The sequence below is a fragment of the Cryptomeria japonica genome, chromosome 3 (genome assembly GCF_030272615.1).
Source record: "Cryptomeria japonica chromosome 3, Sugi_1.0, whole genome shotgun sequence".
NCBI lineage: Eukaryota > Viridiplantae > Streptophyta > Pinopsida > Cupressales > Cupressaceae > Cryptomeria > Cryptomeria japonica.
In genome coordinates, this window is record NC_081407.1 from 394,789,361 (window position 1) to 394,861,449 (window position 72,089).

Genomic DNA, 72,089 nt, shown 5'->3' on the forward strand with positions numbered 1-72,089 from the left:
TTTGTCTTTTGTCTTTGTATTTGTCTTGTGTATCCTTGCATGTGATTATATGAGTTAAGATCCTAGGCTTGGTAGATTGTTTCCTCGAATCTAGTGATGTTTTATCTCTTTGTGGTCTTTCTCCCACTTGCTCATCTCTCTCTATCTCTCATTTTGCTACTTTACCATGAGTATGTGCATATGCTCGTACTCCCACTAAAGTGGGATATTAATGTATCATTGTAAATTGTAACCCTACATAATTTACACCACTTTTTGCATCCATACTTTAGTCTGTCCATTGTTAAGCTCTCTCCTGAGTTCATTTTCGACCTTTTCACCTCAAACCTAATGTCATATGTCTGCACAAAGAATTGAACCTGTGTCTTGGGTTGTGCACCTTGATCTCCCACCAATTTGGCCTATTTTTGGTGGACCATGGTGCCCAAGGTGTCCTAGTTTCAGGGCCATGGCACCCAAGGCATCTTGGTCCTCCTTAAATATGACCTAGTTTAAGTGGGTTGGTGCACTTCCCCTCCCTAGTGATTTATGTTCTTGGTGTCTCGATTTGACCATTGGAGGTTTTCTTAATTGGTAAATTATCTTGGGAACCCCAAGTAAGAGCATTATTCCTATTCATTTTTATATCCATAATCCACCCTTCATTTGTGCACCAAAATGAAGCATTCTCAAGAATTCAAGGCACCATTTCATCCCACCACATCCTTCAAGCATCATGGAGCAACAAATCTACATCAATATTCATTCAAGCATGTGTGTTTGATTAGGTCATTCATGTTCATGTTATGACAAGTAATATTATTGCATCAACACTTGTGATCACATCTAAATAGAATTTCATCATCATCCATTATCAATTGCAACCCCTTTGAGGTATATCATTCATCATTTACTTCAGTATTACAATTATGATTTCAACTAAATTAGAGTTGATTCCAAACTTGGGGTTCGACCTAAGGCAAACCCTATCAAAAACATCATTTCCCTTCTTTCTGTGTGTAGGCGATAGTTTCAAGAGTCATAGATAGGGATTTAGACAAAGGAGACGAGGACAATTAGATTTGACTTCTGTAGAGGCAAAAATTAGAGGACCAGGGTGAAAAAATTGTCATGGTCCTAAGAATTTTTGATGAGATTTTTGGGAATAGATTTTGTGCGACATCTTGATTTTGAAACATTATAGTGTGTCTGCATTTGCCATCAGGGATCAGGATACAAATTGCCACATGGTCCTGCAATTTTGGGCCGACCTTGCTATTATAGATGCCTCTTTGATTCTTTTGTGTAGACTTCTCTTTGTGTCTTTGTATCTCATATGTAGCTCACTGTTTCTATTGTTTCATGTCAATTCTTCATTATTAGTTCTAGATCTTGCATTAAAAAAAAATCAAATCAATTTCAATAAGACAAAGGAAAAAGAACTTAATTTGCATTCAATCCTCTTGGATTGGATTAATTGAGTTATCCATTCCTTTAATGCATTGTTTGGAAAGTTGGGTCCTTCCCAAGGAATTTTTAATTTCTTGTTTCTCTTCCCAATGTCCTTTGTACCTCTTCCCCATGTCCTTGAGGAGTGTGGAGTCAAAGAATGCCTTTATAGATAAATCTCTTGGATCTCCAAATTGTCCTCTCCTCTCACATTCAATCTTGGCCCTTCGTCGTCTTTTGATCTCCACCGTCCATTTCAAATTTGAAAATCTATAAATTGAGGCCTCTTCTCTCATTTTAATCATCTCTTCACATGCTATCCTTATAATGTCCATTTCATCACTCAATCATATTTATCATGTTGTCATGATACTAGATCAATGACCAACCACATCCAACCCATCATCAACATATCAACATACTTATTGTTTTGAGGTTTGCATGTGTTTGTTTGAATAAGCTTAGTTCATATGTATATTCTGTTTATTACTTTTGCATGTATTCAAATGCTTTCAAGTAGAATTCTAGAATTAGTAAGAGAGAAAAGAAAATAATATGGTTGTTGAATCTACATGAAGATGTATGTTGCTAAACTAAAAGAAAATGAGTTTGTAGTGTAATTATCTTTAAAGAAAGAAGTAGATATTATGGGAGTTAAAATGGTGGTCTATGAGGGCCCCATATATGATAGTGAGATGAAGAAAGATGAAGAAAGTCTCCTACAGAAAGATGAGGTAATAAAAATAAATAAGTTATTGATGGGATCTTTGTTAAACAAGCTCGAGGAAATAGGAGAATATGGAAAAATTATAGAAGAATAGATCCTCATCATGGAGGATATGGAGAAGTATTTTAGTGGAAAGAGCGCAACGATAAAATATTTTGTAGAGGACTTGAAGATGTCAATGAATGCAAAGCAACATATAGTAGGATATGATTTACAATTTTTTATTTCCATAATATTGTTGTACTAATTTGTGTGTAGATGAAGAAAGAAGGAAACAATTTTGGACAATGATGGATAGTGGTGGGTCAAATCCCATAAGAGAAAAGATGGGTAGAAGAAGCATTTGGTGGTTTGGATGGGTAGTAGTTGGAAAATCTACAAGAGGATGAAAGAGAAGTCATTTGAGGAGGAGGCTAGGGTATGTTTGATAAAGGTTGACAAGAAGAAAAATAAAGTAAGTAAATGACTAAAACTAGTAGAGGAAGATAATATTTATCTTAGCCAAATGTTAAAAAAGATAAAGGAAGAAATGTTTCCATGTGCTTGTCCAAACAATGAAGTATGCTAAGGAATGTATGAATTCTAGAAGGATGGTTCCACTATATAGATATACCATAAGCACTATGCTCACAAACTTTCTTACCTAACATGTCTAATGCAAGAGCATTTAGGTTTAGAAACAATTGTGATTAACGAAAAAAAGTTGTAAGGGTGGTTGAGAAAATTTTGGGCTTTATTGGACATACTTGGAGGTTTTTTGAGAGGAAATAATGTTCTAATTGAATTTGATAGGAAAATAAATTATAGTTGCATCTTCTGTAATAACATGAAACCACTTGTACAACATCTAACATCTTTTAAACTAGCATGATTTCACTTGGTCAACTTATTTCTATGGGAAATTTTGTCAACTTCTCCTTGATTTAGTTCATTAACTATCTTATACAACTTCAACGATAAAGAAATTGATTGACAATTGTATCTTTGTTAGTAATGACCTGGGATGACTTCAATAGCAACTATGAGCTCAACAAGTAAATGGATCACTTCATTAGTACTTGAATTCTACAATAAGAGACTTCCACAAAATCTTCATCAACATGGAACAACTTCATTAGCAATATGTGTGGAACAAGTTGATAATATTATTGGATTAATTATTATTGTCTTTGATACTTTAATCAATGTCATGTATGGACAATGAATAATGGTGATAGTTGGCAACTAAAATAATTCTTATCATTCATATTTTTTTTTTTGATCGGTAATTGGCTGAAGCCTGAATAGCTTTTGACTGGAGCTATGAACCAGTGGGGACATAGTAGGGGCCCCCATCCCCATTACATATTTTGAATTATTATTATTATTATGTTTGATTAGATTGACCCCAAGACCTTCCCCATCCTAGGAAGGCCAAGAGTCACAACTTAGAATTCCACTTTAGATGTCCCTATTGGGAATTGAACTTGGGTCTCCATAGTGAGAACCCAATGTTTTAACTAGTTAAGCTCAACCCCTTGGACTTTTTTATCATTCATATTTGATGTTGTGGCAGTAACAATTAGCAATTATTTCTTTGTTGTCACAATATTTCTTTTTGATGACAATCTTGGGCTCCCATCTTGATATATTTTTCTCTTTGTATAGCCACATGTATACTTACTTATTGATAGTTGCAAATCTTTCCTTGGTGATCAACTATATTCGATTTTTAGGCATGAGTTTTATTTTTCCAATCTCAATAGCATTTGGAATTTTTTAGTTACCCTTGTGTGTGGTTACATTCCTTGCATGATTGTTAATTCTTATAGTGTGGTGATTTTGAATATTCTTCTTGGTAGACACTTTGCTAATGATGTTATTTTTTGGTGGCCATATGGGTTCTTGAATAATTGTTATGGTAGTTGGACAATTGTGAAAGATTATGTGAAAACATAATTGACTAGAAGTAGGCAAAGAAATGGTTGGGTAGTTATCTTTGCAATATGGAAAATACAACTTTCATCTTTTCTTGTGTAGGGCAACAGATAACGAGTTAAGAAAGAAAAGAGATTACTCACTAAGTGAGAGAAAGAGAGCAGTAATAAAATAGATAGACTAGGTTAAGGGTTCTAAGTCCATGAGAGTCTAACATTAAACCATTTGAGCAACTTGCAAATAGATGTCTATGTGCAAATTTGGAGGGGACTATGGGGTTGAATTATGTTTATATAGGACTTGACAACTTCATGGCATTGAGATATTATTATATTGGTATAAACCATAATTGGTCATGCATTTGAGACTGAGTATGTGAGTAGAACTTAGGTTTTCTTCTCAACCTATGGTAAGCTATAAGGTTAGAGATTATTTTGAATGAAAAAAACAACAATATTTTGGCTTTTTTATAGTACACGTGATTACGGGTAAATTTGTAAGCTACTAGGTAAGATAGTCCTTCATTGTACCACCCCCTTACTTAGACTACAACCCCTTACCTAGACTACACCTCCCTACCCTAGCCTGATACTTAGACACTTCTACTCATTCACATAATCTACCATATTTATCACATTCACCTATACATCCACCTCCATTTATTTGTTCACCACCTAAAGTGGATCATGTACTCACACTAGGACATTTCCAAGGCCACAAACTTGTAACCTTTCTTTCTAAAATTCAAAATTTAAAGTTGGGCAGTTAGTCCTATTACTTTCTCGCATCAAGTTGACTAAATACATGTCTAGTGTAATTTAATGCTATGCGCTAGCATTCAAAAACATCTATTGTATTCATTCAAATCAAATCCATATAATTCAAAATCATCTCATTATAAAGCATTGCGAGCAATGAACAATGACACATTCAAAATTGGCGCATTAAAAAGGAGTAATGCTCAATTGTTATTCTTGATCATTTTTCACTTTTTAGAGATCGATCTAGGAAAACTTGTCTCCTTGTGATAAACATTTCAACAAACCTTTAGGCATTTCTAAATACTACTGAGTTCCCAAATGTTTAGGAAGACTATAATACACTTATTAATTAGGTAAGTAGAGGAGCAAAATGTCATTGTACGAAGAAACAAGTTCGAACTCAAAGTATAGATCTATAACTACGATTTCATCCTAAATTTGAAAACATGTCTTCTAATACAACACAAATTCAATACATACACCAATATATTTTACTAATAAAGAGACATTCTTTCCAAATGTAGACAATTTCTAAGATCTTCTTTATTTGAAATTCATTCTTAATCATAAAACCAATTACCTTATTTTCTTACTCACTTTTCTAAAATAACAAATACACTCTATTAAAATTCTATTAACAAACAATCATTAGATTTCTTGATCAAGTTACAAAGTTTAAGATCCAAGATGAGAAGGAAAAAGAGAAGGACGTTTAGTAGACACGACTCTTTGGTCTTTGTGTCTTTGCATACTCTTCTTTGCTAGCTACCTCTGGGTTTGTTTAACCTCCTGAACGTTATTAAAAACATTCATTCGTTCATTCAACCTAATCTAATTTGTACTTAACTATATAAATTAGAATTTTTTTTATTTGAATTTAAAAAAAAATAATTTAACTATTTCATAAGATTTTAACCCACATACTACTTTGATCTCATTAACACTAAATCTTTCTTCCTTATTTCATTCATATTAAGCTGGATAAAACACAGCACTGTGAAGTAATTCGGGGCTAGACAAGAAGGAAGAAGAGGCTAGATAAGGTAAATAAAGCATGCAAACATTATTACGGAAACCAGCGGCGATTTGGCGACTCCGCTAATGAATTTGAGTGCATTGCAGGCCAGGCCAGGGCTAAGGGCCAAAGCAGCGCCACTCATCAAATTCTTCCAATCCTATTCCCCTTCATTCTCGTTTCAACTGGCCTGCCAGCCGTGTTCAAGGCTCAGGATGGAGACGCCTCCCTCGCATAAGTCCAGCGCACCAAGTTCGAAGATCAGGGCGTTCTGCTCGAATAAGGGAAAAAATGGGGGTTTTGAAGAGAGCAAGAAAAATAAGGAGACCGAATTGTATTTATTCAACACAGCGAGCAGGCAAAAGGAGTTATTTAAGCCCAGGGAGCCTGGGAAAGTCGGCATGTACGTTTGTGGAGTCACCGCCTACGATTTTAGTCATATTGGCCACGCTCGCGTTTATGTCACCTTCGACATTCTCTATAGGTAACCATTTTTTCGGCTTACTTCTTACATTAATGTTGAAATCTGTCGGGGACGCTTCTCACTTGTCGTTTGGTTTAGTTAAAGTTTTCCAGTTGCTTTCTTGAGCTCTAGAAGCGTCACATGCCACATAAATTTGAGTTTGTTTTTGCATGTCAAATTACCAGTGTATAACTTAACAAATTAATTATAGGCGACAAATAAATGCCATTTATCAGAAATGTCTTCTCTTCAATTTTTTGAGAAGTCACCTATTAGATGAATAGAATTGAATAGACTATATATAATTTTTACATTCATTAGGTCAAATATAGTTTATGAGACAACAGAACTCTATCTTACTAGCATTCAGATTTGTTAAATGACTACCTCTTAATGATGAGTTTCCCTGTTTATCAACTTTATTTTCTTTTAACAAATTTTGTAATGAAATAACTGGCAAAATCATCGCAAAATTAAATGTTTTAGTTCTATTCATCAAATTTATTCTTGAAACAGTAGATAACTGATGTATTTGCAATGATAAGTGTCAGTGAAGGTCATCTTAGGTCCAGAGTGATTATATGGAAGACTTATGATTTCGGGAGACAACTTGCAAAGGAAGCAGTGCTGGTAATGGAACTTAATCACTGACGATTATATCTTGGGAATGTTGCGTTTAAGTTGATTCGAAGAGGTGAAATATTGGCAAGCAACCTTTTATAACTGTCAAATCTAAAATTTATTGACAAAGTCGTATCGACTGCACAAATTTGCCCTCTTAGACAAGCCGATATTGACACTATACTGATAACACATGTGAGACTGATGCCAATTTGAAATCAGGAGTCAGAAAAAATCATATTTCCACGGAGTTTCTTGATAAGGGGACGGGTTTTGGGGACAGGGGACCAAGGGCCTATTTTGGGGATGGCAAGGGCATGGCGGGGGGTGGCGCAAATACATATAGTACTTGAAAAATTAGTTTTAAAAAGATACATAAGGAACAAGTATAAGAATTGTAAATGAAACTTTGGCATACTATGTAAAGTTTAAACTAACAAACATTAAAAACATGACAATGATTGCATTGAAATTTGAACATTAACAATGATGGACAGAGTTTTCAAACTTTGGGAGTAAACCAAGAAAAGTATTACAATTGCAAATGAAAATTTGACATAGTAAGTGAAGGTTAAACTAATAAACATAAAAAACATGACAATGATTGGATTAACAATAACAATGGTGGGTCAAGGTGTAGTGCCCCTTGTGGGGATTTGACAGAGTCCCCAATGGGGTCAAGGAGCAGCATCTGGCCCCAGCGGGGTCAAGGGGTAGCACTCCTCTGGGGTCCGAGGGCAGTGCCCCTGGTGTGCCCCATGTCGCGATATAGGTCAGGGTCGAGGGGTGGAGTTCTCGCCAGAAAGCGCAAATAAGGCCTCCAAAACTTCACAAACCTTCATTATGAATGTCTTTTTCACAAATTTATCACCTTCTTGGTTTTCAGTTGGAGTTTCTAACTGGAGGCCATGACAGACTCCTAGACATCCCTACGACGGAGGATCCTACATAGGATTTGCATGCTGCTGCTTGTAGGATTGGTGTTAGGGCTGCTTGTCTTTCTAAAAATCCAATGGATAAACATTGATGCACTTGATGAAGAGCAATATGAAGATTATTAATTGTGATTTTGTAGTGATTTGACATTTGATATTAAATTAATAAATTATCAACTATCTTTTTCTCTATCAGCTGTGTTTTCTACTCTGTATATTTTTTTTGTAAATTATGGGTATTTTAATATATTTTTAATATTATATATATTACATGGCCAAACCCTGCTGTACTGAAACTGGGAAAAAAAGAAATTGCCGTATCGATAGATACCAAACTTGAACCAGCAAATTATTTGATCCTTATGCGAAGTTCAAAACTAATCTTTTTTAAAGCTTTACTTTTCCTTTTAATTGTTGAACTGAACTTAGTTAATCTTTGATGCTAAGTTCAAAACTTATCCCTTCTAAAGCTTTGCTTTTTCCTATTTAATAGTCAAACTGTATTTATTATTGTGAATATTAGTAAATGCTTATGACTAACCTTTCTGATGTTACCATTTGATGATAGCAATTTCTATGGCTCAGTAAATACCAAACTATATGTTGATATTATACTTAATGCTAATTTCAACAGCTTGACCTCCAATTATTACAGAAATTGAGCACATAAAAATTACAACAATATATATTTTGATAAAGTAAGAAGCACAAGTTTTCTTATATAGGATTACAAGTATGGGTGACAAGTTATAACCGATTGTTGCCAGATGAAAGCGTGAATACAGTCAATTTGACTACTTTAACTAAATGGCTTGTTGGAAGCAACCCTAACTTGAACTTTTGTTTTACATCTGCAAAGTATTTTCTGACCTGGTTTTAAACATCTGGCAGATATCTTAAGCATTTGGGATATGAGGTGAAGTATGTTCGGAATTTTACAGATATTGATGACAAGGTGAGTCTCTCTTTATGGTTATCAACCAGGTTTCATAAAAACTTTTAATTATTTATTGGGTTGTCTTGAATGAATATAATTTTTACATTGGCTATATGGTTTAAATTTGGACTGAGCGATCAAGTTATTTGTTTTCTAGCTTTATCAAAATTCATAAGATGGTTCTTTTCTTTGTTCAGTCTCTGTGAAAGAAGTTTATGCCATATCTATGCAATTACATATCAAATGAAGACATATCTGAAGTCTGCTCAGTAACCACTTGAGTGGACAACATTTATTCTCATTGAGACCAAAAGGAGAAACAATTAAAGAATCCAAATAATAATGTACTCAATAGTCAGTGGTTAGGTTTTGTATTTAATTGTATGGATGAAGTCGAGGAATGCTTATAGATAAAATACATAGAAATACCATAGGGAATGAATGGAATGCCCGAAGAGAGAATGCATGAAGTCTACAGAGGCAGTAAAGATACTTTGAGTTCAAATATGAAATATTCTACAGAAAAAGATGTTATTTAAAAGAGAGAACATCCACCAGGCATAGCAGAGGGACAGAAATTATTAAGGGAAAGTATCCTTTGTACTTCCCACTTTAGGCACATTAAATATCTGTTTTGGCTAATGCACTAGGCACTTAAAGCATGACAACCGTTATGCCTCGAGTTGATGGAAATTATGGCTTCATGCCAGCGTTTTGCTTTTATCCTCTGTGTCCTCTGCATGAACTCAATTTTTTTGTGCACTGATATCAAGTGCTTGCAAATTTTTACTTCGTTTCTTAGCTAGATCATCATAGCCAAGATTTCATCTTGCATTAAGTTCTGCAGTTTTTTTTACTTGCTGTTCCAAAGTAGTCATCTTCATTTCCAATGCCTGTTTTTCTTGTTGCAAAATAGCATCTTGATAATAGTTATTTAGATATAATAGTGGGGGATTTATAGGCCTCCCCATTCTTGATATAAACAGACAATTATAGAAATAGCTTGAACTTGTTGAACATGTTTATATAATACTGCTACCAAAATTATGCACGGTGATAGCAGCAGCCAGAAAATATAAACTGCTAACTCAATCCAAAATATTGCAGACAGAGAAGGGCCACAGGTAAAACACAGCTTAAGCGAAGCTGTTCCAGCGATATGAAATCCATGTCAAAAACCAAAGACCTAGCTAGGTACAGAACCAACTTACAAACAAGAAACCAATTAGACTTTGGAACACTGCTCAGCTCTCCCAAGCAACCAGCCTCTACGGGCACTTCAAACCTGATAAGTCAAACTCAATAATGTATGTTTAATCTTTAAACGTGATAATGCATATGTGACTTAATAAAGATATTAAAGGATTAATTTAAGTTATAGACTCATCAAATGTGTAAGGCCAATTGACCATTCACACATTTGATCTTATTGAGTCGGCCTGTAGGATTTCTACCGACGCTATATCATCAACACACCCTCTTAGCTAGGGAGGAATCCTTCTTAATCTCTACAAGTCACATCACCTCATCGTGATGATTAACATAATGACTACACTCATGTGAATGAAAGAAGCTTATCACCTAATCGTGATGTTTGACCACAATGGCTACTCTCAGAGGGTGAATACACACAAATGCTAAGTCATGGAGTCTCTCACATGACATCCACCATACCTACTCACAGAGGGTGGATCCACCATACCCTACTCGCAGATGGTGGAACAAGGGCTGGAACTTCTCTCACAGAGAAGAATGCACAACAAGGGCTGATACCTCAAACTTCTCTCACAGAGAAGAATGCACAACAAAGGCTGAAACCTCAAACTTCTCTCACAGAGAAGAATGCACAACAAGGGCTGATACCTCAAACTTCTCTCAAAGAGAAGAATGTATAACAAGGGCTGAAACTTCAAACTTCTCTCACAGAGAAGAATGCATAATAAGGGCAGATACCTCAAATTTCTCTCACAGAGAAGAATGCATAACAAGGGCTGATACCTCAAACTTCTCTCACAGAGAAGAATGCATAACAAGGGCTGAAACCTTAAACTTCTCTCACAGAGAAGAATGCATCTCCACCATGCCTACTTGTAGATGGTTGATCAACCATACCTACTCGCAGAGGGTGGATCGAGGGCTTTCCCCTCAAACTTCTCCCAAAGAAGAATGCATTAACAAGGGATTGCACCTCGAACTTCTCCTCACAGAGAAGAACTCATTAACAAGGGATTTCACCTCGAACTTCTCTCTCTCAGAGAAGAACTCATTAACAAGGGATTGCACCTCAAACTTCTCTCTCACAGAGAAGAACTCATTAACAAGGGATTGCACCTCAAACTTCTCTCTCTTAGAGAATAACTCATTAACAAGGGCTTTCACCTCAAATTTCTCCCTCACAGAGAAAAATGCATTAACCAAATCTTCATGATGACGTGGCTCCCTTTGAAGCTGAAATGTCAGGCTCCCTCTGAAGCTGAAATGTTAGGCTCCCTTTATAGCTGAAAAACAAGCTCTCTTTGAAGCAAATATCAACCTTCTGACCTCTTCGTCCAAGGTTACTTCTAACGATATGTCAGACTCCCTCTGAATGTTGATTCTTCCTCTGCGAAGAAATGCAAGCAATCTTCCTTCCTTGAATAGAGATTCGTCAGTGCCAGAACCTTGGGTAGAGTGACTGCCAATGAAAAGCATAATTCTGGCAGCAGTGCCAGGCACACAAGCCCCAACCAGCCCCGCGACCACGCTGAGAGCAGTGCTAGTGCAACGTGCAGCTCTTGCATCCGTCTGCGCCGCCCATAGATCCTTCTGCAACTCTTCCAAAACCAAATTCAAAGTGAATTCACACTGGGAAGCTGGCAACAAGAATTGGGCGATGCTTTGAGCAGAGAGGCCATCCTTGACGTTGACTACATCGTCAACAAATTTGCAGATAGCGTCAAGCGTTCTATCAATCTGTTGCCGCAAATTAGGATTGCGAGCAATACTAGACTCAGACATACTGATCCAATAATGCTCGACCATGCGGCCCTCGTTCGGATTGGCAATCGAACCAGCCTCAAGCTCTTCCAAGGCCTTAAAAGCGCTTTGAAACTTGGGTTCCATCGCCTCCACGAATTCATCTGTAAACCCCATTCGACTGACAACGATATACAATTCGAGCTCCTTGTACTGATAAAGCCAATCCAAGTATCGATTCCACAGGGCTGCGGGCTCCGTCTCTAGCCCTTTCTTCTTCTACAAAGAATTTGTATCGAGCACAAAAACCTCTCCAGCCATAATAGCCTGAGTTCGAGTCACAAGCCGACATCTTTCAACGCTGACAATGCCGAGCTTTGAAATCTTAGGCGAAATCCTGTGACTGGGCAGCAGGCAACTTTTTGCACAAGTTGTTGTCTGCGTTTTCCCACGGAATTTCAGGAGCAAAGGATTTTGGGCCATCATACTTGTTCTCGAGGCCTAGGGAGACTCGATCCCCTGATTGCCACCTAATTTGTTTAGAGGCTTGACTGACGCCACTGTGAAGGGCGAAGGTTAGCGAGTGTAATCGCTGCATTATCCTCTCTAGTCACTAATAGATCTGGAAGAGATCTTAAATCTGCAATTGTTTGTGATTGAATTTCCCTTGAGAGCACAGGATCTACCTTCAAGCGGTTAGGCTCTATAGAAGGAACCCGCTCTGATACCATGTTGATTTTAAGGTAGTGCTCGTTAACCACAGGCAAACATCAAATCTGTTGCCTTCCCAACCATAGATGATAAGCTCTTATCGTCACCCCTGAGCACGCTACATAAATTTCTCACCATCAATTGATCTGCTTGTACATGAATTCGATCTGCCTGATTATGATTGAACTTGTTGTCTTATCTTTGTTCCAAAGAGGGAAGACCATGTCCATATATATCCGTCGAAAGGAGATATCCAAGAGTCGGCTCTCATCAAGGAGGCACGACCTTCATGAAGCATCGCATGCCTTCAAATGAGGGGTGGCAGACTTTAACCAAAAGTCGGCCCCTTTGAAACAAATCCGACAAGTCAAACTCGACAATGTGTGTTTAATCATTAAACTTGATAATGCATATGTGACTTAATAAAGATATTAAAGGATTAATATAAGTTATAGATTCATCAAATGTGTAAGGCCAATAGGCCATTCACACATTTGATCTTACTGAGTCGGCCTGTAGGATTTCTACTGACGCTATATCATCAACACACCCTTGTAATGTGTCTTGAATATTAGTATGTGTTTCTTGTATCGAAGATGAGTACAAATATGTCTCTCTTTGAGGGAAAAGCACCGATTGCATCTCCAAACATCTTGGTTTAAAAGAACCCTAATTCAAAAGTGTCTCCCAAAAAACCCTAAACTTAAAAAATGAAAAATAGAATCTTTTAAATTCATCACAAAACACAAAATATGTAAACAAGCAATAGAAATTTGGATGGATATCGCGACATGATTTTTTTGAGTATGCTTCTTGTGTTTAGATTATTACTCCCATTCCTATTCTTTTTGAGCCTCTTGTAAGCTCGGGAGTGGCTTCTATCTTCTTGTGAATAGGCTACTTCTCCCATGAACACTTTGTTTGGTATTTGAGATTTAAATTCTTAATATAAAAAAATTTAGTCTTTAAAACTATGTAGATCCTTATGGGAAATTTTTAAAATTATCTGTTGCCTGCCATTTACATTTTTTTAATTAAAACCTTTTAAGTCTAAAAACTACATAGAAATAGGAATAGAACATTAGTCCTGATCATAGTTCGCAAACTTGGAATCAAATTACTCAGCAAAAACTTCACAAAATGGCAAAAATTGACCACTTAAAAACATAGTTTTGAAAAAAATATAAATCTTATGTAAATTATCTAAAAAATGTATCAAAGGGTTTTAGTGGGGATTTGGGGGCGGCTATTACAAAACCACATAGATCTTTATGGTGTACACCGTTTTCAAAAAAAAAAAGGGCCCAAAAAAATTGCTTATAAAACCAAAAAACCAAAGTTTTTGGAGTGTTTAACCCATTTTTTTTCTGTGACTTTGATGTGTTCGTGGCATAGTGAGTCAAGTTGTCAAACTTAGTAAGTTTTTGGCGAGTATTCACCACAAACTCAGCATTGAATTCTGGTAAATCAAACATGCGATTACAACATGGGACACATGGCATTACAACAAATATTGTTTCACATACCTAAACCTCATCTCTCATTGGTGAGAAATTCAAGATGGACATGTGTCTAAATTATTGTAATTTTCTCATTGGCTAGAAGGAGTTTGTTGTAATTTATCTTGTAATTTGGCCATTGATTGGTGAATCAATTTGAGCCATTGAATTGTATTGAGAGCACTATAAAAGGCTCAAATCTCTCATTGTAAAGGTTAATAGTTAATTGTGGAACAATAGTGGAGTAATAAATAATAATTCAAGAATAGACAACAATTAAGAATTAGAGATTAAAGTAGAAGGTAGAAGAGGAGGAGAAGGCAAAGATTGTTGCCAAGATCTTGTTGCAAGAGACATGTTGTTTTCATTGAAGTTATGGTGAATTCTCTATGTTAATTCAACATGTTTTCATGGTCTCTACTTCTCATTTACTTTAAAGTTGTTTAGATGAATGAAAGATATCATTGTTGATGAATGGTGTACCTAATGTTCATACTACTAGTATTTGTTGATTGCAAATTGCTGTGCGTAGTCGATTGAACTTGTGTGAAAGCTTAATTTCTATTACTTCATGCTCATTTTTCTTGTGGTTGATGTGCATTGGTGGTATGAAAATCATTTGTTTATCCTTAGGAGATTGCACCAGTTTTGTGTAGTTGTTCCTTGATGGCAAAACAAAGCTTGGTTTGGTCATACCTAATCAACAATTAGTTCCTACATTCTTAGGATTAGATTAGCTTTATTAACCCTTAATTCCTTTTGCTATTTGTTTTCTAAGTTAAGTAAGTTTTCACGTTCCAGCAACATTCAAACATTCAAGTATCAACATAAGTCCCCTTGGCTAGCAAAATCACATCAACCATTTGTTAATTCTTGTAACGTCGGTCGTACCATTTCCGATACATGATTAATTATATGTTAACATAGTAGTATATACGTTAACAATAAACTATAAATAAATATCAAATTGTGGTGATTGCCACCGGTCACACCCTGTCATTGTTATTGGGCTGGGAATATTATTTATGCCATCGGTTACACCCCTTAATTTTAACGGGCTGGGTTAAACAAATCGCGATATGTTTGTTAATGTGCTGAGTGGTACGTAGGGAGAGATGTGTCTTCCCACGTGGGAAGACATATCTCTTCCCTACGTACTCTCTCATTCACTTAGATATATAACATGCATACGATGGGGAGGAGGACAATACCGAAAATTAATAAGTGTTGTGCTTCCTTCATTCACACAACTGCAGTTCAAATTTAAATTCCAAACTATATCTTTATCTTTTCTATCTTCTTGATCACAAAATTTATATAAATTTAACGTGGTATCAGAGCGAAGTTAAGGAAGATCAAATTAAATTCTGTAACGATATTATAGACTTTCACCCGACCCTTAGTAGATCACATTCCTATAATCCTAATGGCAACCGGAGTTAGGTTTGAAGATCGATTAGATGGAGCATCAAATTTTGTATCTTGGAAATTCAGGATCATTCTTGTTTTGAAAGAATAAAATTGACTCCCATGTCAAAAGTAAAATTCTTGAACCCTCTGATGGTACAGAGAAAATTCAATGGAGCAAGGACAGTGAGAAGACTCTTAAGATAATTGTGGATTCAGTGAGAGACCACATTGTGCCAGTTATCTCTAAAAATGAGACGGCTTTTTAAATGTTCAAAGCCCTAGCTGACATTTATGAAATCAACAACACTAGCAGGGCTCTCACCTTAAAGAATCAACTACACCATATAAAGATGAATAAAGGAGAGACAGTTACATCCTATTTCTTGAGGATCACTGAGCTTAGGGATCAACTATCCACTATTGGACATCTAGTAGACAACAAAGAACTTGCTATGATGGCCCTAAATGGACTTCCTTCCTCATGGGAATTGTTCATTCAAGGAATCAGTGCTCGTTCTAAATTTCCTAAGTTTGATAGATTGAAAACCGATTGCATTCAAGAGGAATCTTGGCTTGTCACAAGAGGAATAAAACAAAACAATGGTAATGAAGATATTCAAGTTCTAAACTCTAATTCCCACAAGAAAGGAAAGAAGAAGAACTTTAAGAGAAAGAGGGACAATGACTCAAATGGAAAGAGGTCTTCAAAGAAGAAGAGAGACATTTCTGAAGTACAATGTTTCAGATGTGACCAATATGGGCACTATGCAATGAAGTGTCCAGACAGGATCAAGCAATAGGCTTCAATGGTAGAAATTAAGAAAGGGAGTGATTCCGAGAAACTAGTCTTCTACTCAGCCCTCTCTAGTCAAGTCACCTTCAATTCCAACACATGGGTGATTGACAGCAGAGCATCTCGACACATCATTGGATTTTGTGAGCACCTATATACACTTGTGGAAAATTCAAATGAAGAAGTGATAATTGGTGATGACTCAAATTATCTAGTTATGGGAATAGGAACCTGCAATATCAACCTAAAGTCAGGCATATCCCTACAGTTGACTGGAGTTCTATTTGTACCTGGTATAAAGAGAAACCTTGTCTCAGTTTCTGCACTTGAAGATAAGGGTTACAAATTAACCTATATGGAAGGAAAGGTACTTGCTTGGCCAAAGAACTCCACCATCAAGAAAGCCCACACCATTGGAGTAAAAGACAAGGGAGCCTCTATAGACTTTGCACCACTCCACCTCAAGCCTTGATTCATGAGACTCCAGATTTAAATGAACTTTGGCACAGAAGATTAGGGCACCTTCATTTCCATGCCCTACCTAAGATAGAGAAGATGGTGATCGGCTTACCCAAGCTAAGTCAAAATTCTGAAGGAGCTTGCAAGGGGTGTGCCTTGGTAAAGAATACTAAAGGGTCTTTCAATTCTAGCAACAATAAATCCAAAAATGTATTAGAATTAGTTCATTCTTATTTATGTGGACCCATGTCTGTACCCTCCTTAGGGGGATTTTTATATTATGTAATATTTGTAGACGATTATTCTAGGAAGACTTGGATATATTTTCTAAGGTACAAAGAGTCTGAAAAAATCCTTTCTAAATTTAAGGAATTAATAGCTCTTGCAGAAAACATGACAGGTAAGAAAATCATAACCTTAAGAACAGACAATGGGGGGGGGGGGAATACACTTCTGATATGTTTAAAGATTATTGTATAAATGTTGGGATTAAGAGGGAGTTAACTGTACCTTATAACCCACAACAAAATGGGGTAGCTGAAAGAAAGAATAGGACTTTAGTAGAAGCTGCTGGGCTATATTGTTTGACCAAAATATAGAAACCTCATTTTGGGCTGAAGCATCTAGGACAGCTGTGTACATTCAAAATAGATGTCCTCATTCTCTTCTTGATAATAAAACCCCTGAAGAAGCCTTTACTGGTAACAAACCTGACATAAGTCATCTTCGGATCTTTGGGTGTCCAGTCTACATTCATGTCCCCAAAGAAAAGAGATCAAAGTTAGAACCTTCTGGAAAGAAAGGGGTATTTGTTGGGTACAGTGAAACCTCTAAGGCTTACAAAGTATACATACGTGGTCAAAGGCGAATTGAACTAAGCAGAGATGTCATCTTTGAAGAAGACATAGCATTCAGGAGGTCCAAAAGCTCTAATGAATTAGAATACCAAGATCCTCCTACAAGCATGGATGAGGATTCCATCCCTGAGATTCAGAGGGAGACCCCTGAAAACGCTGAGCATGAAGTTCAAGACTTACCTTTAGAAGAACAATATCCCGAAACTAGGAAGAGACCACTTTGGGCTAAAAAGATGCTTCAAGAAGCTGAAAATTATGCTGCTCCAAAGGGGACCTTCAGAGAAAGTAAGAGACCTAACCTATTTTCCAATTATACTGCCTTGATGAGTGAGATCATTGATGCAAAACCTTCTTGTGTTGGAGATGCTCTCAAGCATCAAGTCTGGAAAGATGCCATGTCAGAAGAGTATCAATCAATTTTGAAAAATGATGTCTGGGATATTGTGCCTAGGCCTAAAGGAAAATCTGTGGTATCTTCTAAATGGCTCTTCAAAATCAAACATGCTGCAGATGGCAGCATTGAGAAACACAAAGAAAGGTTTGTTGCTAGAGGTTTCTCACAGAAAGAAGGTATTGACTATGAAGAGACATTTGCTCCTGTTGCTAGATACACTTCTGTCTGAGCAGTTTTGGCTATTGCAACATCTAAAGGATGGAAAGTCCATCAAATGGATGTTAAGACTGCTTTTCTGAATGGTAAGATTGAAGAAGTTTATTTGGAGCAACCTGAAGGTTTTGTGATTCATAAGGCTAAATCACATGTCTGCAGATTAAAGAAAACTCTATATGGACTGAAACAGGCCCCCAGAGCATGGTATGAAAGAATTGATCACTATCTCTTGGAATTAGGGTTTTCCAAGAATGAAGCAGATCCAAATCTCTACTACAAGGTAATTAATGGTGAATTATTAATTCTTATTCTTTATGTTGATGATCTACTAATCATAGGAGAGGATAATTGTATTTCTCGATGTAAGAAAGAATTAGCCTCTGAGTTTGATATGAAAGATTTAGGAATTCCTCACTACTTCCTTGGATTGGAAGTTTGGCAACAGGCAGATGGTATAATCCTTAATCAAGGAAAATACACCATTGATATACTCGAGATTTGGAATGATGGATTGTAGATCCATGACCACACCTATGGAGACAAATCTACACAAGATAAAGGAAGTTGCTGCAGAATCAGAGTTTGCAGATCCAACCCTCTACAGACAAATTATTGGATCTCTGATGTATTTGGTAAACATAAGACCTGATATATGTTATGCTGTTAATGCACTAAGTCAGGTCATGTGTGAACCTAGGGAAATATGTAATGTCCCCTTTTCTAGGTGACATGAGATGAGCAGGGGTTGACCTACCATTCGAGTTCCTGTAGGTCAATGACATGGTTAGGGGACTCATTCTGAGGGTCATGGAGCTTTGCAGGGGCTCTGTGAGCCGTTTTGGACCTTCAGACGACAGTTCCTATTTTTTAGGGAGAACTGGCAGTTGACTGAATGACCACCTGGGGGACCAAGGAGTAGAGCAGGATCCTTTTGAGCAGTTACAGGTGTTTGGAGAGAGGTTCCTACTTTTTAAGGCGATTCCCTACTTTTTAGGAGGTTGTGGCAGTTTCCATATTTGAGGTTCCACGGGACCATACCATGGTTTCAGTTTCAGGAAGATTGGGTGTGTTTCCTAGTTTCTAGGAGTATCCCTAGATTTTAGGGATGGGATTGCCAGTTGGCCCATCTTGTCCGGCATCAGTCACAGACAGGTGACAAAGTCAGATTCATGTTTGGTTGGTTATTTTGGGCTACTATTGGATCTATGGAAATATTCTAATATATTTAAATATTTCCTAAGTTAGCGATTAAATAAATTAAAATAAAGCTATGTATATAGCCATTTCGGAGTAATAAGGGGTTTTTGGCTTCATTTGGTTTGATATGCCTATGTGTTATAGCTCGTTGGAAAGGTCTTGAACTTTGCTACATGATTCTCACCTCCCGGAGTCTTTTTGGATGCTTGAAGCTATTTATTCGCAATAAAGTGATATTTTTCTATAGTTTGACGCCATAATGGGGAAAGTGTCACTTTAATTATAAAGCGCAAGCTTTATTATTCTTTAGGGTTCGACTTGCAAAGGGAAAGGAGTTATAAGGAGATGAAAACCTAATTGATAGCATCTTTGATCATTTTGAAACTTGCGAATTTGGGAATTGCTCTGGAAGAGTGATTTTGGTCTGGGACGCAAACCCCAGGTCTGAGCTTGCTGGGACGTAGCCCTTAGCAGGAGTTGACAGTGGATTTATCCAGGATTACATAGAGATTGTCAGAGGTAGAAGACACATCTTCTTGTCCTGAAGATTCAGCGTGCATATTGGGGGTTTCAACAGGGCAGCTGGTCTATTTCAGCTGGCACATGATTTGCAGCAGCTTCCACGCCTCCTTTGCAACCACGCCTTGTTTGTATGTTGGCTTGAAGGGTTGTATTCAGCTTATTTGGTCTTCCTTGTTCGTTGCCAGTAATATTCCTCCACCTGGCATCAATCCAGATTGAGAACAGCTCCAAATAAATGTATGGATTCTTGCTGAATACAAAACTAGGTTATTTGCCTGGTATGATTTGTAGTATTTTCAGATTGCTTTAGTGTTCTTACATATGAACATTGTTTACTGTTTTATTTCACAGTTGTTGCTATTTATCAATTACTTTACTTATAACATCAAAATCCAAAAAGAAACAATCCCTTTCTGCAACTTCTGTCTATTCTATAAGATCATCGGAAAATTACAAAAATATAGTATGTTTAATTAAGAATTTACAGCAGCAACAGCAAAAGGATCCATTTGGGATCTTTCAAAATACATCTTGTTGCTGCAAAACATATTCTGAGATATCTTCGAGGAACTATTGGTTTTGGTCTGAAATATAAACATGTAGACCTTGACCGACATGGATTCATTGATTCTGATTGGGCCGGAAGCGTAGTTGACAGGAAAAGCACATCAGGATGTTGCTTCAGGAATGATCTTATGGATATGTAGAAAACAGTCTTCAGTTGCTCAGAGTTCTACAGAAGCTGAATACATTGCAGCCTCCATGGGAGCAAGAGAAGCAGTATGGTTCCGGAAATTGCTTGTAGGATTGTTTGGTCAGCCCTTAAATCCTACTGTCATCTATTGTGACAATTAGAGTTGCATGAAGCTTTCAATGAATCCAGTATTTCATGATAGGTCTAAACACATTGAGATTCCTTATCACTATGCTCGAGATATGGTGGAAAGGAATGTGATTTGACTGAATTATATTAGTACAGGGTGATCAGATTGCAAACATTCTTACCAAGCCTCTCTCCAGGATCAAGAATGAACACTTCAGAGATAAACTTGGTATGGTTGAAAATGTTATTTAATTTTGAGATAGAGTCTCATTTATTCTGATATACTAATATATTTAAAGATGTTTAATGTGTAAACTCTTTTATTTGTCATGTGTGTGACTCCATGACTTCATGGGCCCTCTGTGAACATTATTGAAGGGTGACGAATTTTCAATAATGAACACTTGTTTCAAATTGATATTGTAAGGTGACGATTTTACAATTATCAATTTATCTATCTTGATGGATATCATGTGACTTGATATCTGTGGACATGTCATGATAGTATATATATCCCTAACACATTATGGTAGATATCAGTTGGTCGATATCATTAAATAAACCATAATTATGATAGAGATATTCATGGTGAATATTATGCACATAATATTCGTGGACATGCCATGAATCATTATCAGTATGGTAGGCATCATGTGACTTGATACCAGTGCACATACCTTACTTGATAACGATGAGTTATGGTGAGTATCACGAGACTTGATATTCTTGTTGAGCCATATCTCTGAATATCACTATGGTGTGATATCTCTTCTCTTCACAATCAATGGATGAATTGTGATGTTTTATCTAACATGAAATGTGTCCTCCCTAGTTAAGAGGGAGTGTTAATTTTTGTAACGTCGGTCGTACCATTTCCGATACATGAATTAATTATATGTTAACATAGTAGTATATACGTTAACAATAAACTATAAATAAATATCAAATTGTGGTGATTGCCACCGGTCACACCCCGTCATTGTTATCGGGCTGGGAATATTATTTATGCCATCGGTTACACCCCTTAATGTTAACGGGCTGGGTTAAACAAATCGCGATATGTTTGTTAATGTGCTGAGTGTACCCTCTCATTCACTTAGATATATAACATGCATACGATGGGGAGGAGGACAATACCGAAAATTATTAAGTGTTGTGCTTCCTTCATTCACACAACTGCAGTTCAAATTTAAATTCCAGACTACATCTTTATCTTTTCTATCCTCTTGATCACAGAATTTATATAAACTTAACACCATTGAGCTATCTACACGTCAAGACCTGACAATAGAAACCTTGGAGTCGTCTCGGTTGATAACATAATTTAGTATCTGAGGAGATTTTGATCAAGAGAGGATAAAATACTTAGCATTTTTATTCTGTGTTGAATAGTGCATAAAAACACCGTTCCTCTTGGCTTCATGTGGCTTGTGCCATCCATATGAGGTGGTGTACTAGTGAGGTGTCCCACAACTGTTCCCCTTCATCTTGCCATCCATTCCCCACTTCCTATGATTGGACTTCTTGGTGTGTTGATTCACCATGATAGAGGGATGAGGTTATTCACAATAGGGTGCCTTGGAAGCCCATCTCTTCTAAGCCCAAAAGCAGTACCCTTTGTACTCCCTTGGCCTCATGGGACCATCTGGTCACCACCATGAGGTGGTGTACCTAGAAGAGTACCCCATCACTGTACCCCTTTTGCAATCCCTCATTTCCCCTATCATGGCTGACTTCAATAAACATTCAAAACTTATGAAGGATTCTCATATTATGCATACATTCTACATATAATAAATAAACAACAGAAAATCATTAATAAGATACAATTAATATTCACTGTGATATATATAAGCAGTCATAAACATATGTTAAACAGTCATAAACAGTCATATATGTTACAAGCAGTTATAAACAACATCATACAATTAATCATCAATGAGCAGATAATATTCATTGTGCTGTGCATAAAGAACTTTACCCAAACCCACAAGTATACTGCTGTATATTTTTTTATTAATATTCAATCTGATTGCATTCCCTGATTTAGGTCTGCTCCTAAATCTGCTTTTAATGCCTTATATATTTTATTCCCTCCTTTTTGTCCTTCCTTTAAATGGTCTCCCTTTTATACTTTATTGGTGGAAGAGTCACCACTTTTCATAGGAATTGAGACACCACCTTTCATAACAATTAAGTCACCACTTTTCATTGCTGCTTTTGAGAATAATATATTATTCTCCAAATTGATCTCCCTTCCCTCTCTTCCTCAAATGTACCTTCTCCCCTTTATATCTTCCCATGCGAGGGAGAGGTCACATCTCTTCATCATGCCTGCCCCTTGGCAAGAGACACAACCTTTCACAACTAGCACCCTTTGAAATAGTATAACCCTTAATAATTCTTGCCCTTTGAAAGAGACACAACCTTATCTACTTCCCATTACTTTCTTCCTCCATTAATCCTTCCTTGATTCCCATGCTTCATTCATTTCTTCCCTCCTCCTTATCCCTTTTCAAATGATATCTTCTCCCTCTTGTATCTCATGTTTGAGAGAGTCACAACTCTTCATTCCATGCCTTTTAATCATTCATTAACTTAATTACATTTTAATCGTGTTATATTATATTTTTATTATTTTATGTCTATTATTATTTATTATTGAATCCTATTTCAAAATGGGGACATGACAGTCCGCCCTGCCCAAGATTGTTTGTCCTCAAGCAATGATCATGGAGTGTTCAAGATGATTCCCAATATGAAATTGCTTTGGAAACACACATGGAACAAACTTGTTGAAAGCACATCAAACATGATGCAAAGCATATTCAAGACATAAGGCATACATTAGGAAGGCACACACACCATGACAGTCATGAGGCAAACACATAAATGCACATAAGATATGAAGCATATATATGAGACACCAAGCTTACATGAGGAGGGTATACATATAAAACACACATGGAGTAAACATGCTGAAACACATTTGGTATGAAGCAAACACGTAAAGTATGAGGTATAAACATGAATACGCATAAGGCATGAATCATACACACAAATACACGCAAGGCACAAAGCATGAAATATACACATGAATACAAGTAAGACATGAAGCATACACGTAAAGCATGAAGTACACACATGAATACACGTAAGGCATGAATTATACACATGAATACATGTAAGGTATGGATCATACACATGAATACACACAAGGCATAAAGCATGAAGCGTACATATAACACATGTAAGACATGAAGTAATACACATAAATACACGGAGGCATGAAGTATACACATAAGGCATGAAGCACACATGTAAGTGTTGATGTATTTTTCATGCACATGCGAACATAGAATAAAATACCAAGGTATCTTATCCTCTCTTGAACAAAGTTTCCCGATTGCTGAAGATGTCGCCGAAGGATCAATCAGAGTAACTCCAAGGTTCTGATATGTAGGTTCTCTACGTGTGGATAAGCTCTTGCGGTATGATGTGATTTTGCTGGAATCACAAGGGGACTTACATTCGACGACCCGAACGTCTGATTTGCTTTGGATATTGCTAGAACGTGAGATTTTACTGGTCCTAGATTTGGAAAAAAAAGGAAAAAGGAGAAGGGTTGAAACGGGATCTATTTATAATACTAAGAATGTAAGAGCAATGAATGACCTTTGATGAAATTCTAACTTAGTCTTGCTTTGACATCCCAGGACCATCTCCACAAGGTTAGTGCGATCTTCTGAGGAAAGCTTTATGATGTTTAGATCACCGCTACAGGCATGGACACCATCAGGCTGATACATATCAATGAAGAAGCGACAATTGAAGTTAAGCTTAAGCTGAATGATTCCAGTTGACTACACAAGGCAAGTCTGCAATCAACAAACTGCTAGTAGTATGGATATACAAATTTCACCATCGATCATACACATTTCTTGCACTCATCTAATAACATGAAATCAAATTTGAGAAGTATAGAGACCTTGCAAATTGTTGAATCAACCCACAGAATTCACCATTTCTTCAATGAAGTTTACAAGTCCTTTACAACAACATCTTGGCAACAATCTTTGCCTTATCTTTCTATTCTACTCTAACTATTTCTTACTCTCAGACTATTCACTACTATCTATTCTCTATTAACCAACTATTAACCTTTACAAATGAGGAGCTAGGGCTTATATAGAGAAACCCTTTACAAATAGACGACTCTGATTGATTTAGAATCAATGGCTAGGATTACAAGATAGAAACCCTAATTAGGGTTTGTTACAACAAACTTCCTTAGCCAATTAGAAAATTACATTCCAAGGGTGAGGACCAATAGGAAGCAGGGGTAGGTACCTGTTGACGTGTATTTTGTACACTATCAAACACAGAATAAAATACCCAAGGGTACCTTATCCTCTCTTGAGTAAAGCCTCCGAATGCTGAAGATGTCGCGAAAAGGATCAATCGGGATGACTTCAAGGTTCTTGTATGTAGGGTCTCTACGTGTGGATAAGCTCTCTGTGGTATGATGTGATTTGCTGGAATCACAAGGGGACTTACATTTGATGATTGAACTTCTGATTTGCTTTGAATAATTCTGGAACACAGGATTTCACTAGCTTTGATTTGAAAAAGAAAAAAAAGACGAGGGCGAGGAGAGGATCTAATCCTAATACTAAGGAATGTAGGAGCAATGATTGATCTTCGAGGAAATTCTAACTAAGTCTTGTTTTGACATCGCTGGACCATCTCCACAAGGCTAGTGCGATCTTCGAAGGAAAGCTTTATGATGTTCAAATCATCACTGTAGGCATAGACACCATCAGGTTGATGCATATCAATGAAGAAGCGATAATTGAAGTTAGGCTTAAGCTGAACGATTCCAGTTGACTACGCAAGGCAAGTCTGCAATCAACAAACTGCTAGTAGTATGGATATACGAATTCCACCATCAATCAAGCACATTTCTTCCACTCATCTAATAACATGAAATCAAACATGAGAAGTATAAAGACCATGCAAATTGTCGAATCGACCCATAAATTTCACCATTTCTTCAATGAAGTTACAAGTCTTTTACAACAACATCTTGGCAACAATCTTTGCCTTCTCTCTCTACTCTACTCTAATTGCTATTCTAATACTTCCAACTGCTTACTAACTATTCTAACTCTCTCTAAATTGCTATTCTACTATTCTCTATCTATATTCTAATTGCTTTCAACTATATTCTAACTATATCCAACTCCTATTCTATTCTATTGCCTTTACAAATGAAATGTTAGGGCTTATATAGTGCCCTCAATACAATTCGATGGCTTAGATCAATTCGAGATCAATGGCCAAGATTTTACAATGAAAACCCTAATTAGGGTTTGTTACAACCATTACATAACATTTAATGCTTGACCAATGATAAAATTGTATTGCTTGGACACATGTCCTCTCTAGAAAATTCGATCAATGAATAGCCGGGGTAGGTACATAGAAGTTTGTGCCACCTTCCATGAGTTAGGTACATTGAATCTGGACATGCTGAGGTGGACCAATCCGACTGGAGAAGTGATGACTAGGATGCCACCTCGTCTGACACTTGTAGCTTGGTAGATATTCAATTTGATGTTGTTGAGAAGCTATCTTTAATTAACTCTTCTGAAATTATCTGCTTCTTCAATGAACCCTTGTTCTAACTCCTTTTGTCCTTGATTTGCAGGATGATTGATGTACCTCGCCTTGGAATGCTGGATTGGAAGAGGTCGCCCTTATCCTGATAATGCTGGATCGAAGAAGGTCGTCCTTGTCGATGAAGGCTGGAGGAGGTCGCCCTTCTCCTTGCTTGATCGTCTTGGAGGAGACTGTCCTTGATCTGGCTTGATTTTCCAACTCCGGGATCTCCATTTGATGCCTACACAACATTTCAAAATTAGTAATATATCTTGAAATCTAAAAATTAAACTTTAAAAGGAAGATTCAAGATTTTAATTAGGAAATTTCATGATAAATCTTGAGTTATCATTTCCTAATTAACCATGTAATACTTAGATTTTTCCAAAAAATGTCTAAAAAATCAAACCTTGAATAAGGGTGTCAAGATGATTTTGCCATACCTCCTCTTGAGTTTTAAACTCTAAGAAATGATGTAAAAATAGATGAATTTTGCTAGGCAAAGTGTAGATCAAAGCTCTCCCTTGGATAAAATGCACCTCCTTTAGCTTGGAAAAGAACTCCACCTTCCACTAGCTTCTTCAAGATCTGGAAATTCGCCTTCAAATGCCTTCAAAACATCTGGAATTTATCCTCCAATCTAGCAAGAAATACGCCTCTCCAATAGCCTTCAAGATGAATTTCGCCTTCCTTAGTCTCCACACTTGGTAGAAATTCGCTCCACACAAGCTAGATTTCGCACCTCCTCTTTGCCCTCCAAATCGCACTTGGAATAATGAATGAATGAATGATTTGAATAATGAAAAAACACCTCCAATAAATAGAGCGCTCACCTTCCACTTACCCATGAGGCCGACCTTGCAAATAAAGGCAAAAAAATAAATAAAATTAAAAAAGAAGAGGCCGACTTGATAAAATGAATAAAAAAGATACCCCAAGCGCTCCCTTTTTAATTTCAATTTCACAAAAATTAATTTTAAATGCCTTTATAATAAAAATTTCGATTTTCTAAGGCTCAAAATTAATTTATTAAATGCCAATGTGTTTTTTATTTAATGCCAATTTAATTTTAATTTTTTTAAATATTTCGAAGCCTTTGGAAGAAGACTTTTTCATCGTTGCACAATCTTGCCTTAGCGTGGTTTTGGAGGAACATTATTGGTTTTACAAAAATCGCCCTAGTCCCTTGGAGAGGGACAGGAGCGCCTTCTAGTTCATGGTACAAACTCTTAATTACATCAATCTCCAATTACTTTCTAGACGTAGAACATCACTCCCCACTTCATCTTGAGTCCTGGCAACAAGCAATAGCATTTCAAAATGTTAGGCACTTAGGCATTTTGAAGATTTCGCTCTGGTCCCTTGGAGAGGGACAGGAGGGATTTTGCAACTATGAGCTTACTTGTGTTTTGCTAGCTTCCCAAATTATATTCAATGGATAAATCACGCCCCTTTTCATTCATTTCAAACATAAAACTTGCTTTTCTTTTGCCAAAAGTTTGTCTTGTGAGAAAATCGCTCTGGTCCCTTGGAGAGGGACAGGAGCATCTTTTGAAAATCGCTCTGGTCCCTTGGAGAGGGACAGGAGCGCCTTTGCAACTTGGGTTGAATTTTTCCTTTGTAGGCCACTCAAGTTATATTCAACGAATAAAACACACTTCCCTTGACCTCTTCAAATCGCGAAATCACTTAAATCTTGCAAGGATAATGCAAATTTGGAATTCAAGCTCCTGTCCTTCAGTGAGGGACGGGAGCACTTTTTCATTTTTAAGCCAATTCGTCCTTTGCTAGTCTTCCAAATTATCTTCAATGGATGAATCTTGCCCTCTTTCATTCATTTCAATCACGCAACTTGCCTTGCCTTTGCAAGAAATTTGTATATTTAGAAAAGAGGGACGGTCCTTCAGTGAGGGACGGGAGCACTTTTGACATCTTGGCGTACCCTTTTGTTCTTTAAATCTCTCAATTGCGTCCAAGGCATAAAACATCCTTCGTCCTTCCCATCCAAGTCAAGTTTTGCCATAAAATATCAAACAAATAGGAGAAACTTGAAAAAGTGGCACGGTCCTTCAGTGAGGGACGGGAGCACTTTTTGTCATTTGGGTTGATTTACTCCTTTGTAGACTGCTTAAATTATATTCAATGGACAAAACATGCCCTCCTTGATCTCTTCCAATCATAAAATTGTCCTGATCCTGCAAGAACAGTGCAAATTTGAAAATCAAGCTCCGGTCCTTCAGTGAGGGACAGGAGCGATTTTTGTCCTCAAGGCCAAATCACTACAATTTTCATCTCAAATTTCCTTTGCCAGGGAAGATTTCACCTTACTTCATGCTATGAATAAAAGCTAATGTCCAAAAAAGGTCTAAAATTGTGCATATAAAGAAAAGCGCTCTGGTCCTTCAGTGAGGGACAGGAGCGAATTTGACCTTCTAGGCAAAAAACTTCATCATTTCATTGTCTTGTCTCGATGCTCTATCATGCTCATTTCATCCTTCATTGTGCCTTTGATGTTTCAATTTGACCAAACAAGGTCAGGAATGACTCAAATAAGCCATTTCGCCCTGGACCCTTGGTGAGGGACAGGAGCGATTCGTCTTGGTCCCTTGGAGAGGGACAGGAGCGAAATTCGCTCTGGATCCTCAGTGAAGGACAGGAGCGAAATTTGACTTTTCGAACTCTCTATCAGGATAATTTTTATTGAATATAACATTTAAGTATAAGATTCTTATACTTTAAGTTATATTCCATATATACTTTCAGGATGTTTGAGAGTGGTTTTAGACCTCCAGGAGTTATATTGCAAAATCTAGTTTTTTGAGGTTTTTCAGTTTCCAGACTTAGTCAAATTTCAGGATCAGGACATTCCGGACTTAGCCAAATTTCAGGATCAGGACTTTCAGACTTAGCCAAATTTCAGGATCAGGACTTTCAGACTTAGCCAAATTTCAGGATCAGGACTTTCAGACTTAGCCAAATTTCAGGATTAGGACTTCACTCAAGCCGGACTTGCTATCCTATTGATCTCCCCGACAGCACTCAAAATGCAAAGGCTAACTAACAAAACCCTAAAAGACCAAAAAACAAACCCTAAAAAGCAAAAAAAAGCAAGGGTCCCCATTTGCAATGGGGCGATGTGTGAAATGGTCACAACAGTACCTTGAAGTTTGTGCTGTCCCCGATGAGTCAGGTACATTGAATCTGGACACGCTGAGGTGGACCAATCCAATTGGAGGAATGATGACTGGGATGCCACCTTGTCTGACACTTGTAACTTGGTTGTTGTTGAATTTGATGATGCTGAGAAGCTAACTTTGATTAACTCTTCTGAGACTATTTGCTTCTTCAACGAACCCTTGCATTGACCTTATTTGATTCTCCTCTGTCTTTGACGTGATGGATGGGTGGTGTACCTTTCCTTGAAATGTTGGCAACACCTTTCATTGTCATCTTGTGGCTCCTTAGTGTGGCAAAGTGAAGATTTTGGAGGTAGCTGGCAATTCCTTGAACACCTTGAGTCTTCCCTTTTGCCTGTGGAACGTCCTTGACGATGATGGACTGGAATTGGTCGTCCTTGATGATGATGGATTGGAAGAGGTCGTCCTTGCCCTGGCCTGGTTTTCTTCATTTGCAAAATAAACCAAAAGGTGATTAAGTACAGATGACATGTTCATTTCAACAAAGCATTTTCCACCTTAAATCATCAACAAGAAGACTTCAAAATAAAGTTTGCTCAAAATCCTTCTCAGGGACAGGCCCTATAAGAATTTCGCCCTGGACTCTTTGGAAGGGTCAGGAGCGAATTTTGCATTCCAGGATAATTCTATTACTTGTTTACTCCAAAGTTCCTCCCAAGGCAAACATATGATAGCTTTCCTTCCTCCAAAGCCTAGGGATCCATGCTTTGACCTTTATCATGAGCAAGTTAGGTGAAATTGAGAATTTCGCCCTGGACCCTTTGGAAGGGTCAAGAGCGAATTTCTTGATCATGGACAAAACACTCACTTCTTTCACTCACAACCCCTTCTAAGACATGCTTGTGGCAATCTTTAAGCCCAATCTACCTTGATCACTGTCTTGGTCTAGCACAAATTTGGAAGAAAAAGGACATTTGGTGAATTTCGCCCTGGACCCTTTGGAAGGGTCAGGAGCGAAATTCTTGATTTGCTTGTTTTCCTTCACCAAGGTCTATCTTTTTCACTTTCTATACTTGGACTCTTATCCTTGGATCCTTCTCCCATGTTTGCAACATTTTGTTTGACTTCAAAATGACTAGAAAAGAGAAATTTGCTAGAAATCATGGCCAGGGACGGGACCCATAATGGATTTCGTCCTGGACCCTTTGGAAGGGTCAGGAGCGAATGTCTTCCTCTAGCCCAAAATCATCATTTTTGGAGAAAACAATCCATTCAAGGGCAATCTCAAGGGCTTCTACCATCTTTGTCTAGGCCTGGCTTGGCACAAATATGAAAGGAATAGGTGGATTTTAGAATTTTGCTCTAGACCCTTTGGAAGGGCCAGGAGCGAAATTCAAGGACACAATTCCATCTCCTTCTTCCCTTGCTATGCCATGATTCTCACCTTTGGACTCCTTCCTCATGAAGACAACACTTGTTTGACCCCCAAGAAGGCCTGGAAGGAGAAATTCGCTCAAGACCATGGCCAAGGACAGGACCCATTTGGATTTCGCTCTGGACCCTTTGGAAGGGTCAGGAGCGAAATTCATGTCCTAGCTCAAAATCATCATTTTTGGAGACAACAATCCATTCAAGGGCAATCTCAAGGGCTTTATCACCTTGGTCTAGGCCTGGCTTGGCACAAATATGAAAGGAATAGGTGTTTTTTAGGAATTTCGCTCTGGACCCTTTGGAAGGGTCAGGAGCGAAATTCATGATTTGAGCTTATTTTCTCATTCTCTCAACTCCAATTCACCTCCAAGACCAAGGAACAAGGTTTTAAGCCCAAACAAGGCAAAAAATAAGGTTAATAAAGAATTTCGCTTTGGACCCTTTGGAAGGGTCAGGAGCGAAATTTCATTCTTGGACAAAAACCCTCACATTTCAATGCTTTCAATCACTTCCTTAGGCAAGAACATGTCCAAACTTTCACAATATGCCTTAGAAACTAAGATCTTGGTCTAAACAAGGAAGAAATGGGTGCCATCTAAGAATTTCGCTCTGGACCCTTTGGAAGGGTCAGGAGCGAATTTTCCAATTTAGGTTGATTTCACATTCCATTGTCTCAATTCTCCTTCAAATTTGATTTATCCAACTTCCTTTCACCATAATCAAGGCAATCCACCACCAAATTAGCTCAAAACAAGGTCCTTCTAGTGCTCAAGGCAAAATAGAGGGTCAAAATAAGGATTTCGCTTTGGACCCTTTGGAAGGGTCAGGAGCGAAATTCATCCTTTAGGCAAAAAATCTTCATTTTTCATGCATCCAACCACCTTTCAAGGCTAGAACACCTCAATCCATCGCCTATCATGCCTTAGAAACCAAAAGTTAACCAAACCAAGGAAGAAAATGAGGTTTACAAGGATTTTCGCTCTGGACCCTTTGGAAGGGTCTGGAGCGAAAATCATGTTATAGGCCAAAATCCTTCACATTTTCACATTCCATTACTTCAAAACTAGAATGTTGGTCTAAACAAGGGAGAAAATGAGGTTTACAAGGATTTTCGCTCTGGACCCTTTGGAAGGGTCAGGAGCGAAAATCATGTTCTTGGACAAAATCCTCACCTCTTAGTGCCTTCATTCGCTTCTCTTGGCAAGAGTACATCAATCTATCCCCACTATGTCCAAGGAACAAGGTTCGTAGTGCAAACAAGGAAGAAAAAGGGTGTTTATTGAGGATTTCGCTCTGGACCCTTTGGAAGGGTCAGGAACGAAAATCATCCTTGGGCTCAAATCCTGACTTCATTTTCACATTTCTTCAGTCCAAATAAGTGTTTTGCCTTCACAAATGCCTGGGAATGAGCTAGTTCATGACTTTGGGCAATGTAGAATGTCTTATGGAGAATTTCGCTCTGGACCCTTTGGAAGGGTCAGGAGCGAAATTCGCTTTGGACCCTTTGGAAGGGTCAGGAGCGAAATTTGACATTTTGGTCTCTCCGTCAGGATTCATGTATGTAATATAACATTTAAGTATAAGAAAGAAGAAAGATATAAGGAACACTTATACTTTAAGTTATATTCCATATATACTGTTAGGATGTTTGAGAGTGGTTTTGGAGCTCCAGGAGTTATAATGCAAAATCTAGTTTTTGGAGGATTCTTCAGTTTTCCAGACTTAGTCAAATTTCAGGACCAGGAAGACATTCCAGACTCAGCCAAATTTCAGGGCATTTGAAGATCAGGATGACATTCCAGACTTCATCACTCACCAACTTGACCTAGCTTAGACCTTCAAGGATGATACTCACTCACCAAGCAAGACACAATTAGCAACAAGAGCAAAACCAGGCCCTAAGGAAGACTCTCAAAGAAACCCTAATTCTGGGGCCCCGTGGACTCACCCTAGCTCAAGCAGAGCCTGCCATCCTAGTGATCCATCTGCCAACCCTCAGCATGCAAAGGCTAACAGACAAACCCTAAAAACCTAGAAAACAAACCCTAGAAAGCAAAAAAGTAGGGGTCCCCATTTGCAATGGGGCGATGTGTGAATACGTCACAACAGTAAGGCACAAAGCAATACATAAATACACGTAAGGTACAAAGCATATATGAGAAAGGCACTGATGGAGTGGACATACATCAGTCATGAAGCAACAAATAAATGCACATAAGACACAAGGCATACATGATGAAAACATATCAGACATGAAGCAAACACAACACATTCATGAGAAAAGCACGCACATTAAATATACATGGAGTAAGCATGCTCAACATGCATTAGTCACGAAGTAGTTAAAGGCAATGTTGGTCTACTTGATTTTATTTTTGGACTAAGTTCATAGATCCCTTTCTTAGACCTTCATTGCTTTTGAATAGAATACATTTCATTGTTTCAGCTTTTCCCTGCAGGCTGGCAGGATCATGCTCTGATACCAATTGTAATGTCCCCTATATGGGAGTGCCCTAATTTAGCCCTAAATCTCAATTTTCAAATAAACAAGATCTGGGATAGAAATATCTTTCACATGATTTAAGCCTTGCAAAACAGGTTAGAAACTATTTACAACAATAATTCATTAAGCAGGCCATCTTAATTAGGAATCATTAAGCTTATATCAGAAATATTAACTTATTCATAAGTTATCTTAAACATGTTTGGGGAAGCTCAACCATTAGGAGAGCTAGGATAAGGTGATCTTGATAGGGTGTCTCGGATCCTCTACCCTAGGTTCAAGAGTGGATATACCATCCCTCTTGGCCTCATGTGGCCCATGCTATCCATATGAGGTGGTATATTCAGTGGCGTGTCTCACAACCATTCACCCTCATCTTGCCATCCATTCCCCACTTCCTATGATTGGACTTCTTGGTGTGTTGATTCACCATGATAGAGGGATGAGGTTATTCATAACAGGGTGCCTTGGAAGCCCATCTCTTCTAAGCCCAAAGGCAGTACCCTCTGTACTCCCTTGGCCTCATGGGACCATCTGGTCACCACCATGCGGTGGCATACCTAGAAGAGTATCCCATCACCATACCCCTCTTGCAATCCCTCATTTCCCGTATCATGGCTGACTTCAATAAACATTCAGAACATATAAAGGATTCCAGTATTAGGCATACATTCTACATATAATAAATAAACAACAACAAATCATTAATCAGATACAATTGATATTCACTGTGATATATATATATATATAAGCAGTCAAACATATTATAAACAGTCATAGACAGTCAGATATATATTATAAACAGTTATAAACAACAGCATATTATTAATCATCAATAAGCAGATAATATTCATCATGCATTGCATAAAGAACTCATACCCTAACCCACAAGTATACTCAAACTGCTGTATATTTAGTTATTAATATTCAATTTGATTTCATTCCCTGCCTTAGGTCTTCTCCTAAATCTGCTTTTAATGCCTTATATATATTATTTCGTCCTTTTTGCCCTTCCTTTAAATGATCTCCCCTTTTATACTTTATTGGTGGAAGAGTCGCCACCTTTCATAGGAATTGAGGCACCACCTTTCATAACAATCAAGTCACCACTTTTCATTACTGGTTTTTGAGAATAATATGTTATTCTCCAAATTGATTTCCCTTCCGTCTCTTCCTCAAATGAACCTTCTTCCCTTTACATCTTCCCATGTGAGGGAGAGATCACATCTCTTCATCATGCCTGCCCCTTGGCAAGAGACACAACCTTTCACAATTAGCACCCTTGGAAGTAGTACAACCTGTCATAATTCTTTCCCTTTGAAAGAGACACAACCTTAACTACTTCCCATTCCTTTCTTCCTCCATTAATCCTTCCTGGATTTCCATGCTTCATTCAATTCTTCCCTCCTTATCCCTTTTCAAATTATTTCTTCTCCCTCTTATATCTCATGTTTGAGAGAGTCACAACTCTTCATTCCATGCCTTTTGACCATTCATTAACTTAATTACATTTTAATTATATTATATTATATTTTTATTATTTTACTTCTATTATTATTTATTATTAAATCCTATTTCAAAATGGGGACATGACAAACATTATAACAGCAACGACAAACATATCATGACAGCAGTATAACAATAATTAAAGTAATCATACAGCAGTGACAACAACGACTGTAGTGTAACAGCAATAAATATATCATGATATAAGTAATATAACAGTTAGCACTAATAGTAGTAATTAGATTTCTGATTTCATTATTCGAAAAAGTCTCAAACTTTGAAATTCTTGATATAGTATTAGAGTCAGTTATTATTGTTAGTTTTTTTTTTGATTGGTAATGGACCGAAGCCGATAAGGTGTACACCCTACCCCCTTGTGGGTTTTGAACTTGTGACCTGTCTTTCAAGAGCACAAGTTCTCCACCACTAGGCTAACTCGGGTTATACAGTTATTATTGTTAGTTGCAAAAGAGATTAAAGGTGCATTTGCCATGGTTTGGTATAGTGTGGTATTTTCGAGAAGTATAAACAATTTCTTTTTGGAATTGGCATCTAGGCTTCTGGAGACATCATATTGTTGCTGTTCTACTGCTGGTCATTAACTTAGAAATCTCTCTCTCTCTCTCTCTCTCTCTCTCTCTCTCTCTCATATATATATATTGCCGTCCCCCCACCATCCCCCCAAAATGGCCCTTGGACTGTCATCCACTGAACACATCCCCTTTTGTCCTGCTGTCCCTATTTTGTAAATGCCATGGAACATAGGTTTTATTTTATTGTTTAATGTTTTAAAAGAACTTTTTTAATTCCTTATTTGGTTTTTTAAATATTTCTCCATAAATTGGAGAGCTTGACGATGAACAAGGAGTGTCCCTTCCACCTTGGGTTCCTTGTGGGTATGCTTAGGATGCTTTTTAGTTTTTTTTTTATAATGTTTTAATGTTTAAAAAAGCTTTTTCAATCAAGGTTGCAGGACATGTGACTACCCTCCCTTGGTACGTGTATGGACGTACTTGATACGGATATGGGACGACATGACTTGGAAACTGTGCTCGTTTGTACCCAAAATTGAGGTGATTTTAGTGCAGTGCTAGATACTTATCGATTCAACGTATGAAAATTTGTGTCTTTCTGGGTAAAAATGTGTAAAATCCATCACTGTTGCCCTCGTTTTAGCCTTTTGCTTCTCATCACTTTTTTATTGGATATTGTCTTAGAATCAATGGTGATGTAACTACCTGGATAGTGTCTCATAATCAATGGGAATGCGCACCGGGAAAGCCAGGAATGCATACTAGGGAAGGTGGGATCATGTATCCTACAAACTTTGATTTATTTCAAATGGAAATTATAAAGTTTTCAGCTTTTAGTTTTTTAATTAATATTTGTAATGTTATTGCTTTGTAATATATCTAGGGTGATTATAATATTAAAATTTATATAAATTTCAACATTTTTAAAGTAGTTAAATACTTTCACATTTACATTTAAATAAAAAATTAAATAAAATAAAATTGAATTTAACTATCAATAGTAAATAATAATTAAATTTTTAGCATTTTATATTGAATAAAAATTAAAATTAAATAAATAAAATATAATTAAAATTATATTAACAATGAATAATAGTTAAGAGCTATATACATGCATATGTGTGTGTGTGTATAAAAATTTAAAATATTAACAATGAATAATAGTTAAGAGCTATACATACATACATACATACATACATACATACATACATATTTATATATATGTGTGTGTGTATCAAGGGAGTATTGAAAAATAACTGTATTCAAATCAGATACCGCATCCGCATCTGTGCGCATGTCCATGCAACTTTGTTTTTTATTTTTATTGGTGTTTTAAATTTTTTCCATTCACAAGACACCCAGGAATGGATGGGGAGCATCCTTGCTACCATGAATTCCTTGTGGTTATGCTTACAGTGTATCCACAGGGAACTTAAGGTTGCAGGGACACACCTGTTTGCTCCTAGGCCGCTCCCATCGCAGCTCCAAAGCTTGGGTGTACTAATAAGGAACTTGGGTTAGCAGGGACACTCCTTGTCTGCTCCCAAGCTACTCCCAACGTCACTCTAGAGTTCTACATGGTTGGGGAAAACCCACTAAATAAGACTTCAAGAGCTGTATAAATTTCCTTTTCCTATTCCACAGGTAAGAAAGGGTATCTTTGTAGTACATGCTAAGTGGCAAGTAACTGTGTCATTTCTGGAGTCTTATCTAAAGTTTGAAAATCTCTGCAGCCTCAGCTCTTAATTGATCAGAAGTTATGTTTCAGATTGCTCAATGAATCTTAAACTTTATTTTTGGCTTGAAATGCTGGATTTTGGCTGGTGAGGCTCTTCTTCCTTTTTTTTAATATCTTAGTCTAGGAGCTAAATTATGCTGACATCAACATCCAACATTGCTGGACACATGCAGCTTCTTTGTCTTCTGTGTACATGTTTGAAAAGGCTTGTTGGTTTCAACATACTGAAAGAAGATTCACTTGTTACTTTTGTTATCAAACTTCTCCATATGGTTCATTTGCAACATGCTTTTAGATAGTGAACCTCAAATGTTCCTAAATGACTTACTGTTGGATTTCTGCCTGCTGAAGGCTCCTCAAGTGTGGCATCTTGAACAACATTTGATGAACTTGTGTTTGCCAACTGAGTAGCTGTTTTGACTTCTTCTTTAAAGACACTATTCTGGCCTTCATTATCGACTCAACCTCTTTTGGGTAGGCACTCTCTATTGTGTTTTATTAGGAAATTGTTCTTCTTACCAATTTATGTTTTGCCTCTTCTTTGAACCCTTAGAATATTGCAAATACTTGTGACTTGTTTGTACGGAGATTGACTCAGATTATCCAAGAAAGTCAAACATGATTTGTTTTGAAAGTTGAATTTAAGCTTTTCCATCAAGCTGATGAGTCTGTGCCTCTTGAGGTGCAAGCTCGGATGTTAGGTTTTGTGGCTATTTAGGGAGTTTCCTTGAGGTCCTGATTGTAAACTGATGTCTTATTTTAGTTCCAATATGTAACAGAAGATGCATTTCTTCAAAAAAATGATGCAGATCTGCATTATCTGTTCATTATATCCCTATACTACATTCAATTGCATTCCTTTTCTACATCTGTGATTTTTGAACAACTAAGATGTATGCGTGTGTGTAGGCTGTGGATCAAGTTGAATTTATTATTTTTTGTTCAAATCACACCAGTGTTTATAATTAAGTGATAATGTCATATGAAGAGCTGGGAGTAAGGTTGATATCGCTTTTGAAGATTTACTCAAGTTTGGAAAGCTTTTCACTCAGTTTTCAATTTACTTATTCTGTTAGATTGATTTTATAACTAAAGCATATGGGTAATTTCTCTTCTAGGTTATTGAAATTATTGCAGACAAAAGATGCACCCGACAGTGGGGACATTGGTTGCAAAACAACTATTCTAATACTGAATGCAAACCGTTATTTCTATTTATTTTATATATTTTTGAATGATTATTTCATTTATCTTAAATATTTTAAAGGTTATCAAGTAACTGTGACCTTTGGTCTTCACAGATTATCGCCAGAGCAAATGAGACAGGAGAAAACCCATTAAGTTTAAGCAACCGATTTTGCAAGGAGTTTTGTGTTGACATGGAGAAGCTTTATTGTCTTCCCCCTTCTGTAGAACCTCGTGTAACTGAACACATAAGCGAGATCATAGAAATGATTCAAAAGGTATATGAAGCATCTGTTTTATTGTTTGTTTTGTTATCAGTTCTCTATGTTTCCATTGCAGAGGATGCCAATTATTTGGCTATATTCATGCTTGATAATATGTGTTGAACAGAACTGTGATGGGAAAGATTTATTAATTGTGTTAAATTTTTAGAAGAGATAAAACATGTGCACTGCAGCAAGGCAAGGATCTGGCCTCAATCAATGTCACGATCTTATTAATTTATTTATGGAAGTTAAACGAAGCAATGGTGTCAGAGTTTCTCAGATGTAGTTAGAGCATATTTGGACCAAGAAGAGCCTTAAGAAATATTTGCACTAAATACTTCTTGTGATTTTACCCTGGTTAATTGCATTCATTGGGGGCTTCAACTAAGGTCATGAGTTCAATTGATCTAAATTCAAATTTTAGGAATCAAATGTAATGGATCAGTTTCCTCATCCTTGAAATACATTACTAAATAAAACTGGAAAGGGGAAAGCATTTTTTGCACCTGCTTAGTCACTAGGGGAGATGGCTGTGGTTGACCATTCTACTGAACTTCTTGGATTAGGAGATCAAGTCCAATCATTACCAAACCTACTGTGAAGGACAAGTTACTGATTGTCAATGCCATCTGGAAATACTCTTGTATTTAAAGTCATGTTTTTAATCTGTAGCTCCAGCACTTTTGCTTCTATTCACACAAATTTCAACAAGACTCCAATCCTACATTTTTGGTGAAGTGCCTTAGGAAACAACGAAAATAATAGATTTGATAATGTAATATTATGGTGATGGGCTTTTTATTATGTCAAATTTGTTATGGTTATATACACATTAGATAAATTTCACAATGATATAAAATAATTTCCCACATTAAATATATTAACAAGGTATTATAGGATCAACTTATTTGTCAAAGGGGATTTGGTCACTTGGTTGGACTACTGGGTTTTCATTTCGGAGACCAAGGTTCAATTCTTCCCAAGGACATCATAGCACTAATAGGGTGTGTTGGAGTGATATTTCTGCTCTAATAATATTGCATGGTAGGCCTGTAGGTGATGGATGAAAGCAAGGAGGAATAAGTAGAAGGTCCAAGGAGAAAAGGTTCAAGCTATAGGAGCAAAAATTGGAAAATATGAAGTAGATGCCTTGCAGGAGGAGAAAGAAAGCAGGATGATGAAGAGTTGTTCAATTCATAGCAGAAAAAATCTTTTGGGGAAAGAATCAGAAAACCAAAAGTAAAGATTTTTTTTTAAAATTGCGAATTAAATGGGAAAAAAGGCAAAAAAATTGAATTAATAAATGTATAAAAATGTAGGCAAAAACATGTTTTTAAAATTTAAAGGCATTTCAATAGAATAGCGATATAGAGATCAAATAAATTAAGAGTTTAGCCAATGAACAATGGAATATGGATTTTTGTTATTTAAGTTTATTACATTGCACCGCACAATGCATACTAAATGGTGCATAAATAATAACTAGATGCTTATATTTTTCAAAATTTCAATTATAATTTAGTTTGTACAAAGTCAACCTATAAACTAAGTACGAAATTTCAAAAAATATGTCATAACAAACAATTGTACAAAATACAGCCTTCCACAAATTTAGCTATAATCCAAAAATCTGTTTTGATAATCTTGTTTACAGGTAAAGTTAGCTTTTAGGTCACTGCCTAACAAGATGTGAATTTGGTGTATGAGAGACCCCTTAGCATTCCATAAGGGAATTGTTTTTTCAAGTTACCTTATATTGTTTTGGAGTATATAAATTCACTCCCCTTTGGATTTTAACATGTGGTGGCCTCGCTTATAGAGTTTGCATGCTTTCATGATTGGGCTACTTGAGGCATCTTTTTATAGGGACACGAAGAAAAATATGATCTATTGTAAGTGGATGGTCTACAATGTCTTTAGCCTCACTTCCATCCTTCAAAGCTTTTGGTCTTGGGCTGATTCAATCTTAAGCTTGTGAGAGATCCTTATTTGGTTTTTTTTTCTTGAGAGAAAGTTGACTCTACGAGTTACATTGGACATTGAAGAGTTGGTTTTTTAAGGCCAGTTTACTTTTTTAGCTGATCAACATCTTTATTGCTCAAATTCCTCAATTTAAATACTCCTTGATGCTCCTACTTGCATACTTGCTTTGAAGGATGTGATCAATAGAGCTATGAGATAAGAAATTTATTGACAATATATTTAGGTCAAATGGACCTTTCAACCACATGCTCTCAATCCCAAGATAGCTTCTACATTGGGCTTTTCTTAGGTTGTCAATGGGAGCATCATCCAAACCAACTATGTCAAGCACCATCATTTTTATGGCTTGAGAATTTCTCTTGCTTAGTTGGGGTTCTATTCTCAAGAATTATAAGAGGACTGTAAATTGTTTAATCAAATATATAAATGCATGTAAAACCTAGTCTTTTTGGATTATCAATCATTGAATTTTTCATTGGAAAGTCAAAACTTGGAGGAAATTTTTATTGAAGAGAGTATGCCTAGTGATCATGGCAAACTGCTGCATGAATTCTAATATTTTGGACTAGGTTTGACTACAAAAAATGTTCCTCATAATTCATTCTTGCTAGTTGCTATTGTATGTATCTAATTTAACTTTATTGTCAAGTACAAATGTTTGCAAGGCATCTTATACATTCAATTGAAAATTTTATTTTTTGCAGATTTGGTATCATGAAAGTCAAATGCCTCTATAGATTTGATCATAATACCACACCAAAGACTTTGCATGGACATGTTGCACATCAATCTCAAGTATAACCAATGTCAAATGCAACTAGTGTTTGAATGATGTCAATGGTAGCATATATTGCTTCATATGGATGAAAGAGGCAGGACATGACACTATTGCTTGCCTAGTCTGCCCTATAGATGTTGCATATCAAGCAAAGCAAGCTTGTCAAGGAATTTATAAATAAGGCAAAAAAGGCAAGAATTGGGACAAAAGTGGCATTTAATTTTGTAGATGCTAAAAGCAATCCTTTGAATGAAGCAACTAGTGCACAAGAGAATTTCAAGGAGCCTAATTCAACACGTGGCCCAACGCAAGTGAAGGAAACATTTAATTCTTTTTTTGCACATTAATAGTACACCAAGATCACATACCACTTTAGAATGTACAAGATGGGGGAAGAACTTCCATAAACAGGGAAAGAAAGTACAAATTGTTGCTATTGCTCTAGCCTTTCATTCCATGGTGCCAAGTCTCCCTATTAGCAAGGTATGGTAGATGCTCTTACAACTTTTAGTCCTGTTGTGACCTAATCACACATCACCCCATTCCAAATGGGGACCCCCTACATTCTTGGTCCACTTGGTCTTTTGGTTGTGGTCTTTTGGGTTGTTTGGCAACAATCTCTTTAGTCTCCTCAGGTCCCCATTTGTTTTGGTGAATTTGGCTAAGTTTGGAGCTTTTATTGTCTATTTTAGGGTTTTTACCCTTCAAACTTAGAATTTAGGTTAGTAGCTTAGGGTTTTGAGAAATCTGAACGAAGCAATGAAGTAAGAACCCTTCAAGGAAGCCGCCAGTGAAATTTGAGCAAATTCTGAGCACTTACTATTTTTAGTAAGTTCCACTACATCTTGGATTGGCCTAATTTTGCATTTAAACAAACTTAGTATTTTTAGCAGTGTCTATTTTTAGTAAGTGCCTCTGTCCCCCGATTTGCCCTAATTTGATGTTTGGAAGTACTTACCATTTTTAGTAAGTCTATTTTTGGCATGTCTATCTTTGGCAATTGGTAGGACATTGATGGTAGAATATTCTTGAAAATCCAGTTCTAAATACAAAAAAGTTGAAAAATTAGGCAATTGATCAGAAATTTGGCTAAGTCTGGGATTCTTTCCTGAAATGGCAAAGGCATGAAAATCTACTCTAAGACAGGAAAGTTTTCCTTTGCTAAGAAATGCAATCCCAAAATGGCACTCAAAACTGGAAAGATGGCATATTTTACAAGGCATGGAGGATTTTCAAAAATCCCCAAAATTCCTTTACCTCTAGCCAAGTGTGCTTTGGATGGGTAGTTGGGCTCTAGAATCATATAATGGAGGAATTTCCATCCTCATCCAAATTCCTCCACTACCTAGTAAATGCACCCCAAGAAAGTGCATGGGCACCAAATGCATACCAAGGAGGATTTTCTCTTCATGGCGAAATTCCTCCATCACCTAGCAAATGCGCTCAAGGAGGGTAGTTGGGCACTAAAACCAAGACATGGAGGAATTTCCTCCCAACACCAAATTCCTCCACTATGGGCAAAGTGCGCTCAAGGCTAAAGGGAGAGTGCCAAACACATGTCAAGGAGGAATTCTTCAATCCTCAAAACTCCTCCACTCCTATTCAAATGCGCTCTAGGGAGGTGCATGGGCACAAAACCAAGGTCATGGAAGATTTTTCAACCTTAGCAAAAATTCCTTCACTCCATCCAAATTGCGCCCAAGTCAGGTGTCGAGTGCCAGAATCCAAGCAAGGAGGAATTTTTCCAAACGTCAAAATTCCTTCATCATAGAAAAAATGTGCTCCAAGTAAGAGATGGGTTCCAAAAACAAGTCAAGGAGGAATTCTTCAAATCCCAAAATTCCTCCTGTGCCCAAGCATGCCCATGACAAAGATTTAATATGGATTTCATGTCAAGAAGGAAAACTCAATTTTCAAAAAAATTCCTTCCTCTAAAAAATGCACCCAAGTTGAAGAATTCCAGAAAATTGAAAATTTTGGCTTAGTGAAGATTTCTCTCTCCAAAGCTCCGGACAAGATAAAATTCCTTGGACATGAAAAAGTTATCAAATGTCAGAAAAATCTCTCTCTAGGATGAGGTATACGCGAACATCAAAAAATTTCCTTCAAGACAATCTCTCAAGAAAGAATTTTCTCTCTCCAAGGTTTCTAGACTTTCAAAATTCCTTTAGAAGTGGAGAAGATTGTTAAAATTCTTCCAAGGCAGGAAAATATTCCAAAATATCTCTCGTACGCCCAGGATAGAAAGATTTTCCTAAGAGATGAGTTGGCGACATGCAAAGAGAATATTCCATATTTATGACGCATGACTTGGAACTCAAGTTGATGGCGGGGTCCACTTGCATGGCGAGCTATCTAAGGAAACATGATGCTTGATTGAAAGAAAACTAATGCAACTGCTACATTTTTCCCCTCGCCAACTTAGCAGCTTAGTGGGTGACTTCTATTTAGTGTAAAATTGGAATTCATTCTTCACAATGATTTTTGGAGAAGTTGGAAGCAAGAGAGAAGCGAAGAAAGTTAGAATGAAGTTTTTTATTATTTTCTAGAAGATCTCATCTTTGGAGGTTTTTATTTATTCCAAGTTTGGAATTATCAACCGGGAATTCCTTCCTTGACTAGTTTCTTGAATTCTTTTATCACGAATCTAATATTTACTATTTTATTTTGCAGGAATGGCGAAATCCAGCAAGGCGGCAAATACCTCCCGACAGGCACAAATCAAGAACGAGTAAAGAGGATTTCTCCCAAAGTCAAAGATCATTTTGAAATGGAGAGAAGTCAGCGACACCAACCTGGGAACTTTCAGGCTGGGAGAATTCAAAAAAAGAGTATATGGAACAACTGGACGTCCTCCATCAACCATTGCCACTAAGATAGTCAAAAGTGGGATTGTAGCAGTTGCCGACTTCCCTCTTGCCATCTAGTGCTCAAAGCTGATTATTGAATGTGTGAAGCATTACAACGCTGAAAGAAGGGCGATTTTGGCATCTAATGGCAAGCTCTTGGTCAATCTTACAACTGAAGCAATTGGAGAAACTTTTGAGATTCCTGCATACCAATCCATGACATACAAGAGCAAGGAAAGAGCAACATTGATATATGATGCTGGTTTTGAGAGATGCATTGGAATAATCAATAAAGTGCGGATGTAGAAGCTAAAGCTTCATATTTCAAAATTACCCAAGCAGATCACCAACATGGATTTCAAACAGGAATATGCCGATCTTGTGCTGATGATGAGTAGGGTCATGGGATGCTCATAGGCCTTTATGTTTGAGCCTTGGATGTTCTACTTTATTTGTGAAGTAATGAAAGGCGAAAGAGTGATAGATTGGGCAAAAATAATCAGCCACAACTTGGACCAGCAGCTGAAGAATTTAAGGCAATCTCAATCTTTCTATATGAGCTTGTATGTTATCTACCTGTTGGCTAGAATGGGCAAGTTCAATGGATTGCTAGGCAAAGGTCCCATGGGATGTGGACCAAGACAGCTGAAAGCTCATGAGTGCTATTCATAATTGCACTTGTATGATACTACTACTTTCAAAATGGCAATCACACCTTCACAATGCACATCACCAGACCTTTGCAAGGAGGACTCCACACAAGGTTGTCGCAGGAAGCAAGAAAGTTAGTAACGAAGTATGGAGCCTGGTACATTCAATCTCTGAAGTTCACTTATCTTCGGGTCCAAGGATTCTTTGACCAACCATGTAATCTTCCAAGATATCCAACGAACGAGATGGTGCTATTGGAAGTTACCAGACAGTTGACTGCCTATGATAAAATTCAAATATAGGAGATTATGAGGAAATGTGTCCATCATTGGCGGTAGCAAAAATTTCAAGGGATGAATTATTATTCTACCACTTAGCATCTCATATTATGAGGGCATTTTTTGATCCATATGATAAAATCAGGTTGGTTGCTGGCGTAAAATATAAACACAAGTTTCAGCTGGAAGATTATTGGGCCAGCGCCAAAGATGACCTTGAAGTCAGAAGATGTTTTCTAGATTACCTCTCAAGTTGATAAGAATCTGTGAAGTCATACATGTACCAGATCAAATTGAAGAAGATGAAAATTCTGTTCAACCAGAGTACGAAAAGGAGAAGGATAGGCCCATTTGGGCGCCAAACTAGTTAGAATCAGGAATTGATGATTTAGATTTCTTAAGTAGGCCAGTCTTGAAGTTCACTAAGCATTGGGTTGAGCGGCACATCGCAAAGTTGAAGGCAAAGAATGCTCGCCTAACTTACCAATTGATGGGAGACTTGGGATGATCCTTTTGTTGCCTCAGACAAGGAAAAGAAAAGAAGTGCAGGAGGAAGTGCCGCAACGCCGAGGATAGTAGAGATGCAGTCACCTGCTAGCTCTTCCAGCATGCATGAAGTTGAAATGTTCACATAGGAGGTCACAAGAAACCAGCTACAGGAAGATGATCATGAATTTGTGCAAGCACAGGATAACCTCAGTATTAGTGCTTCCCATAGGCCTGTTCAACATAGAAGTCAAAGGCAAGAACTTCCTCTGAATCTGGAACAAGAAGTTCAGGATTGTTTTATGGAAGCAAACACTAGAGAAATAGGAACTTTTGACGAAGTTTCACAAGAATAGATGTAGCCGGGAATGCAAGATTTGCAAGCAGCCATTCTAGATTGGCTGAGGGAAAGAATGAGAAAAGAGCTGGAAGAAAAGATGGATCCCGCGTAGGAACTTCTAAATAGGATAGACAGGCCAGCAGAGAAGAAGGTGGCAAAGAGATTTTCCAAAGTTACAAGGGATGAGTCAAGGTCAAGAACATTACACCTAGCTGTGCCTGGAGTTGACAAAGATAGGAATGCCATCACTCCTAATGAATATGGGATTACAACGGTCGACATAGGGCATGCCTCCAAAGCACAAGTGGTAGACAATTTTGATGTGTCATCCTTAGCACTGAAGGAGCAAATAAAAAGAATAGAAGAGAAAAATAGGAAGTTGAAGAGTGAGAACAAAGCCTTGTGTGAATATGTGTGGTGCTTGAGGCATCCATTTAGAGAGGAAGATAGGTCCTTTGTTCCTCCCTCTTCTCTTCTGAAGGAATCCATTGATGGGATCAAATAAATAAGGAGAAGGGCTCAGTGCTCTAAGGAATGGGTAGAGGACGTCTTCACTTTAGCTGGTAAATTTATTGAAGACCGCTCATTTTTATTGGAGAATCCTAGCTTTCCTGAACAAACTAGAGACTATGGACAATTCATGGGAAGATGTGCATATCTATTAGGACTTAACAATTCCACCTCCAAAAGCACTAATGGGGACTCCGAAGCAAACATTGATTGATGGGAAGGTCATCAAGGAAAACAAGATATATGATTTTCCTCGATGGTTTTGTGCAGTTTGCACTGGGAAGGAATTCTTTGAGAGGTTCACTAAAGAGTCAGGATCATTGAGCGAATCGGTCAAAAAGGTTCAAGAAGAAATCCTCAATGCAGTAGAGGCATTGTTTGCAAGAAGGTTGACTAATGAGGAGTTGACAGTTGGCAACCTGAAGGACAAGTGACATGAATTCTTCTTCGTGGAATCCTTCTCAAAAGAACATTTGGAAAATGTTCCCTTGTTCTCTAGCACAATGTGTAGGACTTAAGAAGCGGCATCAAGATGGGAGAAGTTTTTCTCCAAGTGTGAAGAGAACACTTCAATGCTGGAATTCAAACTAGAGACCGTGCCAAGTGTCTATATAGGAGAGTTGGAAGCCGTCATGACCGGATTCGTTGCATTCGCCATCAATGAAAGAGATAATGGTCATCCAATTTTAGACGAGAATCTATTGATTGCATGATGACATGATGGGTCATTTATTGTTGAGGGATGTTTTTGACAAGGTGGTGGATCATTCAATGCACGATGGCTGCCATGTTGAAAAGTTGGTGGGTCATTAATGCATGGTGGGCGATTTGAAATATAATGGGCATTTAATGCATCATGGATGCCCTTTTTGGGAACAAAGGGTAATTAATGTGTAGTGGGCGAGGTTCCTCATTAATAGCTCTCCCCACTACTTGGTGTCATATTTTTAGGTCATTTTTGGTCAAACCCTAATTAGCATTTTGCATGGTGAGTCTTAGCCATTGATTGGAATGTAATCCATGCTGTCCATTTTCTTTTTGGGCCTATAAAAGGGGGGCACCCCTTCATTTGTGGTAGAGGGAGAATTGTATGGGATTGTTGGTATAAGTTTTTGAGATAATAATAGGGATATATTGGCTTTTTGGTGTTCACTTGAGTTATTTTAAAACTTGCATGGTTTCATCTTCCTCACTTAGATTAGATTTGCTTCAAGTACTTAGATGAATGAAATAGATTGCATTACTTTATGGCGAGATCACTTGCTCATGACTTTTACCGATAGATGATTTCTATCCGCAATGTAGGGTTGGACAGAGCTTTTGTATGAGTGTTCTTAATTTGGATTGTCAAATAAGCATTGTTCCTTGATGGTGTTCATGGATGATTTAAAATCTTATCAACACAACCTTTGAAGATTGCACCCTCTTTATGTAGTTGTCAAAAAGTGGCGAAGTAAAGTTTGGTCGATCTCGCCTAAGTTTTGTTGTCTGTTGAGTTCCTAGATTTTTGATTAGAAATTTTCTAAACCCTTTCCTATTTTACTTTTTGCATATCTTATTGAAAAGTTCCAAAAAAGAGCTATCCATTGCTAACTCATCCGTGAAGTCTGTCTCCTTGAAGTTTCAAATTTGTTTAAGTCTTCTTCACTGCACGTAAGTCCCCCTTGGATTACCAACAACATCAAACCAAACGAGCCTATATCCATCGTAAAGTCGCAAGTACGTAGTTGGAACCTTGGAATCACTACATGGGGTTTTGATCAAGAGAGGATAGGGTGACCGTTGGGAAACTTTATTTTGTGTTGGTGTGGTCATAAAACACCCATCAACAAGTCCTAGGTTCAAAGCCACATCTTATGAGACATTGAGGATTAGATGCAATACAGGATGTTGTTAATGAACATCAATTACAGTAGACAAAGGTTGGATGCATTGTAATGTTAGATGGGTGGATGGATAGAAGGAACCAAACCCTCATCAACTCCCTTTGTCTCTTGTGATATTGGCACAATCTTTTTGAAATCTTTGGATGCATCAAATAAGATCAAATTTGTAGTTGCATTTTTTTGAGTTATTTAACATAGTAGTCATGGATGTAGAGCCACCAAATGTGGTTTATTTTATTAAAAACAATATTGTTTTTAATTAAGGAACAAACAGGTTTTGAGGGGACCCAAAATCCCTTACAACAAGTTTTGAAGGGACCCGAAACCCTCAGATTTTCTACGGATCCGAAACCCAAATAAGTATGCTGCCATAAGAGAAAACATAGACATTCAACTACCCATCCTCAGCCAAACAAAATAAAATATTCAATGAAGAGCTAGCTGAAAAAATGAAAAAGCCGAAGCCAAACATCAAAAAGCTTAGACCAACGTAACCATTGGGGTTTTCCAGGCACCCTCAACCTTAACAATGGGTTTTTGAAAGGCTCCCATAACCTTGATCTTGAGAAAGAATAAAGCTGAGTACTTCATACCCTCCATGATCACCACCTCAATAGGTGATAAAGGAGATAAATCAGTTAAAAGATCATCCTCAATTCTCAAACAGCCTCCCACCAGCACCTCCCAGCATCAACTGCAACACTCGATTCCACCTCAATAGGAGAAAAGTTATCTCTAGCACCATCCGTCTCCACCTCAAAAGAAGACAGGGCCACCTCTATAGGAGAAACCAGAGAAAACCAAGTCCATTGAGATAGAAGCAAGAAGGCCAGTACCAAATAAGCAAGGGGGAAGCCAACGGTAGGGCCGACAAAAATAGAGACAGCCATAACAGCCCAAAGGGTAGGAACCTCAAACACCATCAAGGGGATAAGAACACTTGGAACATCCCCTCACAAAAAACAAAATCAAAACAAGGGTGAAAACATGATAACAACCAGACAAAACCACACCCTCTAGAAACCAAACAATAACTTTGGTATCCACAAAATGGGAGCACACAGAGAGGCAAAAAAGGCTCCCAAAAGGCACAACAATAAAAACCCTAAAAAACTTACTCCAAAGAAGCATCAGGTCCATAAACCAAAATGAAGAGCAAACCCCCACAGGGCCCAGAGAGACACATAGGCAACCACAAAGGGTCTCAACCCTAACAGGGCAAACATAGAAAGAGTGGGCTAGAGGATAATACAAAAACCCCATCAAAAGTATTAACCTCCACAAAGAAAAAAACCACAACAAAGCCCATACCAGAGGAAGGGCCAACCAAAAGGACGAAAACTGCACAAGCACGGTAGGACTAGAGACGACTTCATCAAATCTTCAAAAAAACACATAGGGCACATAAAGCACCTGCCGCTCCTAAGATCTTGAGAAAAAATGGAGGACAACCTGTTCCACAGCTACAACCCTGAATCGAGAGAAAAGCATGGCCGAAGGGAGAAGCATGGCGACCCCCCCAAATAGGGTATGAAGCCAAACCAGGCAGGGCAGTCCTCCAAAATCAAGCCCAAGAAAAATAGAACCCTCCCAAGCAGTATCTCCATCTTCATCCCCTTCGCCTGAATCCTCCGCATCATCAGCCGAAACCCTAGCTACACCCGCCGCTCCCGCTCCCCTGTTCCCGCTCACCAGTAAAGTTGAAAGATTCGTTAAATTGGAATTAAAAACAATATTGTTACTTATGTTATTGTTAGAAGACTCTTGATGGACAAGTATCTCTCTATGTTTTTTAGCCCGTGTGTACATAATTTCTTGATCTAATCCTAGAGGACATTGAAAAAATTGAATGGGTTAAGGAGTTATTGCAAAAAATTCACACAATTACCCAACTTCATCTATAATCACCAAGGGTGTTGTGTATGATGTGCTCCTTCACACAGGGCAAGGAGCTAGTTTGACAAGGTGTGACTAGATTTGCTACTCATTTCCTTGCACTATAAACTCTTTGCCAACAAAAAAAAATTGAACCAAATGTTTGTTTCAAACAAGTGGATGGATTCTAGCTTCATAAATTAAACAAGTAGCATAGTAATGATAGAGTACATTTATTCTCCAAGTTTTTTGCTTGCGGGTGAACAAGTTGTAGAATTTTCAAGTCTCTAGTAAAAATTTTGAGGTTCGTGAATGGGAAGAATTCCCTCATGGGTTATTTGTATGAGGCCATGGATAGGGTCAAGGAGGTGATAAAGGATAGTTTGGAAAATAATAGGTACATGTACATGTCATTATGGGACATAATCAATAGAAGATGGGATCAACACATGCATCCTCCTCTTTATGTTGCTAGATACTATCTGAATCTATTGTTTTTCTATAGGCCCTCATTCAAAGATAATGATTTTGAGGTCATAAAGGGTTTGTTCATGTGCATGGGAAAAAATCTTTCCTAACACCAAAAAAGTTGCGAACAATTATGGTAGAGTTGCAAATGCACAAGCAAGCAAGGGTGGTTTTCTCATATGTGGCTTTCGTGCAAGGCAATAAGACCTTCTTACTGGGTAGACTCTATAAATTTTGAACAATCTCTCTATGTTGTGGACATGTGCATTAAAAATGTTAAGCTTTCAAGATATTCTCATATCATATTCAAATAATTTGTGTTTTTCAATGCAATAGTGAGATTTTTTCGATTAGGAAGCCAAAAATCTTAGATGGATGCAAAGACTCATTTTGAGCCAGACACGTAGTTGATCCACTTGCAAGCATATTTGAAGTGGTTTTGAACACATACATTCAAGAAACACAATTGTTTAACACAATGCATGAATAATTTAGTGTTCACCGCAACCTTTGCTTGAAGCTAAAGAAAGATTAGGTTAGAGTTTTAATATACTTGCAATCATAATTATACTTGTATTTATTATATTTCTTCACTTTCAATGGCCAATACTAATTTCTATATGGACAAAATCAAGTATTGTTGGGGACCAGCCAATTGACCTCAAAAAGTTGATCCAAAGTCCAAATGGATTGTAAAACATCTTAGGAGAGGCTCTAACCCAAGAGCTTCATCATCATGACCTGCTACCCAGAGTGTATGTATGCCTCAAAAGCAATATAAGCTAACTTGAAAAAACAATTCCCTTGTGGGATGCTGAGGGGTCTCTTATACACCAGATACATGTCTTGCTAGGCATTGACCTAAAAGCTACCTTTACCTATAAACATGATTATCAAAACAAATTTTTGGATTATATCTAAATTTGTGAAAGGCTGTTCTTTGTACAATTGCTTGTTATGTAATTCTATTATCGTTTTATGAAGGTATGTATTTAGACTTGGGCTGATATCACTAACTAGAAAAGGCCCTTAAAAAATTGAAACATTTTAATAAATGAGGGATACATCTATTGGTTATTGCTCATGCCAAGAACTAGTTAGAATAGGTCAAACCTTTGGAGGCCTATTGCTAAGATCTGTCCTAGTACATTTTTGCATGAAGGATTCTTACATAAGGTCTTAGTTGTATTTGACTAAAATCCCATGGTGAGTATCTTCAACGTAAATGGGCTCACAAATTGTTTATTCATAATTGCATTTTCTTTTTGTTTGTAAATCAACAATCGGGATTGTGCCCATAGTTTTTTTGAGGTGCTACAAAGCTTTTCATTCATGTTATTAAAGCATGCATAAGTTGAGTTTGGCTTTCCTAAGTTTTCTAATGATTTTGCACTCATTTCTTTGTTTTGTTCGATTAGTTGTTTTCCAATATATATGGTTCAAATCATGCGCATTTAAGTTTTTGGAATTTGATTTGGTCATTTTCATTAGAAGCTGCATTGTGATTTCTGCAGTTGTTGACTTATTAACAAGTATAACTTGCTATACATATTTTCCCCATAATACCTTTAATAGTGTAGAACGTTGAAACATGATACTCTGAACCAATTTCATTATGAAGATAAAATACCTGTTCAGAATTGGTCATGCAGCAGCAATCTGGAAAAAAAACTCATAGCAAACCCTAGGGCCTTGACTGGGAAAAAATCACACCACGAAGTGATCAGAGGAAACTGGAGGAAGAAAAACAGAAAATAATGTGAAAAATGTGTGGGTAAAAATTATAAACCCTACAGACCATACCATTATGTGGGTAGAAAAAGCAGCAGACATTGGGGAAAAATGATCAAAATTACTTTTTTTAGGGAAAAAGGTCATGGATTTCACAGTTTTGAGATTAATCGCATTTTTTTCCTGAGTTATGCTTTTCTATGGTTCATGTTGTAGGAGTTCTATAAGAGTGGGAGTTTGAATATGCTACATGTAATATCCTCTTTTCTCACCTAGTCAACTTTACTCCCCATTAGCCAGGTTCCTGCAGGCTATTCAATGATGGTCAGGGGACTCATTTTTCCTTGGAGACTTGGGGTTTCAGTTTCTGTATAGTCGACTCACTTTCAAATAATTTTATAGTATAGTGTTGTAAAATCAGACTATAATAATAATATATGAAGTATTTATATAAATTATTATAAATATACACTAATAATAACATAGGTTGCATATGAACACGCTGAAGAAGAAAGAGATTCCAGAAAAATAACTGTAATGTCTGACTGTCATGTTGCCACAAAGCCCTCCAATTTCCACCGATTTTCTCTTCTTATGTGACCAAGAATGCAGTGAAGACGTTGAACGACATTATTTATAGAACATTCGCTGGTTTTATCACTGTTTTGTAGCCTTTGTAGGTTTTTCCACATTCATAGGTTACTGTCTCTTTATGATTTTTCAAGCAGATTATTTGCACGATTTAAATGCAAAAAAGTGGTGGAAAATCATTGACCAATTTTTCCATGGTTTTTTGGGGAAAAAATCATGCCCTATGTCAGCTTGCAATTAATTGCAATCAGTCACGATTTTTTGCCGACTAATGCTTCTTTGGATCAACCTCTTTGAAATGAAGAAACATTGAAATATAGAAACCAAATCCTATGTGAGCTAATGCTTTAATTACGTATTACCTCTGCCTATTGAGGTCTAAGTACTATTTTGTAAAGATAGTTTATTCTGTACCATTGTCTACCTCACATCTCTCAATAGGGTTTTATTTTTTTTAGGTCGACCTATATTTCAGATTTTATTAAACATTTATTCTACCACTTCTGGGATTCAGAAATTGGGGGATGTGCTTTTGGATTTATAATTTACTTAGAGAAGCTTGAATTTGGATATTTGTAGTGAAACATATCACAGGAGATGTGGATTCAAATATCAATACAAATAGTAGTGAAATTCTTAATGTGAAACATATCAGACTCGGAACTTTTTGCACTAAAGAAATGATTTATTGCAAGATATTTTTAGTAGTCAATTTTGTATTTGACGATTCAAAATGTAATTGAATATTTTAGTTAGCATATTTAGGAAGTAGAGTTAGATTTACTATAATTACAATTATTTGATAAATCTCTGTTTAAGTGTGAGCTTCAGATCCAGATGATGGAATTCTTTACTCTCATGACAGATCCTTACAAATGGTTATGCATATGTCGTGGAGAATGGCGATGTCTACTTTTCTGTGGACAAATATCCAGAATATGGTTGTTTGTCAGGACGCAAATTAGATGATAATCGAGCAGGAGAGCGTGTTGCAGTGGATTCACGGAAACAAAATCCTGCTGACTTTGCTTTATGGAAAGTAAGTGGATTTGGAGAGGTTAAAAACTCAGGAATTTTTCGCTTAGTGTTCTTATTGGGGAGGGTTTTTAGAAACTTTTTAATATGTCATTAATGTTTGAGAATCCTGAGATAATAATTTATGAATTGGTTTGATGAATTTAGAGTGCAAAGCCTGGTGAACCTTGTTGGGAGAGTCCATGGGGTCAGGGTCGACCAGGTTGGCATATAGAATGCAGTGCAATGAGTGCTACACATTTGGGTTACTCTTTTGACATTCATGGTGGAGGGGTTGATCTCATATTTCCTCATCATGAAAATGAGTTGGCTCAGAGCTGTACTGCTTGTAAAGAGAGTAGTGTACGTTATTGGATGCATAATGGCTTTGTAACAATTGATGCTGAGAAAATGTCAAAATCCTTAGGCAACTTTTTCACAATTCGCGAGGTAAGAAGAATTATTGGGCCTCTTTACACTTCATTTCTAGGCAACATGCCATTACATTGTTTAAGATGTAAGTATGCATTTTTATTCATCTAGTAATCAGCAGTTTTGGACAGGTTCTAGAATCTTATCATCCATTGGCTTTGCGAGTGTTTTTGAGTGGCACACATTACCGATCTCCTGTTAACTACTCAAAATCTCATCTGGAAAGTGCATCGGACCGTATTTTTTATATCTACCAAGTAAGATAACCAGGAAAATTGTTCTATAATTACATTTCTTAAATAATTTGACGAATGGAGTTTTTTCCTCAACAATTTTGCAGTATGAATATATTAACTGATTGTGCCCATATTGGTTGCAGACATTGAAAGATTCTGAGGAGTGTCTTTCTGGATCCGCCAGGGAAAACATAGGTCAACCTGTCCCAAGCAATATTGTTGACTGCATCAACAAAATACGTGTTACTTTTACATCTTCAATGTCTGATGATTTACATGCTCATATTGTTTTGGCTGCACTATCTGAACCATTGAGGATCATGAATGATCTAATGTTTACACGCCAGGTTCGCATTCCTCCTCAAAGTTGTCTTTTAAGGCATACAAATAATTTCTCATTCTTAGGAGATGTTCAGATTATGGAGATATATATCAATTTTGAAAGCATAAATAATGTTTTATATCTTGCTCCTGATTAAAGATATGAAACAGGTAAAGAAGCTCTTGTCAAGACTCTGTTCAGTATCCAACAGATGCAGCTTACAAGCATGTCTTTGCCTATTGTTTTATTTGATTATGTAGTCCTGAAGATCTTTCAGCACATGTTTCCCATTTAGTGATTCATCCATGATACATTGTGCAGGGAATTAAACAGAAGTCAAGAATAGAATCTTTGGCGGCCTTGGAAGAGGAAGTTAGGGCCATTTTGAGTGTTCTTGGATTGACGTGTCCAAACTGTTCTGAGGTAGGTTAAAATAGAAATAAGTTAACTTCCATCAGTTAAGCTGTTGACACAGTGCATAATTGAATCTATTACAATTGCATGAATACCAGGTTTTGCTGCAGTTAAAAGAAATGGCATTAAAAAGGGCAGGTCTTAGTGAAGATGAATTAGAGCAAGCTATTAAAGAAAGGTCAGATGCAAGGGCTGCTAAGAATTATGCAGAGTCTGATAAGATTAGGAAAAAACTAGCTGTTATTGGCATTGCCCTCATGGATGGACCCAGTGGTACCACCTGGCGCCCAGCAATTCCTCTTGAAGAGGAGGAACAGCATGTTGCCACCTAGTACAGATACAAGGAGAAAACACATATTGAAATAAGTTCAGTTATATGGATATAATTGATGCATATTTTCTCACAAAGAGCAGTTGTATTCATGCAGAGTGTTCAAAAGAGCGTTTGTATTCATGCAGAGTTTTGTTGAAAAAAGCTTCAATAGCTTTGCAAATTCACATGGCATTTCAATATAGATATCTGTGCCATAACATTTCAATTTAAAGTGCTTTTTGAGGAGGCTCCTGCATACAAGGACGCTGCAAACAAGGTGGCTATGATTAACATATGATGCATTATCATATGATTTAAGAGAAACCTTGTCATTTAATGTAATGTACTCTGCGGGGTTTTGACAGAAATTAATATTATTTCTGTTCATTTTGCTGATTAAAAAAATTCAAAACTAATGGATAGATATAAAGTATCCAGTAAAAGATGAAATGCTTTGCCTATCTCTGCAGTCTCATTTTTTTGAAAATGTGCAAATACTATTATATGACAAAAAACTAAAAATCACATCTTTTACCAGGCTCTGAAAAGGATCACAAGGGGACACATGTTTTGATAAGTGCAACACATTGTGAATATGAAACCTCGTGAATTTTTCCATCAAACCCAACCAAACAGATCCAAAAACAGACCAAGAAAGGTTTAACATAACAACTATGTAGACCAACTTATTAACAGAAGACCTATAATCTGCAATATAACATGGTTAATTTTTTTGTATATTTTATCCAGTCTTTAATATGAACATAAAATTCCTAATTATTGCCAAAATGGGACTATATGAAACAATGACTTTGAAAGAACCAATCCCCAAGAAGTCTGTTGGTCAATTAATGTCCTTCAAGTGGGTCTTTATGCTTTTGGATCAATGGTATTTGCCTCTAGCATGACATCATGCCACCTTGGTGGAAAAGTGTAGCTGACTCAGGTGTGGAAATCTGGACTCCCCAATCACAGGTTCGAGCTTGAACGGAGTTGGTGCTGACTGACCTTTATGCAGGGGTGTTGCATTGTATTTCCCTGCATGGATATGTTCTGTATGGTTTCAAGCTATCAACCGTCTTATGAGATCATATAAGGGCATTATGGGCCTTAATGAAGTCATCCAAGGTCGGGGCTGCATTCTTTCCTTCTTTGTAAAACATAGTGTCTGGTTTCCTGGGTGCCTGGTGGAAGGTGTCTATTCCTCTGCTGACTGTGGTTACCAGAGTCGTCACTTGAGGTGTAGGAGTTGAATACAGAATTATCAGTGGAAATGTGATAATAGTGGGAATATCAACTCTAGTAATACTAGGTTTTGGAGGTGGTGGGCAGGTGGTGTGTTGTATTTTGAATACACATTTCAGGGATTTATATACCGAGAACAGAATATATCCATGTATATTGTCGAGGATATAGGGGAGGAAGACCTGGCCTTGCTAAAGGGATCGGATTAACACTTACATGGTGAAAAATGCGAAGCGAAACACACCTGAAGGCTGAAAGCCACTGGTGAAATTTCGATGAGTTTGGCATGGTAATAGGGAATAACTTGCTTAGGCCACATCTGGTCATCATCTGATGGAACAGGATGCCTGCTCATTACCCATTTCCTGCTCAAATCTGGTTGCATTTTGATGAGGATTGAACAACATGATTGTTAAAACCATGGTTACCAGGAGAATCGTCTCCTACCCCTTGAGACACGTCTCTGGAAACTTCCCAATGATAGGGTGCTTTTGGCTGCTGTCTCCTGTTGTCTCCAAAGTCTCCCAACCAGAAATTGACGTCTCCTGCCATAAAAGTTAGGGCAAAACATAATAGAAGGCAAGTAAATAAAATAAGTCTGCAGCAAAGAAAAGTCATAGGGAAATAACTAACAAGGAAACCATGTCGCAGGAAGACAAAAATCCATGCAAATATATAGTGATCAGATCTACTGACAATGCAGACTTTTTGAGAGGGACATAAACAGTTGTATGACTGATTCCCTGTCATTGCAATGGTTAAAAAGAAATTGACTTTACTATTTAGTTGAAAGTATTGAGTGTGCTCAACACCTATTGCCTTCCACTAAAAAATTTAGACTGGCTACAGTATCAACAGTATAAGCAATTTTAATTTCAATTTTTGTTCAGTTTTAAAGAATGTTAAACTTTACCACTGTTCTTTTTTTTTTATGTTCGTTCTACCAAAGGGGGTAGATCCCATTTTATTTAAACAGAAAACAGAACTTAGTACATCCAACAAGCCAGGGTAATGATCCCTTCAGCCAGTACATCAGCTCTCTCCAGCTGAGAGGCAGATAACAGATCACCATACAAACTAATGTAGTTACCAAATACATTCATGTTGTAGTTTTCCAGACCGTTGCGATACAGCTTGAGGGCTTCCTCCACTTTCCCTTTCTTAGCCATTGCCTCGGCATCAAAAACCCCAACGATGTAGCCTTTTTTGGGTGTGGTTTTGATCTTGACCAATGCCGTAATGACTGCCTCACGGAGATCCTCCCTTAGCAGTTTATTGGCGTATCTTGATGCCTTGTAGTCAAGGCCAGTAGCTTGCACCACGTTCTTGAAGAAGATCTCCAACAGCACACCATCATGAGAGTGGTTCTGGGAAGAGGCCCTCGATCCGATCACTTTCTTAATTACAGGCAAGAGATAGTCTTCCTCAATCATAAATAGCTACCCAAGCTGCTCATCAATGCCCTCCTCTCGGCAGATACATGTGACACTAAAGTGCTTGGTACCCGCCATTCTCCACGGCCCTTCAAGATTTAACTCCGATATACCAGTGCCCAGAAAAACCCCAGAATCTCCCTTGCCGGCTTTAAACACTCACCTGTTCAATTGAAATCCAAAGTGTGGTTAAATAGCCCAATTGGGTCTAGAAAATTTTGGCCCAAACACCTGCGAATTTGGGAAATCCTGAGGATCCCCAAAGCAGCTTTGTTTCCTTTCATGACCAGCCATGTAGTCATGCCTTGCCTGATTCGGACCGCCAACACCGCCAAAGTACTCGGCCATAACTCTATTCAGCGATTCAAAGTAGACCAAATCTCTCTGTTAGCGCTAGATTGGATTATATTTGGCAAGCCACCTCTCCAAGATCCATTCGATCAAGACCCATTCATAGTCTATCCTATCCGATTCCTGACCGATCCTAAGAGAATCCGTCTGATCGGTCAATGTCAACAATCTTTTCCAGACTAGGCCATTTTGAAAGGTTATCAATTACCTTGTCTTGACTAGTGAATACTCCTTGATTTGCCATGTAGTTAGCAGCCGTATTGGCTTCTCTATACACGTGGGATACTTTGTAATTCTCAATTTGGCTCAACTTAACCTTAATTTTCTTTACCCATCTTATCAACTTCCAGTTTGGAATAGACTCCCTTACTACTACGTTGATTGTTAGCAGTGAATCTCCTTCTATATCCAAATTGTGTATTCCCTTATTCATGCATAAATCTAGTCCTTGATCTAGTGCTTCCAGCTTTACCTCGTTATTAGTAGCACAACCTATTGGTCTGTGATAGCCCCATAAACATTTTTCTTCGCTATCTTTAATGATGCCTCCAATGCAGCCTTACCAGGGTTGCCTTTTGATGCCCCATCAAAACTGAGTTTATATCTTCCTTTTTTAGGGGCATGCCAAACTACCCCTTTTTGTTTTATCAGATTCTTGACAAAATCTCCATGAGGTCTTAATCCAGGCCATTTCAAATTCAATTTCTCATCCCATTCACTTACATATTCTATCCTTTTCCTTTTCACCTTTTCGTTCGCTACTTCACAAATATAGTATAAAATTTTGTCTATAATTTGCTTGATCATGAGTGCTTTGTGATTAAAAATCCGTCTATTCTTTTCTTTCCAAAGCTGCCATAAAACCAACAAAGTTGCAACCGGCCAAATGTCACCCCATAGAGATCTATTTTTCTTTATTGGCCAATTCATGATAAATCTCTCCAATGTATCATTCTTTACTACCGACAAATTCATTGATTCGAAAAGCCATTCCCAGCATTGTGAAGCATAGGGCCACCATAGGAACAAGTGATCGAGTGTTTCCTCATTAGCATAACATAGAGGACAAATGCTCGAACCCACTATTCCATACTTCTTGAGTCTTTCTTCGGTCAGATTCCTACCATGGAGAGAAATCCACATAAAAGCCCTTGCTCTAGGTGCAATACTGTGGTGCCAACATAGACTTGCCGGCTAGTAATTCCGTTCTATCTGTTTCCTTTGTAAAGCATAGCCAAGTTTTACAGAGTATTCGCTAGACTTAGCAGTGCACCAAATGACCGCATCTTCCTCCCCAAATAACAAGATTCTTCTGTTGTTAAGAATTTCTTTCAACTTATGTTGCACCCAGGTGGGGATGTTCAGTGATTCCGCGGGTTTCCATCTTGCTTGAAGGAAACTCCCCTCTACCAAGATGTAATCTCTTACAAATTTGCCATTGGTTCGCACGGCCTCCTCAGTCCAATCTTTGTTATCAAATGCATTGATGGCATCTTTTCCATCCCATGAATCGGTCCAGAACTTAGCCTTCCTTCCATTATCGATCTTCCATGGTATATGTTATGTTATAACATGCCTGCATTCCCATAGAAATTTCCATGTAGCCAAGCCACCATTTGAATTGGCAATTGTCAGGATTCTTTCCTGCTCCTCACTGTCCAAATATTTCTTCCTCATTATTTACACCAAGGTTTCTCTGGTTCTTTGGACATCTTCCAAGCCAGTTTTGCCCCAAGGGCAATGTTCTGAGTTTCCATCTGTCTTAATCCGACAGTCCCATCTTCTTTTGATTGCCATGCCACATCCCAATGGTTCAACGGGATCCGCTTCCTTTTTTTAGCACCTTCCCATAGGAACCTTTTCATGAAACTTTCAAAAGCATTAATCATCCTTTTAGGCAATTTGAAACAAGACATTACATAAATTGGTAACACCGATGGTATTGATTTAACCATGATTATCCTGCCTGCCTGTGATAGACATTTATTGGACCATGCTTCAGATTTGATGCTGCATTTGTCTATATTTTCTTCCCAGTAGTCTGATTTGGAATTGCCAACAAAAAGGGGGATGCCCAAGTATTTTGTCGGCAAGCAAGCGACCTTGATCCTGAGTATCTCCACAATTCTCTTTCGGTTTGACTTTTTGGTGTTGAAGAACAGGGCAGATTTGTCCTTATTCACAATCTGGCCCGAGGCTTGGGCATAGCAATTCAAGTTTGCCTTTATTACTTGTGCTTTTGATGTGGTCACCATTCCAAACAATAAGGTGTCATTCGTGAATTGCGAATGAGTGATCGGGTCCAAATTGTCCTTAATCTTAATACCCTTCCAAATAGACGCAGCTCTAAGTTTCTGAATGTGTCTACCCAAGGTCTCCGCCATGAGAACAAAGAGAAACAACGAGATCAAGTCGCCTTGCCTTACTCTATTGGTGGCGTTGAAGAAACCAAATAAGGCACCATTTGTCATGATAGAAAATTTCGTTGTAGAGATACATGTATAGATGAGCTTTATCCATTTAGGATTGAACCCAAACTTTTCAAGAATTGAGACTAGGAATTTCCAGTGTACCTTATCATATGCTTTGGTGATATCAAGCTTGAGGCCCATCCCTTTTGTTTTTTGGGATGAAATGGAATGAATAGTTTCAGAGACCAGTATGATGTTGTCTACAATTTCCCTACCCGAAATGAATACATTCTACTCATCAGATATCAGTTTGCCCAATATTTTCTTTAGCCTGTTCGAGATTGCTTTGGAGACGATTTTATAGATGATGTTACATAATGAAATTGGACAGTAGTCATTAAGACTTTTACTATCATTTTTCTTTGGTATCAATATGATGACTGTGTGATTGATCTCCTTTACAAATTTGCCACTGTTTCTAACATCCTCGACCATCTTATGCATGCCATCCCCCATGAAGCCTCAATAATTCTAAAAGAACTTGGCAGGGAGTCCATCAGAGCCAGGTGCTTTGTCAGGATACAACTGAAAGGTTGTCGCCTTGATTTCCTCCATCGAAAAGGGTTCCTTGAGCATATGATTGTTTTCCTCCATGGCTAATTTTGGTATTGTGTTTAAATAGTCAATGTCAATTGGATCATCCAGAGTAAGGCCGCCTAGGAGGGAATGAAAGTGACTAACTGTGGCTGCCCCAATTTGTCAAATATCCATTAAGCAATTTCCCTCCTCAGTCTTGATCTCCTCAATTCTATTGCTTGACCTACGAATTTTGGCAATGGTGTGCAAGAATTTGGTATTTAGATTGCCCTCCTCGATCCATTTCTCCCTAGCTTTATCATGCCAGTAGATTTCTTCTCTTACTAGTAGCTCAGATAATCTTTCCTTTAAATTCTTTTCTTCCAAGTAATCATCATTAAAGATTCCATTCAAGATGAATTTTTCATTCAAATCCACCAACTCCACGTTAACCTCATTTTTCTCAGTAAAAATGTTCTTAAAAACTTCCTTATTCCAGACCTTAAGTTTATTTTTCTATGTAATGCAATCTTTTGATAAAACAGTAACTTACCGTGCTGTTAAAGTTGTTGCTATCTTTCCACCATTCAGCGAGAAGTTTCATCAGCGATTGGTCCTGCCACCACATGCTCTCAAATTTAAAGTAACTGTGTCCAATTTTAGCCGCTTGAGCAAACTCCATTTGGACTAGATAGTGATAAAAAATGGAGATGAGGAGGATGGAAGAGGAAAAGATGATGTCATCCCTTAGCCATCCAAGTCCAATGAGAAAATGATCCAATCGTTTGGATATATTGGTAAAGCCCATTCTCCGATTTGTCCATGTGTAACAACCGTTTCTAGGAATGCAGTCAATCACCTCAATGTCTTCAATGAAGAGCCTGAAATCCATCATGACTCTGTTTTTTTCTGATAGGTCCAAAATCGCATTGAAATTTCCACCCAATATAAATTTATCATTATTCAAGCTTCTGATATGAGATCTCAAATCCTCCCACAATGTTGCTTTCTCCTCGGTTCGAATGGGCCCATACACATTAAATTCTTGATATGTACTACCACTAATCCTGCAATATGCTTCAAATAGAGCCCAACCATAGCCTTCACCTTTAATGTTGATTTTACATGTGTTCGGATTCCACAAGATACTCATTCCACCAGAGCTCCCATTTGCATCTATGAAAATACCATCCCAACCCTGACAGTATTTTGTGAACTTCTACCCCTCACAACTTCAAATTTTAATAAGAATTAAGTCACATTTTGCCTGATCGATCTAGCGCCTTATCATGCACCTTTTGTTAGGGGCCGATAGGCCCCTGACATTCCAAGTAATGATTTTCATTCCTTCCCAAGGGAGGCCTTTCCTCCCTTGGTTTGCTTTAGGAAATCAGTGACACTTAGCCATCCTTTTCTGATTGCCTCGTCTTCCCTCTTTTTCTTGTTCGTTTTATGTCCTCTTATTGTCTTCCCACAACCCAAAAGTTTGGATGTTGATTGGCTAAGAAATCTGGGATCCAATATGTCCAATCCATCGTCATCTGAATTGTAGTTGTCTTCCCACAACCCAAAAGTTTGGATGTTGATTGGCTAAGAAATCTGGGATCCAATATGTCCAATCCATCGTCATCTGAATTGTTGTTTTCTACATTTCATTACTCTTCCGATGCAACCTGATCATTATTTCTGTCTTCTGTAGCTATGAGCTCTAGAGGCTTTGGGATTGAGTTATCTAAAGTATGATTCAGATCATTATTGTTTGGTTCAAATGAAACAGGGCCATGATTAGAGGTAGTGGTTGCCATAACCCCCTTCGTGCAGGAAACCCCTTCGATAGCTTTCTCTTCTGAGATAACCATCGCCGACTTATCCTTTGCCTTAGGTATCCATTTTCCAACCTTTTTTGGTGGAAGACGATAATTTTCTACTGAATGATTCCTATGCAAGCATCTGGTGCAAAAAAGCCTTTCCTCCTCCACTAAAATACCTTGTATCCATTCGTTGTCTTTTGCCCTAAGTCTGATTTTGGTAGGAATTGTCCTAACTGCCACGAGTTTTTGACAATATCAGTATCTATGTCCATAAGGGTACCCAAGGATCTCCTGACTTTCTCCAAACTCTCCTCTGAAACTCTATCGGAAGATTATAAATTATGATCCATATTGGCCGATCTTATGGTTTAGGTTTACAAGGTTGAAGTTTGCATGCCATTTCTGCATATAGAGTGCATGTCCATCCATCATCCAAAGCCCTCCGTGGATAATTCGATCCCTAATTTCTTCACTTGCAAAGATAACCACAAAAAATCCTTTTGGTAAAAACTTGGTGATCTCTTCGGTTTGCCAATTTTCCTTAATACATCTTTTGATCTTCTCCCTTTCCATCTCGGGGCCTATGAATCTACATATAACTGCTAGATCTTTTTTTGATCCACCTCAACCTCCTCTGAGATGTCAATTGTTTGATATTCAATATCCTCACTATCATTCTTTGGTATGCTTGTATTGCTTGACGATCATTCTGTGACCTGTACTATAGGGTTTTCAAATTTATCTGTGTTCTCATTGCCCCCCCCACCTGCGATTCTGTTTTTCGCTCTTATGAGTGCCAACCTTTTTTTTAATTGTTTTTCTAAAAATGATGGGAGTATATAACAATAAACTTCACCACTATTCTTGTTCTTAAAGTTCTCTTGTTTTTTTTTTTGGAAATTAATAAATAGAATTTAAAAAAAACAGCATCTCCGAGTACCTTTGTCTCCTATTTTTGAAAATTAGCCGTACCAATACTGGTACCAGTCTCCGAAGTCTTTAAGTACTCCCGTCTCTTGGTAACCTTGGTTAAAACTCATCAGCACAAGATGTTAATTCATTTGCCATGGGTTTGGTCATATTTTTGGATTTTGTGACAAGTCCAATGCCTCTTTTTAGATGGATTCTCTGAATACTATACTAATGTATGTGATGGCTACAATATTGGTGTAACCCAATGCATCATTTAGAAAATGTGCAGAACCTTTTGATCATCTTAGCAATTATTCTCATGACTTTTGTTGTCAATTTTGAAGGGGATTCATTAATATTACTTGACCTCATTGGGTAGTGTATAGATTTCCTCTTGCAGATTGATGAAGGATTGTTGCTACTGACATCTTTGTTTTTGATTAAGTGGGGATTTTGAAAGTGCCCTAAACCTTTTTCAAGTGAAAAGATATAGCAATAAGAATAGCAAGACTACAAAGGACAGCCAAGGAACAATAAAAAACTACAAAAGATAGGACACTACATAACCATTCCATCTACCACCTCAAACTTAGAGTGGTCTATAAAATTGTTCTAACGATTTTTGTTTAACCACCATTAAAGGATCATTGTCCTTTAAACTTCTTTTCTTGGAACAAGAAGAATTCGTAAGATCACAAGCAAAAACCTCTTCCAACCTTGAAGCGTTAGGAAAAGGAATGCAACAACACACTCTTGACAAGAAAATTCTAATATTGTCTTCCTTGTGCGCTTCCTTAGAGGGAGTAGAAGACTCCTCAATAGTATTTGGAGTAAGATTCTTTTTCCTCCAAATGAAATGGGTTTTCTTTTTGTTCAGACAACTCATAGTAGTATCGTCCACTTTACAACAACAATAACAAAAATTAGGAGAGCCTTTGAATTCAATTTGTTGCACCCAAACACCATATTTGGAAGATAAAGAAATATGAGTAGGAAGCACCTTGTTTTTCTCCATAAACACATAATCTAGAAGACAACAAATGCTTTTTAAAGTTCTTATGAGATCAATAGCATAGTATTGCCCAAATTATTGGCAGTGACCATTAAAATGATATCATTCCATAACTCTAAAGGTAGCTCTGACAATCTAACCCAAATAGGAAACATGAAACTATCATTGTTCATTGGATTAAAATTTGGAGACCAATTTTAAGACAGAGAACTTTCTTCTGTAAAAACCAATGAATGACCTTCAAGAAGAATCGAAAAAATTATTCAACATACCCGATCTCATAGTTTCCAACTTTAAAGCACCCATTTTCTTACAAAATCAATCTTGGGATGATTGCCACCAAATTTCCCAACAAGCGAATTTCTAAGCCAGGCTGATGATTGGCAATAAGAGAAGCAAGAGTATTTTGAATTTTCCCCTTCACCTCAACCACTATAGAAACCCTAGGGCAATCACCCTCTCCAGAGCACCCAACAGTCTTCTCCCAGGCATAACCTTCTGGAAAGCTAGAAGCACCAGCTTCCTGCAGCATGCAAGCTGCCTCAACACAAAGTTCCTGAAAAACCCTAGTAGAAGCAGGAATAGCTGAAGTGGAAACAACTACCACCCCCACTACCTTAAAGGCTTAAAGATTGAACTCAGATTGAACAAAAGATGCACCAAACACATAATTTTTAGCCTCTAAAACTTCTCGAGCAGAAGCCACATGCACCATTTGGTCTATATCAATCTTATGGGGGAGAAGAAAGCCTTTTTTCAATCCCCAAACCGGATCTCCCTCAAGAACATCTGTATCATCCATCCTTGGAACCTCAAATCCCTGAGCCTTCAGATGAGCCTCCAATAGAATGTCTAGAAGCAGCTCATCCTCCTCTTCAACCCATTCAATCAAAGCCACCATCCTCTTCATTAGAGACACTAGGAAATTCACAATGCTTTGCATTGTCCAAAAGAAATCTTCCAGAGGAATTTTCATCCTCAACCCATTCACACAACCAAATATGTAATGTCCCCTGTTTGGGAATGCCCTAAATTTGCCCTAATTCTCAATTTCCAAAAAAAAAAAGCAAGGTTAGAAAATACCTTTCACTTGATTGAAACCTTGCAAATAGATTAGAAACCATTTACAACAATAATTTCAATAAGCAGATTATCATAATTAAGCATTAGTAAATTCATGGCAGAATTATCAATTCAATCATTAAAGTATTAAACATATTTGGAAGGCTCAACCATAAGAGAGCATGGGAAGGAGTAACTTTGATGAGGTGTCTTGAACCCTCTAGTTTAGGCCCAAGAGCGGATATACCATCCCTCTTGGCCTTATGTGGCCTATGCCATCCATATGAGGTGGTCTACCCAGTGAGGTGTCCACTTTCCTTTTTCCCCTCATCTTGCTAACCTTTTGCTTCTCTCTATGATTGGTCTTTTTGTATTGATGCACCATGATAGGGGAAAGAGGTTACAACAGGGTGCTCTGGAAGCCATCTCCAGGCCCAAGGGCAATACCCTTTGCACCCCCTTGGACTCATACAGGTGGCATACCATAGAGGAGTACCCCATCACCATACTCCTCTTGCAAGCTTACTTTCCCTCTATCATGGCTGGAAGTATTCAGAAAATATGAAATAATTCATATACTTAACATATCATAAATAATTTATAGAAATTCATAAATCAGATGCAGTGAAGGGTTACTATGAAATAATCATAACAATAGAATACTATTTAGTTATTAGCGTGCAAGGATATGCTTATCAATGCAACATTTATTCTATTATATACAAGGAACTCATACCAAACAGTATTATTTAATCGATTTGCTGAGTATTCGATGCCTTATTAAATATTAAGTGATTGCTTCAATGCATTCTCTTGAGTGTTGGAATAATCTCTTATACCCTTCCATTGGGTGGAGGGTTATGTCTTTCCCTTAAGTGGTGACCCTTGAATTGGGGGAGAGGAGGGGGGCGGGGGAGGGGTGTCTCTTTTCAACCGTTTGACTCTTCATGCCTCTGCATGCTTAACTGGCTCTCTTAATGCTTTATTGTTTATTTTTAACTTAATCATTCATTTTGTTTAGAGGAGTTCGCTATTGCTAGAGAGAGGGTCAATCAATTGGTAAGCTTTATTATCTCTATGCTTTAATAGCCTAATTGCTGTAGCATATTCGATTTTTGAAACTGTGAAGTCTTACTTTGTAAGATAGTTTCATCATTTGGGATTTTTTGCTGATTTAGGAATGAGTGTCGCTGATTATTCGATGCCTTATTAAATATTAAGTGATTGGTTCAATGCATTCTCTTGAGTGTTGGATTAATCTCTTATACCCTTCCATTGGGTGGAGGGTTATGTCTTTCCCTTAAGTGGTGACCCTTGAATTGGGGGAGAGGAGGGGGGCGGGGGAGGGGTGTCTCTTTTCAACCGTTTGACTCTTCATGCCTCTGCATGCTTAACTGACTCTCTTAATGCTTTATTGTTTATTTTTAACTTAATCATTCATTTTGTTTAGAGGAGATCGCTATTGCTAGAGAGAGGGTCAATCAATTGGTAAGCTTTATTATCTTTATGCTTTAATATCCTAATTGCTGTAGCATATTCGATTTTTGAAACTGTGAAGTCTTACTTTGTGAGATAGTTTCATCATTTGGGATTTGTTGATTTAGGAATGAGTGTCGCTGATTATGGTGTATCAAATCAGGGGCATTACAAAATATCTTCATAAGAAAAGAAAACAAAAGGGTCATCAACCTTTCCATCACCAACACTGTTGATGGACATACCAACCACTGCCAGGGCGTGTGCAACCCTCGTCGTCCCCTGCAAAGGAACCCTCACTGTCTCTTGCAAAAGAAAACGGTCCAAATGTGCATCACCATCATCTTCTGCATCCTCCTCTTCCCTATTACCTGTGCAAGAAGATGAACATGAGCTTGCTACCGCTAGGGTTTTCCCTCTTGTCTGCTTCCTCTCCCTCGACTGCGTTCTCTTCATCATGCTATTCAATGTATCCTCATGTATAATTTTGCCCCTTGGAACACCTGGCATCTTTGTTGCATATCATAAAACATTACATATCTCAAGTTGGTTGTCTCATTTGTATCAACCAAAAATTCTAGAATGGAAAATTTCGTTGACTTTTAATTATTCTAAAGAAAGGAAAATCATTTTGTTCGTTTTCAACTGAAATGAAACAGTTAATAAATAACTTTTAACTTAAGTTAACTAATCATTATAGCAGAAAGATAAAATAACTAACAACTTAACAATTTTTACCTTTTAAGAAAAGAAAGAGAAGAGTTTAAGAGTTTACAGAATAACGAACTTTTCGAAGAACGAATGCTTAACTCATTACAGGTGGGAGAGGGAGAGCATCATCAAGGGCTTTTCTGCCCAACCACGGACATAAGTCCCCCGTGCCACTTCTTACTGGAAGCGCCCAACCCTTCACGAGGGAAGCAGATAGAGGATAGAACAAATGCTAGTAAGCCTTTGAGCCTGGTGTTTAGAATCTACATTGACTAACTGGTCATACATTATAGGTACCCCCTAACTTGCATGACACTCTATCTAGTGGTGTATCCAACACGTGTGAACTGACAGACGCATACTGATTGCAGCACCACCTTGGCCAAGGTTTCATATCAAGCACATAGGGTGCAATCAATGTTCACCACCTTTACTCGGCCTAAAGAAAGGAAGAGTTGCATTTGCACAACTTACTCAAGGGTCCAACTAACCTTCGGTAAACTGATTGAAAGAGGATAGTGGTATAACCCAACAATGGGAAACAAACAGAAGACCTTACTTAGCTTAGAGTGCTCATTCTAAGACCCGGTTTTGATAGATATATCAAGATGTTCATGGTTACTTATTCCCGAACTAAGTTTGGCTTCCATTCTCAACAACACTGAAATATCGGGACAGAGCTAACCAATGGAATTGGTCCGCCTTAATCAAATATCAAACACTGATATAATAGAACAAAACTAAACAATGGAAATCGATCTACCTATCAAACACTGAAATTGCAGAGCAGGGCCAACAATGGTGATCGGATTCCCATTATCAAATATTAACAGAGATATAATAGGCTTCACATACTTCATGTCTTGGATTAATGAGCATGCAGTTCACTCAACAACGATACCATTTATTGGTAAGCTATCTAAGATCCCTGACGATTACAATGTACATTTTGATGCTTCATATCATTATTATACAAATTAGAAATAGAAAATAACAAACTCAAATCTCTTTCAACTTATCACTTAGTACATGCATTCATAATCTTAAAAACTTTGATAAGATCTCTGAACTTAGGCATTAAGAACTAACATCAGAAAATCAAGCAAAACAAAGACATAAGAAAAATATTTCTCTTGCCTGAGATTCAACAGAGTGATCCAATACTCCAGCTGAGCTCGTGGCAATCAACTTGAATGCTAAACAAATGCAAACATAGGTTCCAAACTACATTCAACACTCAACAGCGACTCGATATTGCTGCTCCCCAAATCTTCTTCCTCAAAACAAGCACAAAAAACAGATAAAGTTTATGCATTGTAGAGCAACATCAATGATGTCTCATAACACCAAGACAACAACCCCTGCCTCATGTTCGAATCAAACATAAATAATAATGATGTGGCTAACGCAAAGCAAGCTCGATGATCAATCACCAACATTGAGACATAATGTCCCAACAGTTCACAAGAAGGCCTCCACCACAAAGGTGGTGGCCACCCCGACTTACTTGCCGCTGGTCAACGAAATTAAGAGCCATCCAAAAAACGATACTTTGCATGCTATCACATAGAGAATAACATATCCATACATGTACGTTCTTCTCGTATGTGTGTGGGTATGCATATGTTCCTCAAACACATCAAGCAACAATAATGCATACAAAGGCAACAAAGAACACACACACACACACACACACACACATATGAACATAAAAAGAGAGACAATTAAACAAGAATACTCTACATCAAGAAATAGATTCAGACCAAGGATACCTGACTTTCCAACGATACTAGGGCGGCAAGATGACTCTAGGTCACCATCATCAATAAAATGGAACAAACCTTACTCAACCAAGGCCGTGACGCTCAAGGTATACATTTGTTTAATTGGACCCATGACTCATTGGCAATGTTCTTTTCTCATATCTGCGACCCTCTCCTTGATGATACTTTCCCTCCCTCTTCAGGGTGTTGTGGTTCCTGCAAACACTTGGTCACAAGAAAATTCAATTAGTGACATCTTAACCGTTTTGTCTAATTCATAATATGCTGCTAATTAAATTACTTTATAAATCATTTTCTTTTAGATAACAATTTCATTCATAGAAGAATAAACAATGTCATCGATTAACCAAAACCAAGCATAATAAGCATTTTCCAAAAATTAAGAAAGAGGGGTGTAACATCATTGGGGTCATTGGGTGCCTGGCTAAATCGGCCTACTACATGCATTCAGAGGCTTCAAAAACTTAAACAAAGAGCAATTGATTAACTGTAATTCCTATCTCATCCAATTCAACATTGAATATCTCTTGAAGCAGTCATTCTGCATAGGCAAAATGGATGTTGTCTCAATTGATCAACTGAAATTCCTATCTCCTCCCTTTTAACATTGAAAATCTCTCTAAGCAGTCATTCTGCACAGGCAAAATGGATGCTGTCTCATTAATGATATAATTCCTTCAACTGAGTCATTGGCTAAGTACTGAAACCAACAAACTAGTTGTCAAAAGGATTCATCCTTACCTCCGGATCCATCCTTCCCCACTTATAAGAATTAAAGGTGATAGCCATTGGACATGAAAACAAACTTCCCGGCCTTCTCTTCATGAGAGGTCAAGTAAGAATCTGTATGCAACAACAACTCATGATTGTACATAATCAGAAGTTGGAAGTGTTGGAATTAATGATAAATGCATGCGCATGTTGTTGGCAGTCTGTTGGTGAGCTGGAAGTGTTAATTTCAGTTCTAGCAATTTGTTAGAGTAGGACTCTTAAGAGGTGGCAAATTAGTTTCAGTTAGCTGTCAAGTTTAGATCCAGTTTTATAACAATTAGTTGTGCCTTGTAAGGCTATATAAAGCATGTAACCTTCTTAAGTAGAATATATAGATAGTTTCACTCGTGTATATTTTGTTTTTGTATTGCTGTTCTCTCTCTAAATTTTCTCATGGCATCAAAGTGGGACTGAGATTGACTCCATCACAGGAGTGCTCGGGTAAATGAGAGCCTCTTGACAGTTGATCATTCTAGGATAAAAGTAGAGTTTTCTGTAGAGAGAGTAGCCTAAGTGTTGTTTGCATATGTGTTTGCCTTAGTCCTTCAGGGCATGTGCAACAGCATGATAATAAGAAAGCAACATAGTTTTTGCAAGGAAGAGTTCCTGATTGGAAGTTTTGTTGTGTGATTGAGTGGAAGTGTAGTGCTGCTTTTTTTTGGGTGCGAGAAGCCATATAAACCAAGGAAGGCTGTGATTTGTTTAAAAAAGGAGATAAAGATTTGTGTTGCTGCTGCAAAGAAACAAATGTTGCCCATGAAGTGCATGGAGAAGATC

The 72,089-nt window shown here is 37.6% G+C and overlaps 1 protein-coding gene across 6 annotated transcripts; it reads left to right on the plus strand.

The window, feature by feature from the left end:
* The first annotated feature begins 5,771 nt into the window (after positions 1 to 5,771).
* Positions 5,772 to 56,218, plus strand: LOC131047888 (cysteine--tRNA ligase, chloroplastic/mitochondrial). 6 transcript variants are annotated; one of them, XM_057981700.2, is made up of 11 exons: positions 5,772 to 5,876; positions 5,956 to 6,332; positions 8,759 to 8,822; positions 38,451 to 38,612; positions 53,892 to 54,083; positions 54,209 to 54,490; positions 54,604 to 54,729; positions 54,852 to 55,055; positions 55,201 to 55,254; positions 55,352 to 55,453; positions 55,543 to 56,218. In XM_057981700.2, exons 2-11 carry the CDS (start codon positions 6,064 to 6,066, stop codon positions 55,774 to 55,776), a joined length of 1,689 nt encoding a protein of 562 aa, XP_057837683.2. In that variant the 5' UTR covers positions 5,772 to 5,876; positions 5,956 to 6,063; the 3' UTR covers positions 55,777 to 56,218. The 6 variants fall into 6 exon arrangements, with proteins under 6 accessions (XP_057837683.2, XP_057837682.2, XP_057837679.2 ...); XM_057981701.2 differs by lacking the exons at positions 5,772 to 5,876; positions 5,956 to 6,332 and adding exons at positions 35,845 to 35,951; positions 36,096 to 36,181; XM_057981696.2 differs by lacking the exon at positions 5,772 to 5,876 and having other exon boundaries at positions 5,883 to 6,332.
* The last annotated feature ends 15,871 nt before the right edge of the window (positions 56,219 to 72,089 follow it).

Bases quoted from the DNA above. Each gene is read 5' to 3' on its own strand.
- LOC131047888 (XM_057981696.2), top strand. From the start codon at position 5,935: ATGAATTTGAGTGCATTGCAGGCCAGGCCAGGGCTAAGGGCCAAAGCA. The intron at 6,333-8,758 runs GTAACCATTTTT...AACATCTGGCAG, and splicing joins ACCTTCGACATTCTCTATAG to ATATCTTAAGCATTTGGGAT. The intron at 54,491-54,603 runs GTAAGAAGAATT...AGTTTTGGACAG, and splicing joins ACTTTTTCACAATTCGCGAG to GTTCTAGAATCTTATCATCC.